A 72,089-nucleotide genomic window follows, 5' to 3' on the forward strand; every position below is an offset into this window, starting at 1 on the left:
GAAGGAAGGAAGGAAGGAAGGAAGGAAGGAAGGAAGGAAGGAAGGAAGGAAGGAAGGAAGGAAGGAAGGAAGGAAGGAAGGAAGGAAGGAAGGAAGGAAGGAAGGAAGGAAGGAAGGAAGGAAGGAAGGAAGGAAGGAAGGAAGGAAGGAAGGAAGGAAGGAAGGAAGGAAGGAATGGAGGGAGGGACGGAGGGAGGGACGGAGGGACGGAGGGAGGGACGGAGGGAGGAAGGAAGATGTTTATACAGAAAATATTTTAACATCTACTCAAGAACTACCATGACAATGGATGGAACAATGTATACAGACAGGCAGAACAGAGCAGTCAGCACCTGGTTTAGTGCTTTTAAGTAGGCTGAACTCAGCTTCTGTTTAAATGGGCTATTCCATAGGTCATATTTCTCATTTTCAACAACCAGCTTCCCACCTGGTTAATATTGCAGAGATTTATAGTAATTCACAAATGCCAGTTTCAAGTGTCAAAGCTCCTTTAAAAGAAAAATAAAGTTAACCTGGGCAAGATGAATAATACATATTTTATAGCCAAAAAGCAAGTTTATTTTAAGCTTCAGAAGAACTGCTAGCTCTTACAGACTGTGATTGCACCTATATTTTTTCCTAAGGAATAGAAAGCATTTAAACCTCAATATCCAATTTCTTAAGGTGTGCCTGTGCTTATAAATTTAAGCGTATTTCACCCCTCTGTTCATTGTGTACTCTGGCAGAAGTTGGGAAAGATGTAAATTTTTGCTTTATGTATGCCACAGCATTAGCAAACAGTATTACCCCATCACTTCCTGAGAAGTACAAATCCTCAAATTTTCTCCTAACTTAAACAGGAAGAAAGCACTTTTAAATTGCTGCCCCAAACTTTGCTAGAGTTGATTTTCTTGGGAAAGCAATGACTGCCTGCTGCAGTCCCTAATGTCCATGCTGGATAGCATACAACTTCATGCATGAAGTCTGGATCTGGAATGCAATGTAAATCTCATTTTCAGGTTTTAAGTAGAAGAAAAGAAGGCAACAACTGCAAAGAAAAAAGCACAAATAATCTAATGATTGCAATTCAATTATTTCCAATGGATGAAAGGCAGGGATAAACTCTTTTCAAGCCATGCAGTGCCACACTATCCATGGACTGAAACCGATATTTTCAGTGATTTGAAAGATATGCAACCCTGTTGTCCCGAGATAACATGACTATGATTCACTGCCTCAAAAACAATCACAGATCAGCAACTACTTCCTGCCCCCAGCCACTCTATCCCACGCCAGAGTGAAGGTCAAAACAATTTTCAGCAGGCTGGTGAATGCCTGGGGATTTTGTGGTTTGTGTTTGCCAGGAGTATGTGAGCACAAGTGCTGTTCAGTTTGTCATCTAGTTTACAAGTGCACAGAGCTTGTATCCATAGCTATTATAGGTTAAAAGTACTTAGGGGAAGCTAGGGCATAGAGATAAGAATGCATCTCTCGCCTTCCCCTAGTTTGCATTGGTAATGTGGAGGTCCCAGAGGCAAAGTGAATCTTGGGTGTCCACAGTCAAAGTAGTCTCAAGTGGGAGAATTTTAATGAATTTATTGCCAATAAACAGAAGCTTAACAATCACAGAGAGAAAAAAATAGTAAAAAATAAAAATAAAAAAAAATAGAGGAGGATATGAGTATTTACATGAGTAGAACACCTAGCCTCAGTCTCAAATGACATTATTTATTCCCTGGTGAGGCTTTGGACAGCACAGAAATAGAGGTAGGGATGTTTGCATTTCTTTATTGCTCACTGGTTTTCCTGCCAGGCTCTCTCTGAGCATCCCTGCCCCAGTCTGTGTCCCTTATGAGTGTACACTGCTAACTTCTGTGCTTCACAGAGCGTGTCTCAGAGAGCATGGAGCACTTACTTCCCTGTATGTACACTACAGCTCCATTGCACCTCGAGACACATTACATACTTTCACTCAGTTTGCTCTTAAATTTGTGGTTTTAATCACCGGAGTTTTCTGCTTTTCATTTTCATCCCCTAGAAGTGCTGAGCAACTGCTGCATAATCCCAGTGGGTGTCCAGAGCTCCCTGTGCTTGAACAAAGGACTCATGCTAAGGAAATCTATGTTCATTGAGCTGCATTGCCCTGAAATTCATCAGAAGAGCAAAAAAATCTCTTCATTTTGAATGTACTAAACGGAAACTTTGATAAAACTTTACTGGCCTCCCACAGGAAATCTGATTTTTTCAGGGAAAAAAAGTAAATGCTTTTTCAGAGGCATTTTGACACTGCTGTGGCAGGACACACATCCATGCACATTCTGTAGCATGAAAGTTTAAAATGTTTCTGATGACTTCTTTGAGGTAAATGCTAATACCTACACTCACCTCCCTCGTGAACAGCAGAAACCTGTAGGAACAATACTACTCTACCATGTGAGCAGTGTGGAGATGAGCCAAAACTGTAAGAGCACAGGTTGAAGAGAAAGGTCAAAACCAGAAAGGAAGCAGTATAAGTGACCAGTCATAAATGGAGAGAAGTTCCAGGAACAGCTGGATACAGAAGCAGTAGGAAGAAGGGCAGAAAGGGAATCCCATTTTATCCACAACAAACTCAGCAAAGACGATAAAGGAAGGAAGCAGGGAGACCTCCAGACAGCAAAGCACAACACCCATATTTTCTGCTGCACCATCTGTTTCTGTGCCTCACCGCTGCCAGGGCTGCAGTGCATTGCTACGTACAGCTGCTGCTGCCAAATGCCCAGATAATTTTAGAGTACTTGTTTGTGCTTGAGCTTGGGTAAGGAGCTGCTCAGCCTTCATTTGCAGGAGGTGATACATGAGATCTCCCACCTGCTGTGCATTTCCTGACAGTGTCCCTGGGGAGGCCATAAGGGCAGCCACACAGTTGTGGGATGAGAAGGAAGGGTCACAGAATCGATAAGAAACTGCGAAGTTGTCAGGAGCACTGGCTATAGTAAGCAGTTTGTTTTCAGCCTAGGATGGGGCTGACCTGCAAAACAAGCCAAGAAATACCTTTGACTGGGAGACTCCTGCATATTCATCAATATTTGTGCAAAGACGTGAAAGCAATACAGCAAAGCTTGCAAACAATGCAAAACAATATTGTTACAGCAAGACAGAAAAGAACTGTTTCAGGAGCACAGACTGTGCTACGTGTCTGGAACAAGGCAGCTCCTTACTCCTGGGTAAGGGAACTTTGTGCATTGCAGGAGAATAGGGATGTGTGCTGTATTTGTAGAGCTTCCACTTGTTTAGTTGTTTATCCATATGTGTTCTGTGGAGGATGGAGAGGAAAACAGAGTTACCTGTATTTTCAGTGAGACCATCACCTCAGGTGTATGTGTGTGTGGAGAATAATGAATTAGGCTGTAACACATCAGTGATTTGGTGTGTGACTACTTACCAGTGCTTCTCCAGGTTATAGGTTGGGAAGGGCCTGAGAAGGAGACATTTAACCTCAAGCTGGTAGTCAAAAAGGTAGCTGGCAGTGAAGCAGACTAAGAGCAAAACACTGCCTATAGATTGATCAGTTCTAAATTTATGTGTCTGCAGGAAAGAAAAGCCTTCATCATAGTCTCCTTGATGAAAACCATCTATTGACGGAAGCTGAGAATCAAGTTAAATAAACAAGAGTCTGTATCAAGAAAGGAAACAAATGCTGCTAAGAATGTATCATAATGTAAACAGAGAGTGTACCTTCACCTTGAATGCTGTTTGCAATTCTGTGCACAACAATTCGAAAAAGATAAAACCAGAAAGTCAATAGTCTAGGAGAAGGGCAAGAAAAAAATATGAGAGGAACAGCAACATGTCTACAGTATTCACGGTGATTATAAAGGTGAGTGTTTTAGAGAAAAACAAATAAATTATGACGTAACAGAAATATATCCGACACTATTAGAACAGAGAAGGTCAAACAGAAGCACCTGTTTGCTTCCACAGTAGAACAATACAGAGACACTATAAAGTTATACGATAGAATCATCCAGGCTGGAAAAGACCTTGAAGATCACCAAGTCAGATCATCAATTATCACTTAAGAGGAAACCAATTTAAAACTGTTAAAAGGATACTTTTGGAAACAGAAATAGGATGCAGCTGTGTATGAACGGCTGTAACCAAGGCTTAAAAAGGGGATTAGTAGGATTCTAAGGATGACTTTAGACCAGATCTCCAATGGTTTTTAAGTGGCTAACTCCTACTGAAGCACACATAGTAATTTCAATTAGCAGTGTGCTCAATTTTGTGAGGTTCTGAACATTCTGGCTATAATCCAGGAAGATGCTTGCTTTGTTCTCAGCAGGTAAGTAGTGTCCCTGATGAGTGCGGTAGAAATTATACTCCTCAAGTTAAGCACACACTTACATTCTTTGCTGAACTGGTGTAAGCATGTTCAGTACTGAGCTTTCCATAAATAAAATACCCACAATTATTTATCCTAGGGGAAGAAAAATTGCTTCTTTGAGGAAACAAATGCCCAACAATCCACATACTTTTAACAGCAACAATAGCACTCATATAATGATGTACAAGGGCTGAATCAGACATGAGGAGGAATTGAGCACCAGCTGGAAATACATGCTGGTTGTTTATTCCACTGAAAAGAAAGATGTTACATTAAAAAAAAAAATCTTTTAGCTTAAAGCTGCATTTCACTGTCTGATACTCTATTTTGGAAGAAATGAATAGCTTGTCAGTATGCTTTAGTGAAAAAAAAAAAAAAGAAGCATTTTTTTAAACAATACACCCACACCTAGAATATTTAGCAAGTGAAATACGTGAATCAAGTACAGTGAATAGATCTGGAGAGCTGAAGTTCTGCTACAGCACTGCAAAATGGTGAATTTTGGTTTTAGGATTAGGTGCATTGTACGTGTTCCTTCGTGGCGATATTAACTAAGTGTCTAACCTCCCTCCACTGACCTTCAGCCCTTTTTACCTGCTCCCACACGTATGTGCCAGCACAACTGGATCATTTCATGAACTACATCAGCATTAAAAAGCAGACAAACAAACACACACACAAAAGCAAGGACAAAAGCCTCAAATGCCTTTCTTCTGGTGTTTTCTCTTTACCCTGCACTGTCTAAAGGGTCTTGGTCACAGGCTGTTCTGCAAAGAATTGCATTGCCTCCATCAAGGAGACAGCAAGCTCCTGAGGAGGGGCAGCAACTGGGTCAGGGCAGCGCAGAGAAATTTCCCAAGGTGGTTTTGTCAGCAAAAATAGCATTTAATTGCCCCACAATTCTCTGGAGTCAGTGTTATAGCAGGGTCTAATTCCCAAGATGATATTCATCCCATCTCTTTGTCACTGCACTTTTATACAAGTGTATGTGCATATATAGAAATATAAATATTATGTCTGTTTGTGCATGTCTGCAGTTGGAAAATGTAGTTAGTGTCTCATTAAGATATCAGATTTGTTTTCTTTAAAAAAAAAACACAACACACAGACAAGCAGATCTGTTTGGAGAAAGATTTTAAAATGACTGAGAAAATGCAATGCAATGTTTGTGAAGATCTCTACAATAAAGACCTATCTGCCTGCCATGCAAGCATTCCTCTTATGAATGTATGCTCAAGTATGGAGCAACAGCCCATGCACATGGGCTGGGAAGCAGATGGCAGGCTACTCTATTAATATGGACAATTATAGCAATATTTGGTGCTTTTACCCCTGTGATCTGCAACTGTGTTATAGTGCAATGCCAATGGCTCATTTTTAGTGATGAGCAGTCTGAAGAAATCACAATCAGGTATTTATTCTTTTTGTGCCAGCTCATTCATACTTGCACCAGATAACCCATTCTTCCCTGCTTGCTGAAGTCTGTAATTATAGAATCATAGAATCATTTAAGTTGGAAGGGACTCTCAGAGGTCATCTAGTCCAACTCCTCTGCAATGAACAGGGACATCTACAGCTACATCAGGCTGCTCAAGGCCCCATCCAGCCTAACCTTGAGTGTCTCCAAGGACGGGGCATCCACCACCTCTCTGGGCAACCTGTTTCAGTGCCTCACCACTCCTACTGTAAAAAACTTCTTCCTTATATCCAGTCTAAGTATGCTCTGTATCTGTCGGCTTGACAGTGCTTGTGTGCTCAGGTGCAGAATCAGTGTGTATAGCCTTTCTCCCTGTCCTCAGGATAAATGGCAAAATAACCTGCGCGACAAGGCACAGTGACTGATGGACCCAGGAAGAGGACCTGGGTCTCCAGGCTCCAAGCTACCATCATATGTGTTCATTTTTGCTAGTCACTAGAAAGTCCCATCAGTATTTTTTTCCTCATTTAAACTATCAAATGTTCTTAACTTTATTGTGTGGTGGTTTTTTTTTTTTTTTTTTTTTTTTGTTTGTTTTTTGTTTTTGTTTTGTTTTTGTTTTGTTTTTCTCATTCTAAATCTTTTCAGTATTTTATTACCTGGAGAGCTTCCTTAGTACTTCCCTGTCTGAAAATGATTGAGGAACTTGAATGCAAATTGCTCCCAGATAATGCAAATAGATGGCATTTTGCAAATGAACCTTGCCAAGACCTATGTGTGTAAGAGAATATTCCTGATGTAGGCATGATAGTTAATGAAGATGGTGATGGCCATAAGATGTTATACTGCACGTCAAAGGTTAATTGCTCTCACCCTTTTGCCTTTACCTTGGCAGGTTCTCCTTTCTGCCTGTCTCCTGGCCAGTGACACCACTAAGCAGTTTGTTATCCCGTATCAGTCTTTCCAAACGCTGGGTTGCTGAAAGCAGCAGCTCACTTCACTCCAGGGGAAAATGTTGAATACCCAGAGACAATGTAGTATTTAGCTTTGATTTTTTACTTCTCCATGCAAATAATAGCAAATTTGGAGGGCCTCCTGTGAACTTGTGTTACAGAAGTTACCCCAAGATGTCCTGCCTTCAGCTAACTTTTTGATCTGCATTCATGCTGCTGAATTAAAATTATTTCTGTTGCTTCGGTGCCTCAAACAAGATAGACATTCCACAGGCAAAAGAATGAGCAGCTGTTCCCTTGAAATAACTCACAAAAACAAATAGGTATCTGGCTCTCACTGAAGGGCCAATCTTCAAATGTAATTGCGCACTGATTTATGAAAGCGGGGAGTGTACTGTTTTTATCTGTCAATATAATTTATTTTCAACCACAGATCTACCTGACCATTGTTAGATACACTCATTGCATTCTGCACTGTACAGCAGAAATGGGACAGGGGGAGAATGAATGGATGAATAAAGGTTTACAAAATTACAGATGCTGTGAATAAGAGGAATCTGGAGCTCTTACTGACATGGGTTTAGGACAGATAAAAGAATTTTTCTCCTACAAAAGAAATCTTCTATAAAAGATTTTTATATAGTGATAACAACCTTCTGAAATTTGTTGCCAGAAATGTTGTGGTGGTAATATTTTCAGTGGGTTCAGAAAGAGGTGAGTCTAATTCACGGACCACAAATCCATAGGCAGACACTAAGAGAAAAGGCAGGGTGGCACCCTCTGACATCTGGTGTAACAACCATGGAAGATAAAGAGCGTGGGGGAATGGACTGCAGATAGCAGTCAGGCTTGGGTGTGCTCCCTGAGCAACATCAGACACTTCCTCTGCTACTGTTTGCTTGTTTGATTGCTTGTGGGTTTTTTTACACGTTTATAGATATTTTGCTGGCAGATCTAAAAGGATGGTTCACATCTCCACATCTCCACCCACTTTTTTTTTTTTTTTTCTACAGAGCAAAAAGAAAGTTTAGGAAGGAGGATTAATTTTGTCTTGAGGATGGAGTCATAGGTGTAGTGTGAAGAACAGAGAAGAGATAAGTCAAAGAAAAGGGGTGGATATTATCCTCAGTCAGGAGGAATGACAAATTTGAAATGGAATGTAAAACAGGAAGAAAGGGAGTCTGTTGATGCAGGGATTTGGAAAGGTAAAAACAGAGTGATCTGTAGTAGGCCAAATAGGTTGTGATTAATAGTCCATCAACTGCTGCTGTGTTTACTCTTATGAGAACACTTCCCTGCCCACTCATCAATTCAAAGATGAGTCTAACCCAAACATGACTTTTCCAAAGAAACTTACCGCATATTTGAACAGACTGGTACTTAAACAGATAAAATATTCCATTGCCAGAAATTGTCTTAGACCAGGACTGTACAAAAATTGTTTAAAAACAATGCAAGTACCATTTTCATCTCTGCATCCCAAGAAATACTCATCTTCAACAAACTCATGAAAACTTTCCACAACTTAATAAATGGGCCGAAATAAAACTTCCCAGGACAATATATGCATCTATCTCCATAAATAAACCCACCAAGATCTTTCACACACACTCTTCATGAAAGGTGATATCCCATGCAGGCAATGCTGTCACTGTGAAAATGAATCATCAGTCTGCGGAAACATGAACTTTTGCAGATAATCAATAAAGGATAGAAATCTTTAGTTGGGGTATTTTTCACAAAGCATCTCGGACTTCCAAGTAGCAAGGCTCAAGGAAGATCTACAAATCACTTCATATAATGATTTTAGAATTAAAATTTGTAACTCTTCTGCATACTAAAACAGGACATAATGAAGTTATTACATCATTTGTCATTACAATTTGCCAGCCAAACCTCTGTTCTCATAGACATGAATGATTTATTTTTCTGTAAAGGCGTAAGTTCTGTCAGCTCTCTCCCTGCTAGTATATGTCACTTTCTTTCCCTTGTTGTTTACTAACTCTAACAAATGATAAAATATCTTACAACCCTATAGTTTAACATAGCAAGAGAACATTGCCAGTCTTAACTCTTAGGATGATCACCATGGAGATACAGGAAGTTGGGAATAAAAGGACTTGATTTCAGATTAATGAGGAATTTCTGACTGTGTATCAACATAGGACATACATTTCCATGTCTGGCTTATTTTATGAGAGTAGGAAGATGACTTATTCTGCCAGCTTATTCATCATCTTTTTTGGAACTGCCAGGTGTATTGAGTCACACACACCCTCTTAATTGGAAAGAGCAACTCAGTTTTAGGCTGTTACGAATGCCTGTTAAACAGTAATGGGTTTTGGTAACAAATGGTGGCCTGTAATGAAATTTATAGCAGAAAAGAAATTATTACTATTGTAGTAATAGTATCTCAAACTCCTGACCTCGATTTTGTAGATGAAGTTAGATTTAAAGACAGGGTTATTCTTGTACCACAGAAACAACTTGCATAATTTCTTAGAGCCCTCTGACAGTATTAGTAATATGGGAAGAAAATTCATTATTAGAAAGTTTACAGATCACTGTTTTAAAGTAAAGGGTCTCCCTTGGAAATGTGGTAGCCATATTCACTAAGATATGTTTCTATAAGTCATATCAAGGAAGTAATTAAAACAGACTTTACTTTTGCCAGATTTGTGAAGGCAGCTGTTTTGTGAAAGTGAGTGACATAAAGGGAGAGGATGAAAGAGGGGGAAAAAAGCACAATATGCCAAATGACTTAAAATAATTAGCTCTTTATTTTTTCTCATTGTGTTTTATGCATTTGCTTTGAGACTAAGTAGAATTTCCTGGCCATGTTCAAGCTGCATATTACTTCCAGTAGCGCAGCCCAGCAATGGTTTTGCAAGCTTGCCTAATATTCCCTCCAAGCACCAGGCAGAGAGAGATTTCTTTTAATGCATCATTCATGAATTCACTGCTGAGATTCTACAGTTGCTACTTCTTCCAATCCCATTGCAGAGACTTAAAACAAAAAAGATGACTATGCAGTCATCTTTTGTGGACACTGGTCACAGATGTCACATCATAAGCTGTGCTGATGGCAAAAGAAGACAGTTTTAAAACAACCGAAAAAAAAAAAGAAAAAAGAAAAAGAAAGAGATACTTAGTGTTGGGATTATGTCTTAAAAGTTTTGTTTGGTCATATTCTGTGCTGTCTTGTGGTGTTATTTCACAAGTTATCCTGACAGACGAAGTACCTGTATCCCTAGCAGAAAAATACGAGAGAAAGCAAAATGTAGTCTTTACATGGAAAGCTACTGCTTGAGAACTTCTGCACATCACTTCATCTTCCAGTCAATCTAAACATTTTATCTTACCCAGTTAAGACACAATGAGATTTCTTCCTCTCAAATCCAATCTATTCTTTGTACATACTGGACTACTTTTCTCTTCCTATATTGCACAATGGGTGGTAGATCTTTTCCTCCCATTCTTTCCACTATCTGGAGTAACTATTCTGTGACTGAGTTGAGATCATTTCATATCTGACCTCGTGAGATATCTATTGTCACTGCCCTGTTCCTTCTTTCTCGACTTAAAAATGAAATCAATAAAAAAACCTGCATTCCTGAACTTCTTTCCATTGCCCCCGTGAATACCAAGATGTTACACCCTTGTTTCTAGCCTAGACCAGGTGTGAGATCCATCATAACAATGGATGCTTGCGTTTGTGCTGATAAATGTAGCCTGCAGACATGTTCTCAGATGTTTCTGCTAATGACATATATAATGCATCACAGTGAATTTTCGAGCTGGGCCTCAGGACAGATGATGAATCCTGGGCTGAATCAGTTTATAGCAAGGCAAATGTGTGCTCCTATCTGTTGCCCAGAAATTGTTCCCTACAGACGGCTAGTCACATCTTTCACTGTGTTTTCACCTGATTAGGCAGGAATATAGGAAGTCCCTGATGCAGATCCTATTCAATCAAGTGAAACAGAACAGGGATTTGATGGGACCCAAGAGAAAAATCCTGTATTCAAATTCCTGACTTCACATTCCTCAGAGTTTCCCACAGCTGGAGGGACATTAACTTTCATCTTACAATGGGTCTCCATGCCTGTGTTGTTTCCCAGTGATCTCTCTCACCCTAGCCAACTGCTGTTGCTTTTCACACCCTACTCGTGCATAAATTTTAAAGGATTCAGAACTGTAGTGGAGCCATGAAACATGCCATGCTTTTCATACAGTTCTTCAAATCTTTTTAATAATGCCTTCCTCTGCTGTCGTTCTTGAAATATATGAACTTTTCAATACGGAGCAATACAGTATAATATAATACACAGTTTGCCCCAAAAGCCAGCTGAAGAGTCTTGGTGTATAGTGCAGGATAACAAAAGGAGTCCTCTGAAATAAACCAAAATGATGAATGTGTCAGGGAGCACAGGCTCAGAGAGATACCCTGCTCCTTTCTTGCTCTACACTGAGGCTGAGGTAGCAATTTCTTCCTGTTAGGGAGCTAATAAGGATAAAAATAATATAAACAGTATTATCTTTGTGCTACCCTGACCCTTCTGCATTTCTCTCTTGGTGAGCACGGATGAAATTTAAAACCAACAACACTGATGTTACACTACCAAGATACCCAGACAGATATTTAGGAGAACAGTTGCATAGGCTTTTGCCTTTTTTTTTTTTCTTTTTTCTTTTAGGGAAGGGTGGATAAGGAATAATGAAAGACAAGTCCAACTGAAAATCCAGTGGTTATTTTTCAGATCAAATAGAGGGATGCCATGATTGAATAATATTTATGTGCTGCTGAAGGTTTTGATGTGTGCTACCTCAATGTTTTTCTAGTTAGTCTACTTCTACTCCATGTTGGTATGGCTGAAATACTGCTTAATTATTGGCAGTGTGCAATATATGTTGTTTCTGGGCTTAATTCTCTTTCTTTAAGTGTATACTCTTTCTTAGACGTTAGGTGAATTTGGGTTTGCAGAAAAATAATGAGTATAATATTAGAGCAGAAGCAAGTATGGGGAGTGCTGGAGTTCCTCTGCCAGACATCACACTAATATGTGCCTTAGTTTGTATACAACATGGTTTTATTGCTGTCACAATGAGTGAAGGGAGACAATGCTCTGGGTAAATCTGTGCTGAAGAATGTACGTTTATCAACTGGAGACATTTCACTCTTAATGTTACAAGTGTGAGGATTTTTTTGTCTGACAATAGAATGGTATCTTCTTCTTTTATGTGGTTGTCTCATTGCAAGTTCCTCCACTATGTCTTTAAAGGTTTGTGTGAAGTCTGTGTTTTGCTCTGTGACTGCCTTGTTCCCGAATGTTCCTCCACATGCTGCAAAATGAAGACATTTAGCCCTTTGCATCATGAATTACCATCATTTTTTTCACTCAGCTCACATTAAATTACTGTGCAAGTCCTTTCCTGTGGGTTCCTGGACCTCACTCTATGCTGGCATTACTCCTTGTAGAACAATTTGCATAGTGCAAGATATCAAAGAGCATCCTTTTGGTTTAGTCTGATTCCGTTGAGGTGTAAATAGCCACTCAACACGTGAGACACTAAGTATTCTGTTCCTTCCTTGAGTTGATTTAGAATATCAACAGTTCTTCAGGCAGATAGATTAACATTTTCCAAGAGGGAAACTGAAGGGCAAGAAACACTACTAGTGCCTCCTTAAGGCTTGTATGGGACAAGAGGCAACTAAGTCCTTCATAAAGCAGCAATTAAATTGAAGCACACACTTGGTATAAGCAAAATCTTTGTATGGGAGTTTTAGCCCATGATAGTCTCTCTACTTTTTTACTGCTTTTTGCCACTTCTGAGATAGAAACGGTTTGCGGCTCTTTGGTGACTCTCTGAAAGGATGCGGAAAACTAATTAATTTTTAGGTCTGCTTTTAACTTGTGTCCACAGGACATAGTAATCCCTTTTAAATCTTGCACAGGACAGGTAGAGAAAGGAATTATTGAGAAGGAATCCATTTCTGTCATCATAGCTTAACTGACTTCCTTTCTCTGGTAGACACCTTCATTGTAATTTTCTGCCCTGTGGCCCTTACACCCTGAATTCTCTGGAATTTTATCTGCAGGACATATCAGTTCAAGGCAAGGGACAAGACTGCACAGCATTATCTCTCTGTGGAAATTTAAGCTTTGTGCTGGATTGACATATCTGTGCTCTTAAAAATGCCTTGGACCCAAACAGTGCAATTCAAATCCCTCAAGCTCCAGTATTTCAGTCCTGAGGGAAGGAGAACAATTTGTGCCCAGTTCGGAGGGCTGGGGGGAGGGACTATGCCACAAAATACACCAATTATGCACAGAGCAAGCTGTTTTTCACCTGCTTGTTGGGACATCTGCATAGGCAAATCCTTAGCTGCCATAAATTACCATGATTCCTCTTGCATCTACACAACTATCTCCATTTTCATTATGTGGATCTTTATTTTCAGGTACCGAATGCATTGCACGATTTCCTGTGTGAGGTAATTTGCATTCAGGCGTGCTCCAGCTGCATGGCTTTATAATGTTTATATGCCTGTCATTATAAAATGCTGAATGAACAATAACAGGGACTAAACAGGAGTCCGTAAGAGGAGAAAAGACTCGGGATGCAGTAAGTGCCTCACACAGATATTCAATGTGTTAAACTGCTTTATTATTATTTTCAGTTATTTCTCAGCTTGGCTCAGACAGCCAGACTGCTGTAGCAGAAAAGAAACATTCTCTCCTACAGCTGTAAGAAACTCTGAAAAATGCAGCTATGGCGCAGCTGTCTTTCTACTTTCTACAGCAATGGCTGAGAGAAAGATGCACTTTGAGGCTTAAGTTTTTAATTGCAGAGAAAGTAAAAAGAGGAGCCAAGGACAGCGCTGGGAAACCTCAGCATGTGCAATGAGGTTAACCCTGAAGGAAAAGGATGTTCACTAAGTCCACAGAAAGGATCCTCGTCACCTCATCTATGTGTTCTACTTTAAAAGCAGAACAAATGATGAGAGAGGAACTGGGAGGCGAAAGTGCAGCTGCCAAAAAGACCAAGAGAAAGTAGTCCTTGTGATGAGAATAGAAAGCAAACAAACAAACGACAACAACAACAAAACGAAGAGAGAAACAACACTAGAAAACCTTCTGTTCCTTTGTTCAGACAGTAGCTCAGAGTCTCCCTTGCTGCCAAGGTCTGAGGCCATCAAAGGAGGCTAGCCAAAACCTTCCAGGGACATCAGATAAGCTACCCTGCTGGCTGCTGGGCCTAGCTGGAGTTTTGTGCAGCCATCATTTGAAAGTCACTGACACATGGTGACTTGAGAAGGGTCATCATTTAGTGCTCCAAGTAATTTTAATACTTAGGTTATGCACTTTAGCAGAGAAAAACATTATTAATGACTCCGATCACACCATCTTTTGTTGTTCACTGACCTGTTCAGGCTTCTGATTAAGGGCTAGTAGCTGTCAATGCAGCCTCTAAGACAAGCAAAGCTGTATTTCAGAGATATATCAGCTGGCACTCACACTTCATTAAAGAGTGCTAACCTTGAAAAACCGTGTTAAGGACTCAAATATAAACTTCCATTCTTTACTAAGTTCCAACATAATTTCCCTCCAGTAAGTGAGAAGAAACTGTCTGTGTTGTTCAGGGAGCCATTCACAGAGCCCAAATAACCAGGAGCACTTTGCCTGAGATCAGCAATCTCAGACTGGGAATTACTTACATAAGGCACTTGTATGGGAACTGTTGAGTCAGGGCCTGAACCACTGATTGATCATCTGAGGTAAAGACTGAGTCAGCCATGGGAGCACAGGTGAAGGCAGGCTCCATCCCTCCTAGACCCCATTTAAGGGCTGACTGCTACTAGTGAACAGTCTCTTTCTGGAGATCCTTCCTCTGTGGAGTCTTTCCTGTGAACCTAGATGTTTGGATGTAGGTGAGCATTCCTTCCCTGTTTGCTTCTTTTTCCATTTCCACCATGATAATCTTATCAGCTGTAACAGTGCTCAATAGATACTTATGGACCCTAATCACATTTTGCAAAATATAATCAAGTTTCTAAATTAAAATGCATATATTTCCATTAAAAAAAAAAAAGGCAAAAAATTCTAAATGATTGAAAACTAGTGAATTCTGAATTTGAATTGGTACCATGGAGAATCAATCTAAATGACTTTAAGAAGGCAAAAGTTTTTAAAGGTGGGTAATGCAGATTCTTTAAATAAACCTTTAGAGTCCAGTTCCAGTTGATCCTAGGGAACATGTTTTTGAGCAAAGTAGGTGCAGTCAGAGTTAGTCAAATTGACCTTAAGCATTAATAAATACTAGAGGTGGCTCAGGGACTACAAATGATGTAGGCACAGGGAGGAAAGTAGTGTGTGCCAGTAAATGGGTTACACAGTGTAACAGGTTTATGTCTGAGCCAGGAGGTGCCCTGATTGAGCTTAGCTCAAGCTAGAACAGGAAGGAAAAATCTTACATTGATATCTCACAGAATATGAAAGAATAGATTCTGTGGACTGGTGTAGCCATGCAGCTTTCTGGTCCCAACTAGTCCTCACATAGTGTGACAGTGTACCCTAGGACTATGCCACCTTACCTACCAGTGGTTGGAAGGGTAGGAGCACAACAAGAGCGGTCACCATGCCTTGCGGTGCCTCTGGGTTCATTCTTCATCAGCCTGGCACACTGATGTCATGAGGAAAAAAATAATTTGCACTCATGCAGTGAGCCTTACTAATTATCTTTTTCTCATGCTTTAGAACTTAGGAGCTGTCAACTCTAAACAGACAGGGACAATAGTTTTCTTTTCTAAGAGAAGAAAATAGAAATAAAATAGATTTTCTATACATTACAAACATTTCTTCAGTGAAAGTCATGTTTCTAAGTCCTGGTTTGGGATGAACTTTGGTCTTGTTTCATTTTTAGCCATCTCATGTGTCTCACAGTTTTGAGGAGATCAAAGAAAGGGTGCCGCTTCTTACCTGAAATGGGCTTTTACAGTGGGATGATTATTCTCCAGACATTTTTTTCTGAAGAAATGAGATTTGAAAAACAGAAATAAAAAACAAAACAAAAAAATGTAACCCAAGCAACTCCAAACACTCTCTGTGTCGTAGAGTTTGCCAAGTCTGAAACCCTAACCTCACATGTGCCTTAATTCTAACAAAACAATCAAAGACCTGACACATTCCAGATGTTCTAAGGCTTTGGAAATCAGATTCAAATTCCACAGTATGAAGCAAATTCTTAAAAATAAATATGAAATGTTGCACAAATATAGACAATTTAGTCCACTGAATTCTACTCATATCCAGTATAGACAAGTTGTTTTGCTATTCCTATCAGTAATGACTTTTGTAAATGGATATGCTGCGAAATTCAGCTCTTCTTCATAGCTCCATCTATCACCAGTTTCTGTGTTCTTTTCGATTCCCAAATTATCTCCTATTCATCTGGACTTTGTCAATGCAAAGCTGTTCTTATTACCAGCGTTTGTTGTTTCCTGACTTGATTTCAAGTCAAATTCCTTTCTTGTAAATATGTATCATTAACATACTTGATTAACTTATTAAAAATTGCAGCACAAGCTCGTTATGCATTTGTCTGATGTTATTTAACTTCCATTTTTCAGTGAGTTCATAGCAAAAGAAAGGCTGTGCAATGCAGAGAGAGTGCAGGATATTCTGTAACACTCTCTCCCTGTCAAGTAGTTGTTCAAATCCAGTCTCCTGAATAGCAGCTTTAATTATCACTGTCTGACAGTTCTGGAAGAAGAGTGCCTTGTTGCTGCCTCATAAAACCAGAAGTTGTTTGTATAAAGGCTTTGTGGCAAAAAGTGTAAAATCACAGAAAAGGTGCTTTCTTCTTATACTGAATAAAGGACCTTATTCTAACAAAGAAAACTGTTATTCCCCTTGGCTTTTCTTATAGCTTCTCTTTTCACTGCACTGTAGAATTTCTGCTGTGAACTTTCTCTCGTCATCCCCATGCTTATCTTCTACTTATTAACTAATGCAAGTCTCAGGTTGTTTATGCCACAGTCTGACCCTGGGCAAGTCATTGTGTGAGCACACATACTTCTTCCAGATGCAACCTTGCCAGCTGAAGAATTTACCAACCCAACCCTGCCTCCTAGCTACCTATCCTTGCCAGAGGCAATCCAGCCTGAGCTGCTCTCCTGAATGCACTTGAAACCACCTGGGTTAGCAGAGATTTGCTCACAACCCTCCTACAAGGACCTCTTCTTAAGGCTGAAATAGGCTGGAAAGTTTTGCCATGGGTAGTAGAGGCAGCCCAGAAGAGTGATAGCTTCCTCTGGGAAGGGGGTGAATATCTCCAGGTTTGGGTAACCTGCAAGAGCTCCTTCTGTCTGCTTAGTTGTATGGAAATGATACATGTCCACACTCTTCTGGTAAGCATACTATGCCTCTCCTTTCTGTGCATGTTTCTGTGCATTGCATGCAAAACAGAATTCATCAATGTACTTGAAGTACTCCAGAAATTAGGGGTGATAAGCACAAAGAAAATCAAAGCATACTTATAAATTGGTATGTCATACCTTAATAGAGAAGTGATGACAGGTAGAACTACTTCATTTTAGCCATAGAAATTTAACTACTACATTTTAGCCAATGAACTATGTAAATAGCTGGTTTCCATGCTAAGTGTGGCAGATAAAAATTGTATTTTTCAGTGTGCCTTGAGGAAAGCTCCATGTGACTGTTGAGCTGCACATGCAGAGTACACACCAGGCTGCAGATCACAGCAGTCCATTCCACCTCCACTCTCTGACTAGGGAGGAGATAGGTCATGTTTGCCTTCTAGGCTGATCTATTTGCTTGTCCATGTGAGCTCAGTTCGGCTTGTTGTTATGCTAGGGACGAGAAGAGTGATCACCTTTGTCCTATTTATTGCACAGAAAACATAGATTGTTGGTTTCTGGGAAGTTCATCATTTTATGATGCTTGGTCTACTCTGATTTCTTGGTAACAAGAAAAATCCCTAGGGGAACAAACGGTTTCTCCATCTCCCCACCACAAGAACTTTCTCTACCATCCCCATGCTTCTCTTCACAGATGGACAGTCTGAGTCAGAATGTAATAGTTAACGATCCTTAAGGCTTTCTGTTCATGCCTCATCGGTGAAGCACCCCTAGCAGCGCTTGGTTACCAGGTTACCTTACATGCAGACAGTATTGGTGCCATATCATGGCAGTATTCCTGCCATATCAGTTGTTCACTGCCTGCTTTTGAAAAGCCTTTTCATTATAGTAAGGGAGTACCTCCAAGCAGAGCAAAGTAAACCTGTTAAATAAGGTTTCTGATGTGGGAATTTGCAGTGAAGTCAAAAGTGCAACTGATTTTGTGAGGAAGACAATAGAAAATGTATGTCTATGCTAGCAGGATCAGGACAAACCGCCTATATTTGTTAAGAAATGAAATTGATATTCTCCAGTAGAGATCCTTGTTTCAAGATTTACTTAGCTCCACTCCATATGATCCATAAAGAATCCAGTAATTATTTTCATAAAGAAACTACTCAGACATTGATCAAAATCTGAGATGACACAGTAGAAGGTGACACTGTTCCTTTGCTCTCATAGATCAAATAGCTCTGCTGTTCCAGAAAGAAAAAATCTTGCCTTCAGAAAAATTAGTGAGGAAATGTATATGGTCTGTATTGTGTGGGAAATAAGTTTTGATGGTTGTCACTGACCCTGCTAGCTTTAAGCTTGTCAATCTTTGCAGCTGATAGTCTGGGTTTTGCAGAAGCACTTAACTAGTCTTTAAAAAGTCTTTGAGTAGTTGTATGCATTATGGGACAACTTGACTGTGAGTGGCAGATTTTCAGTTTGCTATATGTCCTTTATAAAGAATCACACTTTCCTTTAGAGCAAATGGGGAAAAAAAAAATAAATTCCTGTGTTCATCAGACTTTTGGAGCTACATGACAACAAGTAGGAAGTCAGAAAAGCACGGAAAGGGGGGGCATCGTAATCCATAAAACTGTATAATTAATTATTTTCTCAAAAACATAGCCTTAAAAGCCTTGAAGTGTTTATGAGCTTCCAGTGGTCTATTAATAAAATAGTCAAAATGGAAATTAACTCTTGAAAATATGATGGAAGAAAATGAAATTTTCCACAGGATAAAATTAGTCCATAGGTATGCATCTCTTTGTCTCCTATTACTTTACAAAGAATCAATGAAAAAAAATCTAACTTTTGACTTCAACTGAAGGCACATACAGTGGTGTATGGGATAGTAATTAGCTCTACAGAGCAAGGAAAAATGTTAGCAAAGGAGACGCGTCATCTAAAAATAAAGCTGTTCCAATGGTTTAGCAGATTGGCTAAACAGCACAGTTTCTGAGGCAGGAACTATCAGGAAATTCAAGCATTTCTCAGTGCCTCATGATATTTTTCCATTGCCAATCACAAGTTTTTTTTGTTTTTTTTTTTAAATAACACCTAATTGGTTTATAATACACACTCATCATTTCACATGCCAAATACCACCTATTAGAGGAACACTAAGGCAAAAATGTAATCTGACAGAAGTGAGAAGCATTGTAGTTGCAGATTAAACATCCAGGGTTTAATATAAGGGGCACCACAGGAAGACATTAATGTGGAACCTAATTTTGGAAATGTAATGATAATGATTATTCACCAACAGCTAATAAGAATAATCAGCATTTATATTAGTGTCTTGCCTCCTATATGATCTAGATACAGAGAATAGCACTGACAGGAATATATATTTTAAAAATGAATAAGGAAAGTGGAGGGAAAGTAGGTCTGTGTCATGTGGTAGTGCCTCCATTTGTGATGAAAAAGACAGGGATATTTATGTGGGTGGGCTCTGAGCTTGCCTAGCTATGCTAAAGCAGTACAGAGTGTTCTGGGAAAGCTCAGACTAATGCCTGGCTAAAGTGGAAGGAGCTGGGAGCATGTCGTCTTTATAGTCTGTTCATTTGATTTGTGCTAGGAGAACTTTTTTTCATTTTGTTTTTAGTTAATTTTTCAGCTTTTATTATGCTAACTGAATACTGAAATAGATCATACTATTGATTTGTTAGGAACATAACAGTAATATTGACGTAAATTTAGATTAAACACTGTAATAATGACGTAAAAACTCTTATTAATCTTCAGAGGAAAAAGCATGTGCATACATGTTGAGCTAGTTTAAAGGTTCAGGATGTTAGTCATTTCTAATGCTATTATTTCCTTAGAAGGCTAAGGCTTTTACATATTGATCATGGAATGACTCAGAAATTGGGCTTTCAATGCAGACACAGGATTTTCACAGTGGTTTTGGGATTGATTCTTGTTGAATTTAAGCCACTGTGTTTGACTTTTCAAGCTCTGGCCTCCCATACCCTTCAAGATGCCTTTAGCTAGCAGTGATGCTCCTATTCCACAGCTCCCATGCTCCAGTCACCTGGCAGCAGCTGTTCCTCTCAGCTGAGGCCATAAATGTCCATGTGACCAGAAGGGAGTGACTTCAGGAACCCAAGTAGGTTATAACTAACCCATCTCTCTCCCTCTCCCCAAGGTCGGTTCTATCCAGGGCCAGATTTTCACTCCATACAACTGTGTGCCTTCATTAACATTTCAGGAGACACAAATGATTGGGACTGTTCCTTTGGCAGCCACGTTCAAGGCCTATGTAGAGCTGTGGCTCTGCCACATGGCATCTGCTCTTCCCTTGGGAGCTGAGCTGACTGCAGGTGGCACCGGCATGGTGGTGACCTAGTTTACCAGGATCTTGGCCCAGATACAAGCTCAGTTTTCTCTCTAGAGAGAGTCTGGTTTTAATATAAAGTAGGTAAAAATGTAAATGGGGTTGTTTGTCTCAACGTAACCCTCCTAATGGGTCACAGGCTACAGTTTGACCCAGAAAGCAGTTTCTCCCCAGGTGCCATCTACACATGCAGATGGTCACCAACCACCTTCTCCTGTCCTCTGAGCTAATGAGGTAGGAGACAGCTGTGGCCCTGTAAAGGTCAGCTGTATGGCAGTGCTCAGGCCAGTCAGTTGTACTGACAGAGCTCTGCAGTATGTGCTAACACAGCTAAACAGTGTATGCTTCATCAGTGGGAGCACAAGCAGAGCTGGACCATAAATAATGCCACGTATCTGGCCAACGGGTGCTCGGAATGGTGAGGCAGGTTATGAATCAACTGGTTTGATAGACATTGACATTGTGGCACTGGCATGAGCAAACTCTTCCACTACCTGCTGTGTAAATGCTGGGCTCTGAGCTGTCTCGTGCCATGAGAATGAGATTGAGTTATTGCATTTGTGAGCATTAATCTTGGGCTCATACCAGTTGTACAAGATCATAACAGAGAGCCTGGAAACTTCCAGCTCATTCTTTATCTTTCTCAGCTATAAAATGTGAATCATTTTTTGGAATTAAAAACAAAACAAAAAACACACTGCTGTGCTAAGACCTCTGCCAAATTACAGATCAAAGCATATTTTTATGGCAGGGCTTAAAGTAGAAATGTGAGTAGAATCTTAATTATAGAGTTGTTACAGGACTCTCACGATCACTTGCCAATAGCTATCATGCTGTATAGTGAAGTATCACCTTCTAAGTCTCCTTCAGCACCATTTCCTGTATTTCATTTTTCTTTCTTCTTTTTTTACAAGACAAAATCTATATTTTGATTTGATATGTAAACTGCACGTAACCTTATTAACATGTTTACTATGATATTCTGACTCAGTTTCTTTCAGTTTTTCAGCTAAACTGTGGAGAGAAAGGAGATGGTCCCAGTTTTATTTATGTATACACAGAAATACTAGGAAGTTAGCACAATTCTGAAACCATGTTGCAGGCCAAAGTAGTTAAATGTATCATTCATTTCATGTCCACAGTTTAAATCAGTATCATGTGAGTGGGTATGAAATTGACGCAAAATAATCACAGAATCACAGAATCACAGAATCACAGAACTGTAGGGGTTGGAAGGGACCTCCTGAGATCATCGAGTCCAACCCCCCTGCCAAAGCAGGTTCCCTACATCAGGTAGCACAGGTAGGCATCCAGGCAGGTCTTGAACATCTCCAGAGAAGGAGACTCCACCACCTCCCTGGGCAGCCTGTTCCAGTGCTCCATCACCCTCACTGTAAAGAAGTTCTTGCGCATGTTTGTGCGGAACTTCCTATGCTCCAGTTTCTGGCCATTTCCCCTTGTCCTGTCTCCACTCACCACTGAAAAGAGTCCGGCCTCGCCATTCTGCCCCCCACACCTTAGATATTTATAGACCAGGATCAGGTCCCCTCTCAGTCTCCTTTTCTCAAGGCTGAACAGACCCAGTTCACTCAGCCTTTCCTCATAGGGGAGATGCTCCAGGCCCTTCACCATCTTCGTGGCCCTCCGCTGGACTCTTTCCAAGAGATCCCTGTCTTTTTTGTACTGGGGAGCCCAGAACTGGACGCAGTACTCCAGATGAGGCCTCACCAGGGCAGAGTAGAGGGGGAGGATCACCTCCTTTGACCTGCTGGACACGCTCTTTTTAATGCACCCCAGTAAGCCATTGGCCTTTTTGGCCACAAGGGCACACTGCTGGCTCATGGCCAACCTGTCGTCCACCAGGACACCCAGGTCCCTTTCCGCAGAGCTCCCCTCCAGCAGCTCATCCCCCAACCTGTACTGGTGCATGCAATTATTCCTCCCCAGATGCAAGACTCTACACTTGCTTTTGTTAAACCTCATCCGGTTTTTTTCTGCCCAGCTCTCCAGCCTATCCAGGTCTTGCTGAATGGCAACACAGCCTTCAGGCGTGTCAGCCAATCCTCCCAACTTCGTATCATCGGCAAACTTGCTGAGGGTGGGTGGTATTATATATCATAATAATATTATGATATAAAATAATTGGGGAGAATTCAACTGCACAATATTGATGATTTTTATCCTCCTTTGCCATATGTACAAGAGGATGTAGTTGGGTGAACAGAACAGAATGAGTAATGGGAATATATTAGTTAATGGTGGCTCATAGCATATTGGGTGGCCTCACCACAGGCCTAGCTGGATACATCAACCACCAATCTCAGCGGTGTCATATCCACACGTGCAACCAGCAAATCTGGCCCCACACCTGTAGGCAATGAACAGCAGTGTTAGAGCAAATACGAACAAGAATAACTGTACTAACGATCTTGAACTGAGATCACTGGTGACACAGTTCAATTACAACATTAGTTCCTGGTGTCAGAGAGGGGTTAAAATGGAATGTAATGACTCTTTAGCAGACAGATTTGGAGCAATTAGAAATCTGAAAGTGTCTCTCTATGTAACTAAAAATATAATTGCTTTTAAATAGCTAGGCTATGGAATCTTTTTTTTTTTCTTTTTCTTTCTTTCTTTCTTTTTCTGCACTGAAAACTGTGAGTTTTATTCCCATTACTCATCTACATGGATTTAATTGACTGAGGTTCTAAACCCCAACCCTCCAGTGAGTACTGATGAGGTTTTAAATTACTCTGAATTGGGAGCACTTTAAAATACAGGCAAGGATGTGTGCTCAGGCAATATGGCATACTGAGTGAGGTGGTGGGTTTTGATTGTTTCAATTTCACATCTTTGCATGAAACATCACTGAGGCCACCTTGGAAAGAGCTGCCCTGCCTGTTATTAATCACTGTGTTGCTCCTATGCTCTGCAGAGATTTCCAGCTGGTCACAAGAAGTGCACGGAACTTATGTTTATTATCCTTGGCCACAGCAGTAAAGACCACTGAGGCCAAAATATTTTCAATGGGTGATGACTCTGGTGTCCCTTCTGCAGTTTAGCTGAAAACATGCAGGTCAGGAAGGAATGGAAGAGAATGGGAGAGGGCCAGCTTCTTGAAGGAGTCAGATGCTTCCCAACCAGGGTCTTCTCTGTTTTCCTGGCTATCTTCTACATCAGAAATCCAAACTAACAGAATATACACTACAGAATCATGTTGGTAGATATCACTCTGTTTTCATCTTTAGTTCTGAAGCTCTGGACTTCTGCTGTCCTTGGATGGCAAAAATCTAGCTGTTGACTCTTTTGGCACCTGCAGCAGGAGTTCCTAAATGTTTAGTCATTTGTAATGTACTGAAATGAGCAGGAGTGCTAACGGGACACAAAGCAGTCATAATGTGTGGACTGACCATGCTGCACTTGGTTGTAAGCAGCTTTTCAGCCCATCACCGCAATTCTGCAGTTCTCCCTTGCATTGAAGGGAGGTTTGAAGCATTGAAGCTTCCCTGGGTTCTGCACTACAGATATTCTGAACAGCAGTGTTTCCATATGACAAGAAGCTGCAGAGCCAGATCTTGCAGCTCCTTCCTTCCATACCTCAAATGCGTCAGACTTCAGGAAGAAAGCAAAGCCAGAAAGCAAAGTCTCTCAGCTGTCAGTGTGTGATCATCATTACCTGCTGATGCAAAATAGACCCAGAACTACTTTCAGTATTGATGGAGTTACACAGAAAATCAAGGAGCTGAGTAAATTCCATTTGTGCACCTATGACGAGCTTTTGTGGGCAGAGAGGTTCCTCCTGCAGGGGTTTGGTGAGATGCTGCTGCCCTTGCACGCCCTCCAAAAACTGAATGGAACAGTGCAAAGCCACTGGGATTGCAGCTCATTTGAGGGCAGTGTAAGAGGAGCACAGAATTTTTCATCCTCTCCTCTTCCAGTTCTGTAACTTGTTTTTGTTGTAGTGAGCAAACTTCCATGACAGACATGATGACAGAGGAATACTGACAGCTCTGTAATAAACAGCTACCTCCCAGATGTCAGAGACATGAGACAAAATGCATATCAGATTGGCTAAATCATCTCTGCCTGAAATCCGATAGCGCTGACAAAGATCAAGGAATGCCAGTTTCAGAGCCCCTGTGATTTTGCTTCAGACGTAAGGAATAGCAGAAACAAAAAATATTTTCGAGCTAAACCTTAAGCAGTAAGACTCTGACAGTTCTTCAGAGTGTTGACCTCAAATGGGAGGACAGGCTGAATGTTGGCATGAGAGCTAAAGCAAATGTACATACATTTCTATCATTTTTATGGCACTACCAGATGTTCTGCTTCATCTTCTACAGTGCTAATGTAGGTAATGAGGCTGCCTGAAAACATCAGGGCACTTGACCTTGAGTGGAATTTTCCTCATTCCTATGAACAGCAAGGTTGCTTTCGTTAGCTAGGGAGGCAATAAATGTTTATGCCCAATTTAAGCAATTGCAGACAATACCTATTATGTTTGGAGTAGTGGATTTTAACAGCAAAGGCAAGTTGGAAAAAAAAAAGTATAACTGCCTTTTTATTAAGACGTAAATCCATGGAAGTTTAATTGGAAGGAGACAGGTGAAGGAGAGCAGTACTTTGCCTTCTTCCAGAAATTCTCCCACATAACATTCTCAGCAGGGTAGTAAGTGCCAACAAATTCCGCTGAGGAAACAAAAAGCAGAAGGATTTTATCACAAGCACAGTTTTCACTGGGAATCCTGTGATCTGCAGGTAAGTTATTATTACTGACACTTGCCACTTACGTGGGTTGATTAATTGTTCTGAGAGTACCAAATACATCTCTGTAGAATCCAGACTGTTTGTTTAAGTAGTAATCAGTGTTAGATGCTTGTTAGTGATTCCTGATAGCTCAATTTTTTTTTTGTTTCCTGACCACATTTTTAATTTTCACCTATGCAACCCTTACGTCAATTTCCAAGTGATATTTTGGCACTCCGGAGTTGCAGGAGACAACACAGTCGATTACAGCAAAAGTCTAATAATTAGAAGTTCCTGGATTCAAACTGTGATTAGCCATTAACCTATAGAGTGACCTCAGACGTGTCTCTTAATTCTCTTGTCCCTCAGTTTAGCAATCTGTTTTCAAACAATTACAACACCTAGCCTAAAGATTAAGAGCATCCTGTGTGCCAGCTATCATGTGAGCAGGAAATTAGACAATGACAAAAAGAAAGCAGAGAAGGTGACAATGGGTTCTGGAATTGTTACTAAAAAAGAAATGGAAAGGTTCAATTTCCATGTGACTGCCTTGTACTGCCTGCTCTTTAATACTAACCACATCTTTTTTTCTAAACAACTTCATCAGCATCTGCTTCTTGCTTTCTTTTTTCTTTTTTGTTCTTTCAGATTTCTTGACTAAGTCTGGTACACAGGTTCCTTTCAGTATAAATGTAACTTTATGGCTGGAGAAATTTTCCATGCCTAGGAAAATCTGAAAGCGCATTCAAATCTTCGCTGGCTGCTTCAGCTCCCACTGGTGTCTTTTTTTTTTTTTTTTTTTTGCTTCCCCTAACACATAAAATAATTCAGTATAGTAATTAAAAATGTGGAAGACATTAGTTTGTAAATAATGCGAGCTCAGTTCTGGAACACTTTTATACCACCCTAGGCACAAAGAGAGATGTCTGACACCAGGGGTTTCAAACACCTTTGTGTGAGCTCTGCTTTGCTCTAATGTGAACACTGGGAACAGTGAGGATGCACCCACCTGCAGGTGCTAACAAATTTGCTGCTCTGCCCACTTTGGACCAGAAGCAGGGACACTTCTGTCACAGCCCATGCAAATCATGGTTGCTCCAGCCGCACCTCCAGACATGCTTTTGACACAGAAAGGGTTGCAACTTGAGAACATTAATGCTTAGATTGTCATCTGGGATGTCTTTGCATTAAGCTCTGGTTTGGACTGTGCAGGCTCAGTCCTATCTGTTCTTTCTACTTCATTCCCTGCACTTCACCACCACAACAGACCAATAGCCACAGATCTGTCTTTGCACTTTAATAACAGACTTTAATGCCTGTTGCCAGATGGAAATTGGCCTCCAAAGGGAAAACAGAACAAATTCTCAATTAAAACATTTCATGTCTGGATTGATTATATCTTCCCTCTTAATTATGACTCTTTTGCACTCCCAGCAGCTCAGATCCCTGAAGGAGGACTCCTTGCAGGTCATACATGCATTTCTCTTTACCTCAACTCATAAGATGACTCAGTGCCATACTCTTCTACCTTTCTGGCCTACCCATAGCACTGATATTCCCAGTCCACTGCCTGTCACTTGTCCTGTGCCCACCAGCTCTCCTGCCTGAGGCATTGCTGAGTCGTTGTGCTGTGCTTGCTTCTGTTCCTCCTTGGTTGAAGGGCATCCAACACTCCTAAATATGTCTTTTACTTTTTGTGGAATTACCTCTTAATCTGTGCGTGTGACAATCTGAGGATAGAGAAGACAAGATTTGCTGGCACTAGCATTTAATAACCCCATAATACATTTTGACAAAGAAGCCTTTGTGTCTGGTTGTACATGATGCTTTCCATGGATAGGAATCAAAGCACTTGATAAGCGAACACACGCTCGTTTTTCAGATGGGAAGAGGGGTGAAGAGTAGAGCCAAACACAAGGAGGGCATGCTCTCATGGCTTTTAGGAAGCACTGAAATGTAAATAATAAAGAGAAAGGCAGAAGGCTGCATACCTAACCTGTTCACCTCGATGTTATACACTGGGATCTCCCCTTCCTGACACTGCTGACACAGCGTTATCTTCCATGAACTGGCTGGTAATTCAAGATACAACATTTTAATTATTAATAAAAGGAGCTTTGAGACATCATGCCCTGTTAGAGAAACCTCTTATGGCGAAGCTCTGCAGATGGGGCAAGATGTCAGCTTAAATGATGCGATTAATATTTATGCTGCTTGATAAGCTCATTTAGACCCTGTCCCTCACTGGGTTTCCGTGAACATGTTACATTCCCCACTTGCAGCCCTCCCTTCCCTGCTCACGCCCCAGCTCCAAGATCAGGCTGTGCCACCAGGAGCAGGCTGCATACTACAAAGCACCTACCCCCACCCTGCACCTATCTGCAGGGGAGAAGAGCAGGGGGAGCTGCTGGTATCTATCTAAGTGCAAAACAGGATGTACAGAAGCACAGAGCTCAGGCGGTCAATCTTGGATTAGGATAGTGGGTTTAAGTTTTGACAGGGTTTTAGTTGATGCAGAAGGAGAACAATAAGAAACTCAGGGCAGGGAAGCTCCTGAAGAAGATTAAGTGATCCCCGTGAAATGGTTCTGCAAACTACAGCAGTGCAGGAAGCGTCACATTTATATGGTCTAAAATTTAAAGGAACAAGATCCCAATGTGTCTATCATTATTTCCTTCAAGAAAAGTTCCCCTATCTTTTCTAATCACGCTGAGTTGCCTTATTTTACCTCTCAGTGACATTATCAGCCCAGGGCCTATCAATTCATCAATGTGGGACAATTCACTCATGGCATACTTTAAATGAAATATCCACAAATTGGATTACAGCCCCAAAGCGCTCAGTAATTCATGCTTTCACTGCATAATAACAAGTGTGCTTGCACAGGAAAAGTGGCACTGAATTTAGCATAAAGCCTTGCTTTTCCAATTTTATGTAATGAGAGCAGACAAAAAAAAGGTGCTGTGCCTGTTCAGCAGGACTAGCCTTAAATCTTCCCATCTGTGAGAGAATGCATGGCTATGAGCATTAGAGGGCAGCACAGTAACATTTTCCCACCCACAAAGAGAAGGATTTTAGGACACCAGCTCTTCCAAGTGGACCAGTTCAGACTATTCCGTTAGACCTTCATGTCATTCATAGATCCCCCATTGTGAGATGTGTTTTTAAGGCCTAGGAAACAAGGGACGGAAACAGTGTTGATCACAGGATCAGGTAAAAGAGCTTTCATATTGTGTCTGCTGATCTAGTTCCTCCCTTCGCTATCTCTATTAGCCAGGTCATATTTGTCCATTTGTGGCTTTCTTTCTTTGCCATCGCTTTATAAAGCTTCTAATTCTGTTTTCTTTTCTGGGGGAGTACAGAGAATCAATCCAGTGCAATGATTAAAACACCAGTTGAGTCATGATTGAAGCACATTTTGTCTTCCACACACCCACAAAAAAGTCTGTCTTTGGAAAGGGCAAGTTTAAACATGAAAAGAACTAATGATCTGTAATAATGACAAATCACCCTGTGTGTTATCTAATTTACTAGCACCAGGCACCTTGGCAATTTTCATGCTCTGAATAAGAGACTGGGTCTTGGTAAATAATCCATAATTACACGACCATCAGATGAAGATTGATTCAAGGAGGCCATTTTTATCCTGCAAGTTCTGAAGGATTTTTTTTTCCTTTCTTCTTTTATGACTAAGTCACTTTATTTTTGACAAGATAAGTAAGTACACATGCTATCAGAGTATACATTAAAATGTTACAAAACTCTTCCATTTCCCTAACAATCCGGAAGACTGATCCAATTATAACAGGATAAGACATCTCTTGTTCCTGTCTAGGTGTCATGATGAGCCCGGCTCGAGATCCAACCAGCAAGTGACCTCTAGACTGTCACTCTGCAGGCTAGCAGGCTGGAAACAGAGTTAATGAGGAGGTGATGGATCCATCCAGAGCAACCAGCCTTTCTATCTCTGCCTTGTGCTCTCCCAATCCTCCCTGAGGTGCACTGCCTGCTCTCACAGGACCAGTGCTGATCAGAGGCAAATGCTGATCATCCCACACTGTGCCATACTGGGCTGAGAGTGTCCTGAGGCAATGTAGCTCAGGGAGGCTTAGGAGGCACAAGGCTCACAAAAAAAAGGCATGCTTGGCACTAAAAGGAAGCAAGAAAACTCCTTTACAGATAATTAGGATGGTATGGTGTCCTAACTCAATTTTTCAGGCAGATAAGAAGCTTTTTCTACACGGTAGGAAAAGGAAAGCCTGTGAACAGATGCCTGGGGGCCTGCAACACACATTCAAAAAGCAGGAAGAAAAGGAAGAAGTGAAAAAGTCTGCTTGCATTCTTTCATCAAACCAGCTGAAGGAAAGCTTGTATCATTGAATTAGCTTTTAAAATTGAACAGATCTTCCACAGATGAGGCCAATGCTTTCATTCTTGTACGCTCAGTTTGACATTCTTTACCCACTCATTCAAACACTACCCGCTATCACTGGACTGTGCTGCAGGGTACTTGACAAAACAGTGAAAAAACAAAAACATACACAAATAAAACTTGGCATGATATGTCTTTCTGCCTATGCAGATCAACAGCCTTGCATTTGTCACAAATATCTTCAAAACAACGTTCCTTTCCAGTAGATAGTAACTTAGCATTGTCCAGGGAAAACTCTGTTATTTCATGCATTTATTTCTGCCACAGTTGACTGGAATATGAATAAGGAAAAAGAATCATGTGAATAAACAGACTTTGAAGGAGGAAAAAAAGGTACAATTGTTGTGTTTAAATTGCCTCTTGGAGCAAGCTGTAGTTGCTATTTGTCCCTCTCATGATTTTCCTGGTTATCACCTAATACGGAGTTGGGATATAATTTATTATTTGTGTGATCATACATATGTGTATATATATGTAAACAAAATTCAGTCATATATATGCCTACCTGTTATTTATTCATTAAAATCTCTTGCCTCTGTAGTTCAGTTGTCCATGAGTATCAGCATTATCCTTTAGAGAGGGCTTTCTCCAAGAATTTGCTCCCTTCTGTGGTAAAGCCTTTCAAAATAAATACAGATTATGAAAATGAACAAGGATGTCAATTACTACAAACTGTCAATGCAAGCTGTACTGACAGTGCAGGAGAGGTATGCACTCATGCAAAGAAATCCAATATGTCCTGAAACTAAGTCACTAAGGTACCTGCTGTATACATGCTGAAATATTTACCCATCTCCTTATCTTGTATGTTACTGCGGACTAAGGGAAGTTCACTGTTTTCGTGTACTTAGAGTATCTTTCCAGATTGCTTGAGCCTAACTCAAGTGTCCAGAAAATCAAAGCAACAGCTTTGACTACTGTCTGGCTAGACTGTGGATTCTTTGCCAGCTTTTCCTGCTCTGTTGAATTGTTGAAGCACATAGCAATGGAACAATCAAAGTTTAATTTACTTTTCATTTAGGTCTACAAAAAGTTTCAATGTAAAAAATAGCACAGCTGTGCGAAGGAATGAGCTCCAGCAAATGACCTATCAGGTTCTAAAAACCTACTGCTTCCTTTTATAAGGTGAAGAGCCGTCTGTCTACATGCCTACACAACCTGGCTGGGTAAATGCAAGGCAGGGTTTGACAAAACTTGTAATGTGTCTGTGGAGCCTCTCCAAGGCTCTGAAAGGGGTGAAAGGGGTCAAACATGCACTCTTCTTATTTTTTATGGCAGTAGATACCTACATGTCATGAACCCAAGACCACAGAAGGACTTCTTAGACTAGAAAAAAACTTTCTACTGAAAGTCTGTCCCATTCTGCACCTGAAAAACTGTGGTCAGTTAGGTTTTCTTGTGTAAAGTTCTCCAGTGCCATATCATAATTAACATACTGGATCATATGCTCGTGATACAGTTCCTTGTTCAGGTAAGTCACTTTTTGCAGCTGCTAGACAGCGTATTTCTATGATTGAGAGATACTCACTGTTGGCCTGGGAATTTGAGAACTCAAACACAACTGCAGGGACAGAGCACACTGCACGCTCCCAGAGCTTCTACCACACTGAAATGCAAAATTCCAGCAGATACCTCCCACCTAAATTTGGTCAGGAGCAGCAAATGTGGGAGCTTTGTGGCCAACTTCCCTGACATATCTGCTTCACTTTTCCTACCAGGGACTCTGGCAAATTTTTCTAAGTAGCACTGAAGTTTTGAAAGGCACCTCAATTTTGTGTGATTACATAGTAGTGACTGCATCCACTCAGGATGCCAGATGCCTGGGATGTCAGGAGGTCAGATGCTTGGATGCAGCTTCTTTCTGAAGAGTCAGTGACTTTAAAAGCACCATGACAAAGTGTTTTAGGGGTAATAATCTTCCTTTTCTGTTAAACAAAGAAATATGATTTCCGAGGCAAGTGTAACAGTCTAACAGGGAAAACACAGCAAATGATTGGGAAATGAGCTTTCTGACTCCTAGTTGTGAAAATACCATGGGTATGCTTTCAGCAATGATTTAATAGTGCATATAGCATTGACACTCTGCTTTTCTTTTCAGCATAATCATAAATAACTTTAAAACAATAATTTTCTGTCTATTATTTCAATATTCCTTTTCTTTCTAACCTGAACCTGGTTTGGCAGTGTTTCCCTTGAAGATTCTCTTGCTCTGGTTTTTGGTACTGTGACCAGTCCACACAGGTGGAAGAAGCAGAAAAAGAAACTCTTATATTGCTTCTCCTGATGTGTTGTTGTGGTCCTTGTGGTGTGCCTGGTGCTAACATTGCACTGCTTGGGCTTTGCCTGTGCAGTTGTGTGGATGAATGGGCAACACGTGGTTTGATGTGATCCTCTTTTGTAAGCCGCAGCCACTTAGTAGGGGTGTCTTGTGTTCTGCACAGAGTGCCTTAAAAGTCTGGGACCAACATTTGGATGAGTTCCCTTTTAATGTGAGATGTATTTAAAATAAGAGCCATTTGTGGTTTGTGTAAATTTTTAAACTGGTATAATTTGTCCTAATTCAGGGTTGTCCAACCCACGGGCTGCAGGCTGCATGCAGCCCTGCACAGCTGGTACTGTGACCCAGCTGCTGTGCCACATCCCCTGCCTGGCCCTGGCAGAGCACCCCTCCACTCAGCAGCAGCTGGACGTTGCTGTGCTATTAACACTGTCTAAGCTGGAACCAGAGCATGGGGAGAGGGCAGTGCAGTGCCAGCTCAAGTTATAGCTAATTGTTGTATGCATTTTGATTCACTGTCTAAATGCAGTCCTGTGAACAGCAAAAAAATATGCAACCTGCTTTTTGTTCTGAGAAAGGAATTTGAGAACATTTCAAGATTGAAAAAAAAAAAATCTTTTTTTTTTTGTATATTTGCAACTCCATTTTCAGTCAACATAAATACATTACCTGGGAGTTTTCAAATGGATTGTATAGAGTTGCAGTCAGACATTCAGTTCAAAAACCTGACCATGTCTCTTTACTTTTATAAGCCCTCTCTGATCAGAGAAAAACATTCTTCATTTCATAGTCACACCTATTCATGTCATCACTTTGAGTCAGGACGCACAATTGTGAATGGCTATTTTCAAGGATAAAGCACGGGAAGAGTAAAATTTAATCAAAAATGTCTGAAGAGCACTTTGAGAACTCACTAAGAATTGCAGCCACTGACATCAAAACAGATATTGATGCATCAGTTTCACAAAAACAGGGTCACATGCCTTATTCATTCCATGTTTTTGATTAAAACAAGTTTTATTACTTGTATACATGAACAATATTTTTTTTATGAGGGCTGCTCTGAAAGTAATGCTTCCTATTTTATTATATTGGCCCACAATGTCAGAAGCAGATGTTGGTGGTGTGGCAGTAAGGGTTGAACACTCTCACCAGTATTCCATTCAATGTTGTTGCCCTGTGACAGATGTCAGCAGAGAGGAAGCCTGACAAAATGGCGTCTGACATGCAAGTGCAGATGAAACAGAATTTTGTCACTGAACTCCTCCATGAAGAAAAAATGGCACCCTTGACATTCATTGATGCTTTCTGAACATTTATGGAGACCAAACAGTGGATGCGAGCACAGTGAGGGTTATGAGCTGCAGCAGTGGCAAGAAGAGTGGGTCACCTCCACTGGTGCAGATTTTTATGAGCCTGGCATGCAGCTCATGTTCATCTGATAAAAACACATAGTTAAATGGTTCTTACTATGTTGAAAAATAGTGTTTTGTAGTTGAGATTTTGCTATCTCCAATAGATTTACTGTGCTCTTTATACTAGTTGTAATTTTCATGGAAATAAGTAGGAGGCATTACTGTCAGAGAAACCTTTGTGTACGCGGCCTGAGACATTTCCTGTTCACTCAGTGCAGACCAGGCAAACTAGAATGTTGGAAATGTTAGATACATGTCCTGTTTATGTTGAAATGTATGTGTTTTTTCTTCCTTACGTATCATCCAAGTACAGAGATGTTAAAAATAAGTTTTCCTACCATTGCTACTGAATAGCAAACAGTAACAGTTTCATCCCTCCACTGGTTTTTATAAAACCACACACAGATATAACATATAGTATGTTTCATGGTTGTAAAGATATGACATATTTTGATGATGAAATTCTGGTATACCAAGAATTCCCGCCCACATTTTGTCCTATACTAGTGGTATATGTTCATAATGAAGTGTTTGCGTACTACAGACAGGAAAAACTGCTAATGCTTTTTCTTCTCTTAAATGAAGCACATACACCCCTCATTGTTATGGAGACAAAGTCAACTGGTAAAGAACTACCACAGCATGCTCTGCTGCAGCAGCGTGATACATAGTTTTGAGGGAAAGATACACAGCTTCAGTTTGAAAGCAAAGTTTCTCTCTGGAGATTTATTTTTCCTTGAGAACATCTGAAAATGTCTTCAGCACAGTATAATCTGTCTCGTTATAAAGGCAAAGAGCATTGCTCTGAAGTGCATTTTATGAACTCCAAGTGAAAAGCTCCCTCGAATAGGGACAGTATGACAGCTGGCAGACATGCAGCAGGCTCTGTGAAAGCCGGGGAAAGCTGCTCAACTGTTCTTGAGCAGTAAGGCTTTTAATGAATGGGGCCTCCAATCCCCATGACAATATGTTTAGCATGCACACTCCTGCCACCACCTTCCCTTGTTTGAGTGATACATTGCAGCGATCAGCTCGATTTGGTGCGAACATTCAGCCCTCTTCTAATCTCTCTCTTGCAGACTATCGTGTTTAATTCCAGGATTCCACAGCCAACTGCTGTGGGTGTGAGGGCTATGAGTGATCGGAGCGGCAGGGCATGGTTGTGCAGGCCACAGGAGGTGGGGAGAGGTGAGAAGGCAGCTGGGCTGAGGGATCCTCTCTGCAGGAGGGGCAAAAGCAGTCCATCCGAGGAAGACATTTAGAGGACAGGGAAGAGAGGCTGGGGGTGATTAATGAGAAAAAGCCACAGCGGGAAAGACAGAACCCCCTGTGGAAAAAGACCCTTAGGAATACATCCTCCCACAGCAGAACTACAGCAACACTGGAGATAACAGAATAAGAAAGCAAAGGAGGAATTTCCTTTAATGAATCTTAATTCTTGAATATGCTTAGATATTTCTACTCAGATCAGTTTTCCACTCATCCCTCTTCAGTCAGACTCTTGACCTTGTAACTCCTCCTTGTAACAAGACCTGGGCATTGTTATGATGAGATTCTCTTATTCCCTGGATAGTTGGCTCTTTGATGGGAGACAGGAAACAGGAATGTGTGATTTTATTTGCAATACATTAAGCTACAGTCTTCCAGCTCTTTCATTTCTGCTTTCATTTTCCCTGTGTTAGCCCTTTTGCCACTCCTCAGATCCTTCTTCCTATCGGGAAGGATGGCCAATTGCCTGATCAGAGGAAAGCAACTCGAAAAGCGAACTTTGTCGCAGGGACCCACCTCAAGCCCCAGCCTTTGCAGAGCATCTAAGCAGAGGCTGTTCCCTTGGGTGTTGTTAGCCCTCTCCCTTTGTCTTCCTTTCAAAGGGTGATGATGATCCAGACCCCTCTGATTTCTCTTGATTCAGTGTTTCTATTGATGTTATGATCCCTATCCTCTTCTCATCATTTTATTTAATTCTCTTGTATGTGATTGTTTTCTAGGACCTGTGGCAGCTTCTCAGTGAGGAGGAGATCTGTTTGTTCCCAACAGACTATCTCTAGCATGTGAGCATGACCTGAGGAACTTTGATATTGGCTGGAAATACATCAGCATGAGATTCTTGATGTCACAAAACCAGTCTGCACTTTGTCTTATTTTTCAGCTTTCTATTTTTACTCCCTTTGCTAGCTCTCTCTCAACAATTTTTTTTTCCAAGTAGATAACGGACTTATCCATAAATACCACTGCAGTGATGAAAGGATGAAAGGAACTTCATCATGTACATATGTGTATATATATATATATATATATATATATATATATATATACACACACACATTTTTTGCTAGGAAAATAGCACACGGAACATGCCAGAACTGCAGACAGGACACCCTTGGCCAGGAAGGTCAAACTGAAGGAAAGCAGAGGGCATTACCTCAGTCCTTCCATTAGAGAACAAAGCACCTGCATTCACTTCTCTTCACATTTCAGTGAGAACCATTTCTGTGGCCTCAAGAACTTCAGTTACATTTGCTGTGCTGCCAACAAGGAGGTAGTTTGGGGGAAAGAGTTGTTATCATCTTTTACATGCAGATTCATTAATTACTGTGATGTGCTAAATCTGCTCACTTGGTTCATGGTTCGTGCAGGCATTTTCTAATTGCTACCCATAATGCAGCTCTGACCTCAGAGAAGCTAATTTCACAGCTCTTATTTTCTTCCTCTTGCATTTTGATAGATGGGATTATGTTGATATCATGTAAATTTATAAGAGAAAATGTTTTCTACTCTATAAAGATACTGTCTGGACATCCACAACAGAAGCTAGTGTTTCAAATCGTTATGGATGAATACAAATTCAATATATTGTGATTTTAGTATGAAGTATTGTGCCTCTTTGATGTCGAAAATATATTGCCTTCCTCCAGATGTTATTTTTTGCGCTGTGAAATAAGAATAGATATAGTTCTAAGTTACATATCTCAGGACCTTTCAAAAATGGCTGTATTTATCCCCCTTAGTATATCCATCTTTTAGGTAACTGTACAGAGAAATATGGGAGGCAGGAAGTTTTTTGGATAGGTCTAACTTCTGTCTTTATTTACAGAAAAGTAAAAACAAGCTGGTAAACAACGTCATGGAATTGCAGAATCAGAAAGGATTTAACTCCATTCATCACCACTCCCTGGGCCTGGGCCTCCAGCCAGTTCCTTACCCAGCAAAGAGTGTACCTGTCCAAGCCATGGGCTACCAGACTCTCTAGGAGCATACTGTGGGAGACAGTGTCTAAGGCTTAGCTGAAGTCTAGGCAGACTATGTCAACAGCCTTTCCCTCATTCATCAGGTGGGTCACTTGATCTTTGAAGAAGATCAGCTAGATCAAGCAGGACCTGCTTTTCCTGAACCCATGCTGACTGCTCCATAAGTGTGTGGTGTCCAAGGTACAAAAGCCTTTCTATTATCATGTGACTCATATATGAAAATAACTAGTTTGAAAGAAGACTGCCAGAAATGCTGTGCTGCATCACAGTATTTCCTTTGGGGAATGATTGTCCCGGAAATGCTAAACATAGTTTTACAGTATTGTTTGTGTACAGAAGGATATATGGCTCTGTAAGAAAGAAGGAGCTTGGGTGCTGGAATCAGTACAGGAGGGATGCGGATCTTTTGGAAGGGTCCAGAGGAGCAGCACAAAGACCATCAGGGGCTGGTGCACCTCTCCTATGGCGAAAAGTTGAGGGAATTGTGCTTGTTCAGCTTGGAGAAGAGAAGAATCAGGAGAGACCTCATTGTGATCTTTCAACATATGAAGGAAGCTTGTAAGAGTTTATGGGAACTACTGAGTCACGGCCTGGACCTCTGATTGATCACCTGAGGCAAGCCATGAGTCAGCCAGAGGAGCACAGGTGAAGGCAATTCACCTGTGCTGCCGGAAGGGGTGGAGCCAGGCTGCACCCCTCCTAGACCTATTTAAGAGCTGGCTACCAGTAGGGAAGGATATTGTCTGGAGATCCCTCCTTTTGGTGTTTTGTGGGTGAGCCCAGTATAAGGGTAAGCCTTCCATTTATTCTCTTTTGTTATCATAGTCTACTTCACCTAACTCTCTTGTTTATTTGTGATTGTAACATCTTAATATCCATTGATTATACATAAGAGGAAGGGAACTGACTTTTTACACAGTCTGATAATGATAGGACAAGGGGGAATGACTTTAAACTAAGAGAGGGGAAAGTTAGGTTAGACGTTAGGAAGAAATTCTTTACTCTGAGGACAGTGAGACACTGGCACAGGCTGCCCAGAGAAACTGTGGGTGTTCTGTTCTTGGAGGTTCTTGAGACAGGGTTGAATGGGGCCCTGAGTAGCCTGGTTGACAGCCCTGCCAATGGCAGGAGGTGGGAACTAGATGATCTTTAAGGTGCCCTCCAACATAAGCCATTCTATGATCTTCTCACCTGATTTTTGAGAATGTAGGTAAATGGTGCTTGGGACTGTTCTGCAGTTGAGCCAGTGGTGGTCAATGTAAGAATACAGGGCAGAATAGTGAATTAGAAAAGGAAAAAAAACCCACCATCTGGAAATGGGCTGCTGGGAGGAACCATTCATTATTTTCGGAGGGTGCTGGTGCTTGTTTTGAGGCAAGGATGCAGGGAGTTAACTTTTCAGCATTTGTAGTCTGTTCTAGTGGGAATGCTTGGAGAACTAATCATAAATAATCATAATCATATCCTGCCTAGATGGATACGGGTTTAAACATAGATGCAGTTGCCTGTAAATTGTTCCAGAAAGATACTGAAGGCAATGAGGGGATATGTGAAATTAACAGCAGAATGTGCTAATTAAGATCTTCAGATAGGTGCTTAAAACTGTCTTATTATGTAGAATGTTGCTTACTTGACTGTGCTTTCTAAAAATGCAGTTTCCCTGAGTGCTTTCTTTTTTATTAAAAAAAACTTTAAAAAACTGAACCAGTTCTGTTTTGACCTCTCAGGGACAAACAGGTGTACAGGAGAGATCTGATCTAATGAACTGCAGCTGGAGAACTCTGAGCCTACTGTGCAGTTCCCAGTTGTGTTGCCTTGTATGTGTTTTGCAGGGGAAGCATCTGCAAACACGCTGGCACTGAATAATGTTAAAAAGAAAAAAAAATCCAACAAACTTTTGAAGTGGAATTTTTTTTTGTTTGTTTTCATAAGAGGTTCTGAGAGAGTCTAAGTTTGCATGCATGAAACAGTACCTTCCAAGTCGGTCCTTACGTTTTCTACTGAAAAATTCACTGTCTCTACCATAGAGTTTTCTACTGCACCCCAATGGCCCCTTGGCTAACTCAACAATTCTTTCAGTAGAAGCAACAAGAAGGCTGGAAGAAAGTGGGAATGCAAGAGCTGTTTTTAAAAAAAAAAAAAACAAAAAAAAAAAAACAAAAAAAAAAACAAAAAAAAAAAAAACAAAAAAAACAAAAAAAAAACAAAAAAAAACCCATCAGCTGTGGCAAAGGAAAAGGAAAGCTGTGTCTCTGCTCAAAAGGATACCAGGTACAGAGCTATCAAGTTCATCAGCTTCTTCTTTGCAAGTCTTTTCCATAAATGATTTAAATTGTTCTCATTGTTTCAGAAAATGAAAATCTTAAGATTTAGGAGGATTCTCTGCTCCCACCAAAACTATTAAATGTTTCCAAGCTTTCCAGCTATGCAGCAGCAATCCAGCTCCTGGGTAATTACCCAGTACTACAATGTTTGAGATATACAGCTCTGGAAAGCAAATGTTCATATCTCCCCATACGTGGGGGGTCAAGTCTGAGCTTCAAAGGGCAGCCATCCACATTATAAGGGAATGGAGCTCCCTGGCTACTTTACTACCACAGCTTTTGTCATAGAAATGCTTTGCAGTGCTCCTAAAACACAGGCAGATTAATTTACAGGCTTTGCTTTCAGAGCAGTTTTTTTTGTCAGCTGTGCCCCAAACGACAATTGATGGTTCAGGTTGAATGCATGTTGTTCTGCTATTTTTGTGTGGTTATTGGGATTGCTTCTTGTTTGCACAGTGGTAGCTGCCTGCCAGCTGGTGGCTGGATTCTACAGGACAATTAGCAATTTTCCCCATCTGGTGAATAGATTTACTCTGTATGCATCTTGCATGTGATAATGGGTGAGGCTCAGATGGAGATGTTTTGGTGAGAGGCTGTTCTTCACTGTCCAGAACAGGGCTTTCTCCTGTATGCTTTGCATGTTTTCAGGGAACTGTTTTTTGCAGAGTGATGGAGGTGCTGTTTAAGTGGCTTGTGATGCTCCAGTTAGGCTGGGGTGCTTGCATTTCTCCTGGAAATGAAACAAAACTACAGAAATTGTGTTCCTGATTTGGTGAATAATGAATAGCAAGGATTTTTTTCCTTTTTTTACAAAATTTGTGCACAAGTATTGAGCTGTTTCGGTGACCCACTTTGTTTCCACCTCCTGCACAGCTCCAAATTAACAGATACCCTGTAAAATCTATCACTGCAGGACTGAATTGTTTTAGTTCACTTTGCTATATCTCTTCCTGCCAAATTCCAGCTGACTGTAGAAGTCATGCTGCGTGCCCATTTAAATTGAAAAGCTCACAGGCTTGGTTGGGCCATTTCAAAGTTTGTGGAGATTTAGCAATAATCCTCTTAAAATATTAGGCCATGTGACCTTGCATACCATATTGTTGTTGGGGAAAAAAGATCCCTTTGATTTTTGTTTACATTTCTTCAGATGGGAGGAGGCAGGTTAATTCATTACATCTCAGTGCCACCTTTGGCTCCCCATCCCTTCCCATAGGTCACTCATGGATGCAGGAATGCTTCCGCAAGTCAAATTTGCATCTTTCTGCAGCTCTGTCTCCCAGTTTTTTTTCTCCAGAGGCATGCTTAAAGGATGTCAGCTTTGCAAACAAATAAACTGTTTTATTTTTGCATGTGAGAGATGCCCTTCCATCTATCTTTATGGAAGAGAGCTTTTTGCTATAAATGTTTCATGCAAAAAATTTCAACAATTCATTTACTTGCTTTTACTTTACAACTTTTCAATTAAACAATGTTTTTTTAAAAGCTGGCCGTAGTTCCAGTGCATTGTTGTTATGAATTTTGCCTTTAAGTATTTTTCTATGTTTGCAGAGTTGCAAAAAGAATGCAGAAGGAGTATACAAAATTAAAATGCTGCAACAATTTAGGATAATGGATTTTAAAAACTGCAGTACACAGAAGTTCCTCAGCCCCTCTCTTCATTACTTTGCGTCATTATTTACACATGTGTAAAAATAGTATAATTTTTTAATCTAATAGGGAGTTTGGCTAAAAAAAAAAAAAAAAAAAAAAAAACAAAAAACAAAAAAAATAAAAACAGGCTTCCTGCATGGAAAAATGGGATGCAAGGATGTCAGAGTGGGAGGGAATAACAGTTTTCAGAGATATATTGAGAGTTTTTGTGTTTGTCCAAGCATCTGGTATTTTGATGATAAAAACAAATTACAAGAGTGGGGTTACTTTTGGAAAAATGTAGCTTTAACTGTAATCTTTTTATCTAATACCACATTCACATTTTATCTGATGTTTTTCTCCTGCACTTCTCCATCAGTCTGGACAAAGTAAGAGTAAAGTGAAGGTGGTGTCGGGCCCAGTGCTAAAGATACACCACTTGCCCATAACATTCATGAGTTTAAAGTCAAAGTATTAACCTGTCCTACTGTTTGCTAGTAGCTAAGCTATTCCCATTACATACCAGTAGACAATACTGATCCAAACTGTCCAGTTGCATTTCTAGATGATATTGCCTATTTGTATGGGAAGATGTGCATCGATGGCCTATTCCACTGTGACAATCCATGTGAATTTCTTAGAGGTTTCATACCCCTTCAAATGCATAAAACTGTCCTCTACGAGGGGAGAATTATAAATACCATCACGACCTAAGATTTTTGCACTTCTTATAATTCTAAGGAGAACCTACATGCTCAATATGGCAATATGAACAATATGACAAATATGAAAAAAAACCCTGTTTTTAAAATTCTACTGTTTATTTTATGCATTCAATCACATTTTGTTTTTTCTAGCTAAATCTACATTATCCAAAGAGCTTAATGGGGAATAACTTCATTTCTGGGGCCAGGAGCAGGGGAATGAGGCTAGGTATATATCTATATCCATTTGCAGGCTTGGCTCAGTTTATGATTGAAAAGGGAGAGGTCACACTTAAAACATGTGGAAGAGTGCAGCTAAAGATTACCTTCTCTCTGCTGCAACTACTCCCAAGTGCAGGAGAGAGTGTTCTAACAAGGGCAGCTCCCTCCAAGACACACAATGAATCAGAGGATTCAGCTGTGATTTGTGCAGCCTGGCATATTAATGTAAACTGATAGCAGCTTATAATGAACATCTGCTATCCCCTCCTGTTAAAGAGGGGGTACGGGACTTGCTGAACTTTTGATCTGACCTAAACACAGCTGGTGTTCATTGTAAGGGCTCAAGTCATTAGTGCAGAAGCTCATGAGCAGAAAAAGCAAGCAAAGGCTGACCATCGCAAGTTCTTTGGATGCCTCTGCATGAATCACAGAATCATTAAGTCCAAAAATGACCACTAAGATCACTTAGTCCAACCATCAACCCATTCCCACCATGCTCACTAACCCATGTCCCGGGTGCTACATCTGCATGGTTCTTGAACACCTCCAGGGATGGCAACTCAACCACCTCCCTGGGCAGCCTATGCCACTGTCTCACCACTCTTTCTGAGGAGAACTTTTTCCTAATATCCAACAAGAACTTTTCCTGGTGCAACTTAAAGCCAATGCCTCTCATCCTATTGCTAGTAACCTGGGAGGTGAGGAAAATAATCAACTGTGTTTAGGAGTCTGAGGCCAGAAAGATTAGGATTACTCTTGGGGGGTGGAGGAGTGGGCATGTGCACTGAGATACTTCATGCTGTAGATAAGATACACCCCTGGAGTAGGCTTGCATTTCGAAATCTGAAGTGAAGCTGGGCACTTATTTGGACTTTAAAGGCTTCAGATGTTCACAGTGAGGTGAGCTCCAAACAATATAACGGGGCATAGCCCATCAAAATGAAGGGCAGCCAGTGCCATGTATGTGTGAGAATGATCACTCACACTGTTCCTCCCTGAGTAGATAGTTTTAATTTGTTAAATTGCAGTTTTTGTACTCTGAGAAGGGTGATATCTATGAGAAGGAAGACTAATAAAAAAGTGTCTAAGAAAACTGAGGCTGCAAATTGGCAAGGAGATTTGGGAGCAAGTGTGAAAATTGAAGCTGCTTTTAATTCAGTTTAAATAGCTGGATGGCTAGCTAACGGTATTCCTCTAAATGTGTGGTTGTGTGCTGCTCAGGTATCTATCACATATCAAGGTGTTATGTCTATAGATTGCTGTTCTGCAATGGTACATAACCTGTGCTGAAAATTAAATGTCATCCACTGTTTAGTATTTGATACAGTGAAATATGACTTCTGAGACCTGGGTAGAGAAGCAGGGACTAAGTGAATACTTTGAGATCTTGCTGTTGCCATGTGAAGGAGGAAGGCAAAATGCTCACACTTGGGGGGGGGGGGGGGGGGAAGGGTGCCGCAGCCTGTTCCTTGTGCTGAGCTGACTGGATTAGACAGCTTCCGCACAAATGGATGTGGGGAAGGTTATTGCTATCTTAGAGCACTAGCAGCAGGCAGCCTGTGAGAGAAACACCAGGTTATGAGCGCAGATTTTTTCTCAGGATTCAAGCTGTTGCTTTTCTAGCTTCCAACCTTCCCTGTTTTTCTTTTCCTGATTGTTCTTTTGAAATTATCAGCTGCTGTGAGAGTCTATAGGCAGGGCTTAGGGGTAGGCTATGATACTGTCTAGAAATGTGGGGTGGGCTTTATGTTTTACCTTCTTCTGCCGCTATTTCCCCTAAATCGTTCCTCTCTCTTCCTTCCCACATCAGTTGTTTCTTCTCTTTTTCTTTCTGCTCCTGCCTTTATCAGCAAAACAAACAAATGAACAAAAAAAAGTGCTCCTCTCAGTCAGTTGGCTAACAAGTGTGCTGAGCTCACAGCAGGAAGAGGAGAGATGGAGACCTGCTGTCCTCATGCCAGGCTGCATGCACAGCTGCTGGCTGCACACTGACACCATGCCCAAAAATGTGCCATGGGGCTGCAGTGCAGCTGCCTTGGAAGCAGCTGGGGTCTGAATAGAGATGGGTTGGTCAGTGAGATCACAAGAAACTGTGGGCAGGGGGGAAGGTGATGGCCTTGGTGGGCTCCTTGGCTTTTTGAGGAAGATTGCTGCTTGCATACTTTGATTTTGAGTGATGCAATTCTCACTTCAGTACTACTGTGAACATATATATATATGTATATATTCTTTAATTTGAAAAATAGAACAGATTCAGAATGGAGAAAAGCAGCTGCTTTATCTGGGAGATATATGAAAATGTGCCCAAATGTTAGTATGAGGAACATGGGAAGTGAAAAACAGGGGAAGAATGTAATACTAAATGACATGTAGACTCACTAAAGACTGGAAAGAATCACCTGGGGAGCACTCTGGCAGGGAAGGAGAGAGCAGCATCCCCCCTGCTGCTCAGAGGCACAGGATGAGACCTGAGAACAGGAAAGTGCGAAGCCTGAGATGAGCTTGCAGGGACCGACAAAGCTCATTAGAGAGGAAAGAGGAACAGTAGAAAGGAAAGAGTTCACAGAAGGATCTAGTGAGGCCAGGAGAGGCTACTCTGAGACCTGAGGGTGAAATAAAAGAGACAGGCAGCTGGAAGAACACTGAGTCCAACAAAACCTGGAGGAGGTGGTGTTTGCTGCTGCTGATATGGTTGCAGAGGAATGCAGCTGAGCTGTCTGCCTTCCTCCAGCCCAGTGGGTGCCCACCTCTGTATGAGAGGGGCATGCAGTGCAGCCAGGGAGGTGATGGGAGGAAATGGGGTGCAGGGGCATCTTTAGGTGGGTTGCCGTGTTTCCTAGGTGCAGCATCACTTCATCTGCTTCCCATCTTGAAAACAGTGGCAATACGAACTCCTCCTAATTAACAAATTAACTACTGCTTTTGAAGCGTTCAAGTGGAATATTGAAACGCATCACAGCAGAGCCCACCAAGAGATAAATTATTTTATGCGGACAGAAGGGATTTGGTTAGTGTACAGTTAAGCAAAGCCAATGGCATGGTAGGTTCAGGGAATGAAACAACATATTGCACAGCTGTGCATTGGCAGCATCTATTGCACTGAGTGAGGCACTAGGTTTCATTGGAAAAAACAGCATGTGGCCTTATAAGTGATGCCAATATTGTATGTGAAAGGAGGACAGAAATTCTTAAGTTTATCATTTCCTAATCTTCGAGTAGTTGACTTTGCACCCATAATGTTTTGGGGTTTTTTTACTGTTTTTCTTTATTATTTATATATATATATATCTGCATGTAGCACAATGCAAAGCAGAAAAGGCATTTATCATTAAACAGAAGTGACAGCAGGATGGGTATCTGCAGCACTGGGCTGAACAGGAATGCCTTGCAATCTGCAATCCAGTCCATGACTGTTTAATCCAGGATTCAGGCCATCTCTGGGCAGTAATAAAACACCGTGCAGGTGCTGTTCATCAGCCTGTAGGTTAGAAAGGAACAGGTAAGGGATGCATCTCTGTTTTTACCCTACAATCACTTTGTTTCCCATATAGTGACTTATATAAAATCAAGTTAATGCAGAAGAAAAAATGCAGCATTTTGCTTGTACCTTACATGCAGTACCCAAGACTAGCAAGTAACACAACTGCTTCAGCCCCCTCCCCATGTTTTTGTCCTGCTTTGCAGAACCTTTTTGTGTTAAGCGAAGGTGAAACGTTAACATGAGGATAGTAAAGAAACACATTGACTTTTGGTGCTTAGAAGTAATAATAGATGCTTGCCTCTCTATGAACTTTGTGTCACTCAGGCTTAACCTTTACATGCTTGTGTAGGATAAGAGAGAGATTAGGTTTGCAGGAGTACTGAAGGGTAAAAAAAAGAAAAAGACCTTAAATCCCAGAGCATGGCAGAGAAGCCAGAGGTCTGATTGTGTTGTGTCAGATGGCAGTTGTTCTCCTCCTCTTTGAAGCAGCTCTGATACACATAGGATAGTGTAATGCTGTGGTGTTACAGCCTCCTCTATTCTGTGAACGCTTAATGTTTTCAAAGGAGCAGGAGATCCTCAGACAGCGCATTTGAGCCTTCACCAGTATGCCTGCTTTTTTTTAGGCTATTGTTTCTTGTATGCTTGCAAGCAATGTATGTTCACTATAGCAGCCAGATGAAGCAGTGCCATGTCCTTCTGCTTGGCCCTGCTACTTCACCACAGCCTTTCCTGCAGTCCATGCGAAAGAAGTAGTGATGTGGGAGTGAGAATGAGAACCCCAAATGGGTAGATCTGCTGCTCTTGCAATTACTTGGTGGGAATGCGCATTTACGCTGACAGAAGCCATAGTGCCATAATTTCCTTTTGGACTGTCATTAAGTAATACAGACTACCAGGATTCTGCAGCCTGTGGATGGCAAATTACTCTAGTGGATGGGTCAGTAAAAGTATTAGAGAGAATTTGTAAATAAAAATATGCAGTAATTAAGTATGCACAGGCTTGTAGGTGTGCCTAGGCAAGTGGAATTGCAGGAACTGGGATGCATGGGCACAGTCCATGCCTTTCTGGCCCACTCCAGTACAGGGACACCAGAAGCCTGGAGCCCTTCTTTCTTCTCAGAGTTACCAGAGGCTCAAGTCAGTTTAGATTCCTCCCTCAAAGGTGTACATATTGCTTTTCCAATGGAGGCACGAGGGACCTAAGCATTGGGACATGCAGGGACTCGGGTGTATATCTTAAAATCTCCATGCTTACCAAAAGTAGTGTAAATCCCTTGGAACAAGTGAGAATACAACGCTATGCCACATAAACTAGTCTAAACCAGGGCTTCTCTGATTCCTCCATTTCTTTTGTTCCCAAATCTATGATCCCACCTTTTTTTGGCAGGTCTGCTTGTAGGGCCATGGCATATGATCTGAAACAAGTGAATATTCTTGTAACATTTATTTTACTTTTATAGTTAGTTCCAGCCGCTCCCCTCCACCCCCCCAGATGAGTTATTTTGTGTAGCTATGTGGGAATCAGCACTGGAGAAAAGCTAGGGGTTGGGGGGGGGGGTTAGGAACACAGCCGGGGCAGAGCCAGTATGTGTAGCACTGGGCTTGGGCACAGCTGACATGGATTAATCTCACTTCTTCAGGAATGGCGCTGTTGTTAAATATTTGGAGTGCTTGGTGTTGCTTCTGACCCTGCAGAAGTCATTTGTCCCTTGTTTACAGACTATGCCTAAACAATTGTTCAGCCCAAAGGCATGCCTAGAAATCTCTGTCAGTTCTGTTGACAAAAAATGAAAAGCTTGCTAGGCCTTGCCTTGCTTCTACTTTCCAAAGCAGCTCTTCAGTGTTTGGTGATGCCTGCGTGTGTTAATTCCCATAACAAGCTTGAGCATTTTGCATTCATCATGTTGGGTGGTAACGGGCTGTGGTATGAACATGCTTGTACTACAGAGACTGGGTAAATTAAAACTACTTCCAAGGAGATGTGGAGAGTAACAGAAGCAAGAGGCAATGAAGAACTAATTGAAGAAACAATACAATGAAAATAAATCTAAGCCATCCTTATAGATCAGCCAGTATATTTACAGCTGCCTTTGAGAGATGAGATATTGAATAATACCCATTTTCACCCTGGCCGTAGATTTTAGAAATGAATGCAAGTACAATTATCTTCACCGAAGCGGTGAACATTTGGACTTATCAAATCTAAAAGTTGTTTATGAATTGATTTTTGCCTCCTTAAGTTCAGTGTGGTATCCTTGCAGCATACCAAACACTATAACCAGCCTGACAGATTACACAAGGGTTTTGCATCCCGACTCCTGCATGCAGTGCTCATCCTGGGGAGATGATTGCAGAAATCTACGCATCGGGTGGGAGGAAGAGACAGCCACTGATGATGCACTCTTCTTTCCTCTGAATGTAATTCTCTGGTTGACATTATTTAAGGATATGACTTTGTTATTGACAGATAACTCTGGTTATGCTTCTGTGTTTTTGCTGTTTATTAGTAGCATCAACTCTGCGGATAACAGGAGTTTGACATTTTTTGCTAGACCAGATCCTACAGTCAGTTCTCAGTTCTAACTCTGGCAAACTCCTAATGTGAAAACCTCAGGGATTTTTCTGCGTACAGGCTTTTAGGATTTTATTAGCAGTAAAATTGTCTATAATGAGGATTTTACTCTGGTCTCTGAAGAAGCAGTGCTGGCTGCTGTCAGGGACAGAATGCAGAGCTGGATGGATTAGGGGAATAATCTGGTAATGCAAATTCTTTATATTTAATCAAGGGAGCATCTCCTCTGCAGTCCCAAATGCATCCTGGCGAAGCAGACTTGTGACAGTAAGCTCTGGCAAGGCGGAGGTGCTGTGATTTCCTCCAGAGAGCCAGAGCTGTGCTACCTCCTTTCTCTCAGGAAAGGCTACACGTGGAGGTCTGCTGGGAGCCTGCTCCCAACTTAGCTGAGGATGTATGGGCTGGAGTGCAGATATTCCCACATTTTCTTCCTCATATTTGCTCTTTCGCTCATGAGGCTTCTTTTCATTTTCACATTGGCTGGTCCAAGGAATCAAACCAATTGAAAACTAATCATAGGAACAGAAGAGTCTGAGGCTTTTATGTAGGGAAGGACACAGCCTGGATGTAGCAGGAGCACAACTGAGGAGGAGCAGCACAGCTGCAGACTTAGTCAGATATGAAGACATCATCTGTTGTACAAGTTTTTCCCCTGAATTTCTAGCCTGCTAAAAGCTACTACCCAATAAAACTACACAGGAAGAGAATGGGGGGGACAGGGAATATTTTAAACTGGCCAATATTGCATGCGTGGGAAGGGACCTTTCCTAAAGATGCCCCCAGTGCCTTGTATTTTGCTGGAGGGACAAAGTGACATCTGCTTTATCAAGATGCAGGAAATGCCATTTCCTGTCTAGGCAGGGGCATGAAGCCAGATACTGGGCTGAGCTGTCAGCCATTCAATTATTTGATTACTGATGTACAGGCAGCTTGCATCTGTGGGTCATCCTCCAGCTAGGCTAGGCAATGATTGCATATGCATCTGAAAGTCAGTCAGTCTCAGGCTTATTTTCAGCTTAAAACCATTACTTATCAGCAAGGAGGGCTGGCCTCATTCCAGTGAATTGTTCCCTGCGCCCATCTTGTTCAAGAACTCGATGTGCCACAATGAGTTTGCTCCAGTCCTCATTCTGTCTTCTTTTATTTAGTGAAAACAACCAGTTTCTTCTTTTTAGTAAACATATTTTTTGCCATTTTTTTATAGTTAACAAATACTGAAAAAAAATTAAGCAAGGTTTTCTAGTAATGATGCTCATTCTACCCCTTGGTTTTGTGAAATACAATTCATCCTGAGAATGCGACTGTCTGGTAGCTTGAGGATCCAGCTGCTTGTCACTGTAGGCCATGTGGAGGCTGCACGGAGTCCAGCTGTATTGCCAGGATCTGTGCCCTAAGGACTCTGCACAAGAACGCTTTGATCCCTCCTAGTGACAGGGTTTTTGCTAACAAGCCTCCAGACATTTCAGCTGGTATGTCATCACCCTTGCTCAACTAGAACAGAAGAATGAAACAAAAGTTTCTCCAAAGACCTTTAACAACATCAGTAGAAGGGGAGCAAGAAAAACATCCCAGGTGAGACACTTCTGAGAAAAGCGTCAGCATTGGCTGCATGACTCTACAGAAGACAGAGAGGGTTTTTTTTCCCTTTTTTCTTGTCATCTCAGAGATGAAAGATGGGATGGGAGCTATGGGCTGAGAATTGCAATGAACAGAGCCCTTAACATCCTTTAAATAGCAGGATGGGGTCGAACTAAGGCAAAAAGTCTAAAATTCATGGAAGAGAGAATGACCCTGAAAAGTCGTAATATGTTTTGTACTGAGTGCCCCCCTGCAAATTGTACCTCTCTGTGAAGGCCTGATTAGTTCAAATTTTCCATACACTTAACAGGGACTTAGTTACATAGCCCCTCTGCATGGTGGTAGGATTCACACATTTAATTCCCACTGTTACAGAACTGCAAATATAACCCAGTGCTTTTTCCTTTTAAAAGCCAGACGGTATATTCAACAGGCATGTGAATTGTACAGCCAGCATCTGGGATGAGTGCCTCAAAAAAGCAGTCATCTGATGGTCTTCTGATAGGATGATAACTGAGAAGTTAACTAATGCCTTGTACTGATGAGGCACTCAGGCTAGTGAATAGCTTGCAGGTAGTGCTGAAATTATGAGCCAGACACCTGAAATTTGGGGATTTTACAATCCATTTGTATCACTTCAGCAGCAAATCAGATTACCTGGATTGTCAGCAAGGCAGTATGTGATCAGCATTAGCTGAGCAACTTTCAATAAGTCGTGTAAATGAAGCAAGGAGGGCTTCGTTGTCTTAATTAATAGAAAGCATGTTTTGTAGATCATTTTGTTCCTCCAAGTAAAAGTACTCTGAAAGAGAGGGAGCATTAAAATGTAAGGCTTTGTCTAACATGCACGGCTGTGCTCCTCCCACTTCTGCAGAATAATTTTTGCAGAAAACAGGCAATTTGATCTGAAAGCTTGATTGTGCATCCAAATGCATTAATGTTTTGCAGAAGATGAAGATGAAATTTGGTGTAGTCAGATAACATGCTGTGTAATAGTCCAGTATGACCCAGTTGAGCAGAAATATGTAAGCAAGTGTTTAGCGTTTAAGCACATCTGCTGGGCTGTCCGTTACAGTCCTTAAAAAGATACATTTTTGCAGGAAGATCTACCTTGATGGTTTTGTAGCTAAAAGTCAAGGAAAACATTTTCAACGGCATGAAAGGGTTGATCAAATCATTTTGCCAAACACCATGTAGGAAGCACCTTGACTTTTTTTTATTATTGCCAGTAAAGTTTTTCCAGGTGAGCATTAGTGAAAAATGAGGTATTGGGATTTATATAAATCGATCAGTATCTCCAACACAGTGATATTTCTGTAAGTACTCCTTTAATCAATTTTCCAAAATTTTTCTTTCAAGGAGTCAATTAAAAAAAAAAAAAAAAAAAAAAGTCAAGCATAATTCCTGTTTCTTCCTCACTAAAATATTTGTATCTCCCTTTTTTACTGCAATTTGCAACTGTAGAATGGAGAAAGCTTCTTCAAGAGTAGCTCATTCTTGCCATGCAGGACAAAACGCACATTTTTCTCCTTCCATACCCTGGTTTGGATACTCCTTTGGTTTCATCGAAATTCTGTTTTCCATCCAGAGCATCTTTATGTTCTCAAGCCTGGTAGTGGTTTCATTACAGTGAAATCAACTCAGAGAAGCTGGATTACTTGTATCATTTACTTCTTAGTGAATGGCACCTTAAGAAGCATTTTCCTGCCAAAGCTTCCAGCTGTCCTCTTGACAGAAACTCTTGTGGCAGTGAGTGCAAATAGCTCAGTAACTGGTTCTAGGGTAAATGTGAAAACTCTCCCCCATGCCAAAGGGAGATTACTCAGGAGCATTTCACAATGTCACTCTCCACCAACGTCAAGCCATGCCTGGTGGCAATCAGACTGACACTGCCTCAGTATTTCTCTTCTTTTGATAGTACTTAGGCTGTTTATCCATGTTTCTTTCTTTTCTTTAATGGCAGCATTTGCAGGGTTTGTTTTTTGCTAGCTAGGTAGCAGCATGCCCACTAGTGTATTAGCCAGTCCTCCCTGCCTTCACAAATCAGGGATGTAACTAATTTTACTGTGCTTATGATACATCCATATGATCAGGGCTCTCATTTTTGCCATTTTATTTTTCATTGTTACAATGGCGAATATGAGCAGATTTCAATCACATCAGACTCCTGAAGGCATTGTATCATCTCTGACTCTGTGTTCTAACTGTAAAACAGAAGAGCATCACTGTATACTGTCCTCCAATGTTAGTCAGGTCATTCAACATAACTGACAAGAAACCAGTGCAGGGAAAAATCTGAGATGTATTGGTCATCTTACTGAGCTGACTGAAGTGTTATACAGCTAAAGAAGAGGATAAATGTATGCCTGAGGAGCCAGACTCAAGTGTCAAATGACCTTGAATGGGATCCTGGTGACATGTCTAATTGTGTGTATTTCTTTGGAGGTGCGCCTCTCCTTCTGTTGTGAACCAAACCGAGTTTATCTTCAAGGTATGTGGTTGGCTTTGTTAGCTCCTTCTATGTGCTTACAGCCATTGACCAGCCTGACACTGGGAGAAGCCTTAGCAGAGAAAGTTCCTGACCTTTGTGTCTCTAATATAAGTAAACTGATGCCTTTTACCTTTTGGGTTTTGCCTTGAAGAGACACCTTGAAACTTGCTCAGCAGTAATTAGAGAACTTCCGTTTCTTGTCCTGTTCTTCAAATTGTGTAATCCGCTGTAGATTTCCTTCTTTCAGTGAATGGAGCATTGCTTGTTAGCACTGGGAATTCTTTTGCAGTTCTCTCTTATGTTCTATTAAATGCTGCTGTGATTCCAATCATGCTTTTGCAAGACTCCGATCTTTTGTGGAGTTAAATTGACAATCCTGGAGATGAGCATCCCCTTGGTAACAGTGATGTTTATAGCCAGTAGCTGAGTCAGCTGAAATAACGATAATTACAGAGGATTAATATTTAACTAAATGTCTGATTTTAGGTGAGCTGGAATTTTTTTTTCTTCTTTCCTTTGAAACTTTGTATGCACTTATTATAAGGCTGTTCTTGAGAGAAGAGACTCTCCTGTCTCCTGAGGAATAGACAGCAAGGCATGTGGGCTTGACGTGGCAAAAGAGCTCTGAAATGAGTCGGGGGAGATAATTTTACAGAAGAAATCTGCCTGTCTGTATTTACTTGTTTATAACAGCAGCATCTTGGCTGGAACATTTACAAATCTAAGCACAGGATCCATACTGTGCACTGAGTAAGCTGCATGTGAGTCAGTCCTCACAATAGGGCCGTGAAATTCCTGGCATTTGGATTGTCTGCCTGTGGTGCCAGGTTAGAGCTGCTGTGAGGCTTTCTCACCAGGATGCAGTTGTGGCTGCCCAGGGCAGCACATGCGCTCATCAGGCTGCTCATGCAGTCTGTATGCAGACGTGCACAAGGAATGAATATGCTGCATGTGAGTTTTGCTATCTCCATGGCCTTTGCAAGGAGCTTTAAAATTAACATGCTAACTTCTGCTTTGAGACTTCTTTCTTCTGCTGCAGCTGTGGGAAGGCTGGCTCTCATTTGCACAGAGGCCTCTGCAAGCAGCAGGCATTAACTTTTTAAATGAAAGTACCTGCAGACAAAAAAAAGAGAGATCTGCTTTTATGCTTTTGTGTAATTTAGGCTTTATTCCTCAAAGGCATCTTCATGCTGGTAAGAACAAAACCCTAAACGCAAATGTCTATTTCTGTCCACGTCCCTAAGAGTGACTTCCTCTGTCCTCCCCTGGTCCTGGGGCTATAGCAGTGGGAGAAAGCCCTCACAGGGAGCACCAGAACATTTCTGACCATGTCACCTGGCTGGAAGGGCATGTGGGTGAGTAATCTGTTCAGAAGAGATGCTCTGAAAGAATTCTTTTTCTTTTTGGTTATAGCTCAGTCTAACTAAATGCTGTAACTCTTTAAGAATTCATTTGCAGACATGAGTGTGTGAGCAAGGAAATGTGAAAGAAAATCTTCCCTTCTCTCTTTTTTATTTTTACTTTGAGGGAGAGCTGAGTTCTTCATGCTCTCCAAGCCAATGAGAACCTATGCTAGTGCTGAAAAGTTCAGATTTCCATTCCTCCTTATTTTGAGGCAGTTGGCCCTGAATATTTTATTTTACAAATTGTAAAAACATTGTCCTTTAACAGACATTAATTCTGCTGGTGTAAGAGTTCCTCCTCCCAAAAAGAGTGGGAGAGATCTCTGAATATAAAGGTCCAACGTGACCCAATGGTGTGCATCTGTAACTACAGCTGAGTCATGTACAATGAGTAGGTGGTTTCTGGTGATGTAGCAGATCAGACTGAAATGTAATAACAAAGATATAAAGATCATAACTGACAGTATTAGGGTTTTACTGGCAGAAGTGGTGTATGTTTTGTCAATTTAGTATCACTCATGTTGAGTAATTCCAGAAAAATACATAATTCAAGGATGCTGAAACTACATGTAGCCAAGTCATAGTGGTTCAGTAGGCCACTATGATTCATTTAAGCTGCTGCAGCTGCCCCTGTGGACACTGCTGATTGTTCCCAATAGCACAGTGATGCTCACCTCAAATATCAGTGATAGCTTTAGACACAATATCAAGTTAATTCATTCATGTGGAGTTGCTTGCGAAGTAATACTCAGTTTATAAATGAAATTTGATCCTGAGAAGTTCATACATGCTGCAAACACTGATCGCATTACACTTGCCAATAAATTAAGCTCTTGTTATGGCACAGATGTGGACACAGGTAAGATACAAAAGCAATTTATTCACTTCATCACGTGGGAGCAGTGTGAAGGATACGGCAGCATCTGTACTACAGAGTATGTGCAGCTTTTACTCCAGAGTAGCTAGAGTGACTGTCATGCTTGTACAATAAAAGCTTGAGGTTAAGACCTGCTGAGAGACAGAACATCATTTGTGTTTTGGCTGAGCAGCAGGTGAGAAGGAGTGGCTAATTCAGGCAAGTCATGCACCTCAGCAACTGGACAGGGTTGAGTCTGAACCTACCCCTCCTTACCCTCTTTTAAGGGTTAGCCGCCAAGGGAGTAGCATCTTTCTGGATAAAGACTGCATTCCTCTTGAGCTGTTACTGGTTATTTGGAAGAGATGAGCTGATTTTCCTTCTTTATCTTCTATTGCTCCATAATGCTTGTATTGCTGTAGAAGGCACTGTCATTGTCTTCTTTTATTGCACATTGTGAAAATATTTTATTATCCATTTACATTAATTGCAGCATATGTGTATTTATTCAGGGACATGGACTTTTTGAAGTGATTACTTCCAGTTGATTTCTATGGCCAGAAATTTTCTGATTTAAGAAATAACACATTTTATTAATGATGTGTGGTTGTTTGTTTTTTTTTTTTTTTTTTTTTTTTTTTTTTGTCAAACCTTGCATCAGAAGAGGTGTCAGCATGGCTTACATATATTTAGAGCTAAATGAGAATATGTAGAGTGGTTGCTGTACGGAGTATTTCCTTATTAATTCATACCGGTAGTGATCTTTTGCCTTTAGATGAATGGAAATACTGAGTCAGAGACAGACAGAATTTTCGCAATGTCTAAACTGAAGGGTCATCCTGATACTGCAAGCCATCTGTGTGCAACGCAATTTAAAAATACTCTTAGTCCTTCTATATGAAGATTTCTCTGCCATACTGACATTCACTCAGGACTGAATGGTTAAAAACCCCTCTGTAAACTTGAGATCGGGTATAAGATGGACTACACATAATGCATAGTCTCTTCCTCTTAGAATAGCATCCTTTCACTTACCAGTGCCTATGTATGTGCAAAAACCACTTTGCTCTTGGTAGTAGCTCCTCCATCTCTGAGCTCCCCCTGGACCAGAATGCAGCAGCTCTGGAAGCACATATCGCAGCTGTGCAGAGCAGGTGTGGGGATCTCAGCAAAACCCTCAGGGAAAGCTTAAACAACTGGGAAATAAGTAGATGAAATCTAATATCTAGTGAGGGTGGGATTACAGCTAGTCTTACAACCTCTTCTCCATTTACCTGCTAAGAACCTTTGGTTTTGCACCTTGTAGAAAATGTGTCACTTCAACATTTCTAGCAGCATGCCAACACATGGGTTTAATATAAATTTAAAGACTTGTAAATCTGCTTGACAGATCTGTTAGTTAATCTACTTCCTGAAGCAAGACTTGGCCAAATGCATCTAATATACACATCTCCCATGCATGACCCTATTTATGTTGTGGGATTTGAAAGGGTGGAAGCCCCAACAGTGTGGCCAAAGGTTGGCTTATTCCTGAGTGCCCACTCAGGGAATTCTTCTGAAAATTGTCTTTTGTCAGGACTTTTTTCCTTCTTCTATACTATTTTTCTGTTTATGGGAGTAAGTAGATATTTCAGGAGAAAACAAACAAACAGATTGTATAGCCCTGGATAATCAGTACCCCTATTTGAGACAAGGACCAACAACTTAAAATTTCAGGATTTGAGTTAATTCAAATCAATAGTATAACCCTATGCTGCTGCCTGTATTGTGACTGTGTTCACTCAGTTCTTCCTCTAATACTTCTGTTTTGTGGAGCTAACAAACAGGGGCCTGAGACTCAGGATAACCTCCCAAAACTGGAGATACTCACTGCCATGTGCTCAGGCTTCTTTTTCATCCCAGTTTGGGATTTCTTTCCCTTCTAGTCTAGAAAGAAGAGATATTTGAAACCCTGGACTTTGAGACAATAAAAGCAGTTTCTGCTCACTCATTGCAAGTGGGGTCCTGAGCAGCCTGATCTAATGCTTAATCTTGCAAATGTCAACCCTGCCCATTCCAGGGTGTTGGCATGGATGTTGACCCAACCCAAGTCATTCTGGCTGCATTCTGCCTTTTTTCTTTCTTTCTTTCTTTTTGTATTTCTGTGAACATTCGAGGTAAAATAATTTCACTCTCTGCATTTGTAGAAAAGCAATTTTAGCAGTTTACTTAAAGGTGCCCAAGAAACCAAATATTACATTTTGTCCAGGAAAGCTCTGTTGCTCAAGTAGAATATGTATTCATCTGGGTAATAGAACTAACATCATGTGACTAATAAAATCAATGTCTGCTAAGTAATGTGGCTCAAACTGGAAATGTTCTTGATCAATCCAGGGATAGGTTTTTCTGATAAAAGAATACAGTGGAACTCATCCAACAGCAGATATTGTGTCATAGGAAATTGTTACTTTATGTAAAGCAGGATTTTAATAGATTTCATTAACTCTACATGAAGATATCATCTGATTTAATGCTATCTTAGCTTTGTCAAAACAGCATTGGACCATTTCTCCATGTAAAATGTTCCACGTGATTAAACCAATTTCTGCCCTCGGTCCTGTCATACTTGTTATTACAATGTGCTCTGACTATTGAAATGTAGGCTTAACTATCATTAAACATTGCTGGGAAGAGATCTGGTGAAATTCTGTACTTAATGCAGAAGGAACTGCTCAATATTAGCACAGTGGATTGTCAGCAAACCTTGAGATGTTGGAATCCTGCAAATGTAGAAGGAACCTAGGGAGAGCAACACTGCTAGAAGTATATGCGTGAAAGAGTTCATGTGCTTCTGTGAAGCGTGTTTCACACACACATTTAGATGCCACCAGGTGCAGTTTGACTGCAGAATAGGAATTCCTGGCTTGTGCCAAGTAAGAAAGAGGAAATACAGCATTCCACAGCACTCAGCCTGACTCACTGAGAGTCATCCAGAGATGATGCTCCTTCATGATCTGGCTTTTTCATTTCCACTACCTCTGATGTTAGCAAAATACACCAATTTCATCTTGAATCCTCTGTGTAAGTACTATATATAGTTTTGAGTCTCAAGAAAGTAGCTGGAAGGAAAAATCTCTGCTACAGAAAATAAAACAATGCCCAATCACATTACCACACTGACTCCAAATTCTAGGCCAGACTGAGAAGCCCATCGGAACAAAGATCCCTTCCCAAGGAACAGTTAAATTGGCACTTAATGTTTCTGAGGAAAGCTTGGACGCAGTGAAGCATACAGTGAGGGAAGGTTGGAGCTGGATAATCTTAAAGGTCTTTTCCAACTCAAGCCATTATATCATTCTGTGCCTGGAAAAGAAGGGAACAGTAATGTAACTAAGGTTGTGCAGTGTCTTTGGTAACACTAAAAGGAAAAATAAGGGATTTTAAACATGGAAAGCCACCCTTAGCAGGGAATGTCATGGTCAAAATGAGATCTGAGTCTCATGGCAAGGGGGAGAGGTTGGGTGTCCTTGGCACTGTGACAGTTTCTGTGCCCCTGCTTCCTTAACGCTTATCACTTGTGCAGGCCTGTGTGCTACTCAGCAGGCTGTGGGGCTGCAGTCAGACTGTCCTTAGTGAGCCAGTGAAACATGCTGCTGGTAACTGCATTGAAGAAGGGAAAACAGTATTTACTTAACTTAATGCCAGGCTGCAGTAAATGTTTTTAATACACAGTGTTAAACAGGCAATTAGCGGACAAATGTTTCTATATCTAGAAATATGGCAGTATTCAAGTTAATCCCTAATGGTACAGAGCAATCATGCTAAGCTTATTAAACTTCATATCCAAAGGCAGTATATTTACTACAAGGCTTTCATATCTAGTGGTGAAATTCCAAGCAGTTATCTGTCTTAATTTGAAGGTAAACACTGATATGTCCATTGCTTGGAAATAGCTGGTAGTAAACTGAAAATGAAGAAACAAAATACTGTCTACTAAATGTGTTGCCTATGCGCTGCTTTCTATTACCATATACCAGCACTGTGTTTCATTATTGATGAGATTTGGCAGCAAAAATGAAAAATATGGAGGAACACATTTGTTTTACAGAGTGATGCACTACCAGGTCTGTGTATGTAGTACAGAGCCAAGCCAGTGAATTTCTGCACCAAAGTCAACAAATAAGCTGATCGACAGTGTTTACTGATAACAGCCACAATCTCTCTGTTACACTCAGCCAAAGCAATCAGAACTCAGTAAGCATGAAGGGACAGTATGAGCAAGACCTACAGTTAATGGATGAACAACAGCTACTGCTCAAGATTGGAGAGAGTTTGCACACCAGAATTTGAGTCTCTTTGCAACCTGCAGTAGCAATAGGAGTTTCAGGCAGTATGAGAGATAAACCCCAAAATAACTGGTAAAGAATAAATGTTAGTGTTAGGGCTGTTATGCTGTAGTTCAGCTTGTTTTCCTGGCAGTGTTACAGGGGACTGTTATTCCATGAATCTTGAATATGATTCATGCTAGCTGAACTGGCCTTTGAAAACAAGAACTAGCAAACAAATCAGAAAGAGATCCAAGCTCTAACAAATTAAAGATGATAAAATGAGTGAGTGATATACAGACCTTGCCAGTCTATTAAGAAGTCGGTTTGACAGCCCTGTATGTCCAAGTGTGAAAGTTTTCAGTCTCTTCCACATACCTGAGAAGCTATGCATACATACCCACTAATGAGGTGCTTTCTTGCCCTTCTGTTTCATCACACACATGACTCTTATGATGATGAACATGAATGCTGGCTGCAGTGTACAGTACAGGAGATCATGCGTGCATTTTTGCAGGTCTGAGTAGTCATGAGGTTCCTGGCAAACTTAGACCCCCAGCTGAGACAAAGAACTAGAGAGATAGAAGAAAGAAAATTACAGCAGGTGTGTAATGATTTTGTATTATCTTAGATCATTATACTGACCTAGAGTTGGCCAGGAACATGCTTTGAGCAGGTGGTAGGGTTAAATGACCCCTGGAGGTCTCTTCCAGCATTCACCTCACTGGGAGAAACCTATTTGAGGAGATGCAGCAGTGTTGGAGAAGGAGCTGTCCATCAGCTTATTGTGTAGTAACCTGCCACAGAGACAGAAGTCACCATTTCTTGTGACTCTATCAGAATTTTTTAGACTGGATATAAGAAAAAAGTTCTTTATGATAATGGTAGTGAAGAACTAGAACAGATTGCCCAGAGAGGTGGTGGAAGCCTCATTCCTGGAGCCATTCAAGGTTAGGCTGAACAGGGCTCTGAGCAGCCTGATCTAGCTGAGATTGTTCCTGCTCATTGTAGAGTTGAACTAGATGGCCTTTGAATGTCCCTTCCAACTCAATCCTATGATCTGTTAATGACAGGAAGATAAACAAAGTGGTTTACAAGATCTGCATCCCACTGCAAGTTTGCCTTGTGTGAAATCTTAGGCACCAGAAGTGCCTGGAAATTTTATATGATCTCTTATTCTGACTATTTTCTTAAAGGGATCCTTGACATGAGTTGATAACATGACCTGCCACTGTCCTGGAGCCCGTAGTTCCATGCCACAGTAACAGAATGTTCTTCCAGGCCCCCTCATGATAACCCATGCTATTACTGGGTTTGTAACTTTGGATTTTAGTTAAGCTTTCAGAAAAATTGGCATATGCAGTCTGTGCACTTGTGAAGCTGGCTTTGCTCTGTGGCTGTGTTTGATTGCTGTGTATGAGCCTATAAAGCATTTTGGAATCTTTCTAAAAGAGAAGCTATTTAATAGAAAAATCTGTTTCTTCTTTATTTCTAATAACAAGGTGAATAAAAAGTGTTTAGAATTGTATGTGACTGGAAGATTTAAGGTTTGCTTAGATACATTTCAGTGGTTATTTTGAACTTTTATAGCAAAACGGTATCATTTTCTCTTTTTGCATTCATAAGTTACTAACATGTTTACATTTTCAGCTGAACATTTCCATTTTTGGCTGTGCTGAAAGGTGATATTCTATTTACTGGATGTAACATTGAGCAAGATTCCTCCAAACTTTTGAGTTACCTCAGGTTGAAAACTACAATCCATTATCCAAATGTTCTCCCTATGTTTTTCTAGTACTTTAATATTGCACAAGCTGAAGATGAAAGCTTGGCCTGCATATAGCAATTGCTGAAGATTTCTTTGGCTGGAGATGAAGAAAGGCTTTAAAATAAGACCACCTCTCTGTGTGCTCAGTGAGTGTTTTGCTTAGATTGTAACTCCATACAAAGAACCACTTGCAGCCATCCCTATAAAAATTTTCTCCGCCTATGTGGATGAGAGAATGTTATTGTGACCACCACGTTCAAATTGGGATGAGCTACGTAAAACACTTCAAAGATGCAAAGCCAGAATTTTTTTAGAACCCTTAAACGAGAAAACAAAACTAACACCATTAAAATAAAACACATTTTGGTGCAACATGAACACAGACATGCATGGTCATATGCATAAAACGACTTCATGTATTTACGCATGCACACACATATCTTGCTCTATCTCAAAAAATAAAAAAAAATAAAAAAAAGAACAATTGAAGTGAATGATTTGTCTTCAGTGCTTTGTCCTCCATTATTCTTCATGTTCCATTGGCTTTCCATCATTGTGAGATTACAGTCATGTGAACAGATAAATTGTCACCATGCAAACATTAGTAATCAAAATGGGAACCTTACTTATTGCCTGGAAGATGTGAGCTTTAGTACACAGCTGGAGTCTTTAAATACTAACATCTCATTGTGCTTGAATTTTTTTTCTTTAAATGATCATAAAACAAAATAGTTGCAGGAGGCTAAACAAGGAAAACTTGTCCCTTTTTGATTTTATCTGCAATTCAAGCTATACAATGAAATATGAACATTATTACCCAGTAATATTTTTTTGCTTCTTCTTAAATGTGTATTTAATGCAGTGTTTTGTCAAAATTGGAGAATCAAGAGATCATCCCATCGATCTCTTTACCCACAGTAGGATCAACTGTGCTTACATCATTAGCTAACAGATGCCAACCTATTATAGGAGGCAATCTGTTCCTGTGATTTGCTATACTTACCATCAGAAAGTTTTTCCCCAATGCCTATGTTAAATCTCTTGAGTTGCAATTATTGGTATTTGTATGTGCTGTTTATTGCAACTATTAGTATTTGCGTATTTTTTCCCTGATTTTTTTTGCCCTTTTGGAACAGTGCTTTTTACCCTTTTTAAAAACTTGTACTAAAAATGAATATAGAATTTGACTGGAATTTTTGTAATGGATGAGCAGAAAATAAAAATGTAATCTTGTAGAATTTATTTTATGCTATTTTATCATCATCGTCACCATTATTTGGCAACAGCCTGATAGTTTTTACTGATGTGACACATAACTGAGGGTTTTTTCTGCAGAACACCCACCTGTCCAGATGTTCACCAACTGTCTTCGTGCAGGTGATTGTTTGTGCCTAATTTAGGGCTTCTACTGTCCTTTAATTAAATTGATCCTTTTTTTTCTTTTTTTTTTCACTTTGTATTTCTACTTTGTCAGAATTTCATTCCATTCACTCTTTCTGTGTTGGTGTAACCTGTAGATTTAAGGGCCATTTTTTCCATCATCCAGGCTACTGATAACATTATTTCTGTTAACTTCTCTAACAGAAATGCTTATTGGTGGTGAGACACTGTCACAGCTGCCCAGAGAGGCTGTTGGTGCTCCATTCCTGGAGGTACTCAAGGCCATGTTGAAGGGTGCCTTGGAAGCTGAGCTGCTGGGTGGCAGCCCTGCCCACTGCTGAATGGTCATTAAGGTCCCTTCTAACTTAAAGATTTTATGATTCTGTGAACAGTATTGAAAGCTGGTGTATACAAGACAAATCCTCACAGAGAGTATTGGTACTATTATTAATTCACCTGAATACAGGTTGTTTGTTTGTTTGTTTGTTTTCCCCAGCCAGTTTTATACTCGGGTCTTGTTTGTAACGCATCTGCACAATCTGCAAAGAACTTAACAATTTTGAGCCTGCACTTCACCCTGCTCGTTTTCTTATGTGAACCCCAAAATGAAGTCAGCATTTAAAGTTTGCACACACTATTGCTATTGTGGTTGAAAGAATTTTCTAAGTCAGGTAGCCTCCGTCAGCTATTTGTTATGAATTAATGCTTGCAGATTGATCAGAAGAGGAAGTAAAAATCTACTAGTTTTTACAAGATTTAACCGGCAAATTTTAATCCACTCTTCTAACCCATTAGGAATTTTTCATGCCATGTATGTGCACTTTTGCAAGAAACCCATGCGAAGTCCATCCTCGGTATGAGGTGGTTTGTGATCACTTTTGGGGAGATAGGCATGACTGGACGAAAGCTGCAATTGCCTCAGGGTTTGTGTTCGGATAGGCACTGCTGGGTGTCTTCCTGTGGAGAGCACATGCTCAACATGCAAAATGCAAAGCATTGCCTCACCATGGCTTCAGAGTTGCAAAGGACACGTGTTTATTTTCTCCCTTTGCTTGTTTAGAAACAAGGTAGTAGTGTGGATCTGTTTATTTTTTCATGGCAGAGCTATATTAAAGTTCATGCACCCCCTGAAGGTCAGAAAGCCTTGGTCAAATCCAGAGTATTCTGGGTCTGGTCTTGCATGCACATGCCATGTGATTAGGCTTAACATTACAGTGGGTCACAGAGCAAAATCTGTAAGTCTGCTGGCTTGCCACGCAGCAGTGATAGCCCTCCGCGACACAGACCCATCAGAAATCCACTCTGATACCAGAGAACATACACAGGGCTGCCTTGTTAGCTTTCTTCAGTCTTTACTGCTGGAAGCTTCTGTAATGCGCCTGAGGAGGACTGGGGTGCTGATCTTCACCCAGCAGCTTCCCAGTCTGGAAACATTTTATCTGCAGTCTGTGGTTGGGTAGGGCTGCTTGCTGCTTGGGAGATGCCAAGGGAGATGGATGTGTCCTTGCCCTACATCTGTCACTGCTTAGCCTCTAGTTGGGTATACAGGTACATTGGATTGATTCAGGGCATTTTTGCACTGCTCTCACTGTCTTAGTATAATCTAATGTGGTTCCACTGTCAGGTTATTGCTAATGCAGCCTGACTTTGAGACTATTTACAGTCTGGTTAGCTACATGTTATCTTTCCTGTCTTCTTTCCTGTAATTCCCAACAGGAATCTCTTATCTCACTGTTGTACAATGAAAATCCTCTAGATTGGCAACAATAAAATGAATAATGAGTTATTGGTTGTAATTATTCTGCAATTTATCTGAAGCCCTCTGCTGCAGTTTATCTGATGCTTGTTTTTTTTCTGATCCAACCTTTTGGTCACTGTTTTCCTTGCCTGAGTAAAAACATCCTTAAAGACTTTTTCTTGTCCAGACAAAAAAATTTCTTCAGCAGAGAAAGAGGGAATAATCACCAAACATTCTCTGACACATTTGTTATGACTGTTTTATAGTCTGTAACATATTTGGAAACAATATGTAAAGCAATCCCATTAATTATAAACCAGGTAGACACAGTCCATGACATATTGAACAGATCTGAAAAATAAATAGGCAATGCATTGCAGAATATAATCTGGCCCAGAGTATCACATCAGGCTCAATAAAACTACTGGGACAAATCTCACAGTTGGTGTTAGGTACTGCTGCTTTGCTGGGAGCACAGCCTGGCAGGAATAGATCTGTGGAGTGAAACAGCTGAACTAGATTACTACCGCAGACACTCATCAAGACCAAAGAAAAGAAGCAGAGCAATGCAGAATGAGGCAATATATTAACTCTTAAAAATAAATAGCCAGGCTTGAATTATCACAGGATGTAGTGAGACTTTTGCTGCTCTGAATGGAAGAATTCATACTGAACTGACTTCATTAAAAGAAAGTTACAAGTGCACAGTAGCCCACTGGTGCTTCAGGACATCCTATCATTTCAGGCTATGTAGTTATACTTTCTGGTACCTGTCCTGAAATCAGGAAATTAAAAATAATGCCTTACAAATTGATGCAATTCCATAGTCAACAAAAGGAAAGGGAAAAATGAAGCCTCTTAATGAATTCAATATTGGGAACATTGTTCTAATTTCCTCATAAGAATAATAAAAGATCAACAACAGCCCAGAACAATCATCACTTTTTTTCCTATTTTTTGTTCTGCAGAGCCTTATATTTCATTTACAGCCTTGGCCTGAGAGCAGCTTTCCACACTGCCTAAATGATGTGTTTACCATCTGTCATCAGTTTATTTTGTTCTATTGGAGAAAAGCACAGACAGGAGTCTCTTCTTTTTGTTTGTCTTGTTTTATCATTTGAATACAAGCTCACTTCTTAGGGGAGAACCACAGGTGCCAGCATTCATGATTATCTGCAGTTCTTTGAGAAACCCATTCAAATAAGCTCTTGAGAACATTCTGTCCATTGGAAATCAAACAATCAACTAAGAATTACTGTTGAGTATTTATTTAGGTACATTAGTAAAAAACTTATGGTTTTGTGGGTAGGTAGGTAGCTGTGCACACATTACCTGGGGAAAGGTGCAATTGCGGAACTCTGTGGGAAATTAGGGAGCTAAGGAAGCCTGGAGTTCAGCAGTAACCTCTTCTTTCATCTACCCTATTTTTCCATGTAATTTTCTTCTTGGGTTGCTGCTACCTCAAGGCTGTGAATAAAGATGATGGCACGACAGTGGCACCTTGAGAGTTTGTATGCTGAAATCACTCCAGCTTTCCAGCTTGCAAATGCTAAAGCAAGAGCTCCCTCAGTGGAGCACTGAGTGATGTTCAACCCAGTCAGTTTGGAGAACTGATGACTGCAAACCTCTGGAGCTTCTCCTTCATGCAGTAGGCCATAAAGTTGAACACGTTTGCTGAGATTTACCACATCACTTAGGTTGTGCACCATTTCCCTGCTTTGTTTTTGTGAGCTGGCAGGAAATGAAAGATCTGTGTAGAATTCTTATGTTTCCACAGCTGCCTAGTTACTAACATGACAAACCTTTATAGACTTTTCATAAATACTAATCCTCACCGTGACAATACTGCAGTAGCAAGCTTACATTTGCTCTGCTGTTTCCACACCTGTCATTTATTCCTTGTTCGAAAGATTCACTGTGGCCTCATGAGGATATAACACAAACACTTGCCTCAATGGTGCTACAGGGTGCATTTACCTACCTACCTAACAAAGATGGGAAGGGTTTACACATCTTCTGAGGAAGAGAAGCTAAGCTCCATATTAAGCAATGCTGAGCCAGGTAGGCTCCAATCCCATTTTCATATTTACATTTAGTATTTAGCAATATAACCATGTGGCTTATGACTGACTGTGCTGGCAGCATTGTGGAATTCTGTTATTAATGCTTTATGTGACAGGCATAAATATTGACTGTGGGAGCATTTCTAAGGAAGCATGAGTGTGCGTGCCAAAAAGCACATGAAGGAGGACCTAATCAGCTGGAATGTGCTGTGTGTTAGATTCACCTGGCTCAGAGAATATGGAATCATAGAATTATTACGGTTGGAAAAGACCCCTAACATCATCTAGTCCTACCATCCAACTACCACTAATATTGTCTCTATGTACTACATCTACCCTCTCCTTAAACACCTCCAGGAACAGTGACTTTACCCCTCCCTGGGCAGCCTATTCTAATGCCTCACCACTCCTGAGAATAAATTTTCCCTAATATCTAACCTGAATCTCTCCTGACATAACCTGAGGCCATTCCCCCTTGTATTATTGCTGCTACTTGGAAGAAAAGGCCAATCCCATCATGGAAGACATAGACGAATAGACTTTCTCCATTAGAAAATTTACTTTGGCCTAACAGTGGTTTTGTGGATTCTCACTTGAAGCTGAAGGTTGTGATTTTTGCCTTGTAACTTCCAAAAGTGGAAGTGTAAGTTGCTGAACGACTGTGAGCTCACACAAGCAGCAAACAACTTTGAAACTCTTACGTTAGCCACAGAAACTGTCCATATTGTTATTGTCCAGTTCTACATGGCTTTTGTCACCTCATTTTTCTGTCTGTTCTCAGATGTAGTGCTAGTTCTTCTGTTTATTAGCAAATGTGTGTGCTAGATCTCACCTGTGATTTAGAAAAGGTTTTCTTTCTTTCTTTTATGACTAAAAATTCCAGCCAATCTCTGAGCTGATTTTGTGTCTAAATAAGTGATACTGGGGAAAAAAATAACAGTTTGTTTAAGGTTCTAGTAGCAACTGATTTGTCACGTGTCTTGGTTTCACCTGGGATTGAATTGTTGTCTTTAGAGTACCAGGTACAATGCTGTTTTTGGTGCTAGGAGAAAAATAATGTTGATAAAACACCGATGTTTATAGTTGCTGCTAAGCAGTGCTGTATACAGCAAGTCCATTCTCTCCATTCTCAGTGAAGGCTCCAAAGAGATGAGAGGGAACAGAATTAGGACAGCTGACTTAAACTGGCCAAAGGGATATTCCATACCATATAACATCACGTGGAAGGAGTTTTGAAGGGGGTGGAAGTTCATCTCTTTCTTCCACTGCTTGCGTGGGTAGCTGGGCCCACTGGTCAGGGGGTGATGAACAATTGCTTGTACATCATTTATTACATGCATTCATATATACAGTCTTGACTATTATCCTTTTCCTTTTCCCAACCTTAGTAATAGTTTTATCTCAACCCATGAATTCTACTCTTTTCCCCTGACTGTCTCCCATTTCTCACTGGGAAAGGAGAAGTGAGGAAATGACTGTGTGGTGCTGAGTCATCTGCCAAGTTAAATCACAACATCATGTGATGCTTAATACAATCCCCTTTTCAACTGCTTGTCCTCCCAACAAACTTTACTCCCTTGATCCAAGTTACATCACTTTGCAAAATTGCACAATACGTTACGAACTGTTCTTGTCCTCCCCTGTTGCAGTTCCTCCTCTTTGTGTTCTGTCCAAGTACAGTTCTTTGTTATGTTTCTAGGTCAGGAATGGTCTCATAAGTGGTAGCTGAAACACTGGTGAGGAGGAGAACAACAGCAAGAAGCACTCAACCCTGCTGTAAAGGTTTCCCAGGGCAGCTGGTTTCTGAGAGACCTTGACTGCAAGAAAGCTTCGTAGTAGCATGACTTCGCACTTCCCTTATTTTTTTTCCTTCATCATACATGCGCTATAATTCTTACCGAGGAAACTAGACTGTTGAAATAGCATTTAGACAAAAGTTGGGAAGATATTTTTCCTTACCTTAAAAGAAAGAGCTCACGGGAAGTTGTGCATGCAGTCGTCAGTAATTCTAGTGTGATTCCTCCTTTAAGGAGCCAAGGAAATCAAAGCTATTGTTACTTCTTGGTCAGTTTTGGAATTTGCTCAAATAATAGATCCTTGCATCTAAATTCCAGAAACAGGTGACTAGTCCTGTATGGGAAACAAATTGATTCCCTTTTTTTTTTTTAGTACTGTGACAGTCTCAATGTATTTGTTTTTTCCCTATCAGATTACTCTTTGAAATATATGTTATTGTCAGTATAGGGGACTGTGAATACATTTGAGATTCATTACTTGAGAAAGGAGATGAGATTGTATATCCTCATTTCTATAAACAAAATTTCAGCTGTTCTGATCACCTGTACCCAAAGGGATACTTTCACTGGCGCCGAGGAGGTCACAGTTAATTCAAATCAAGCCCATCTGCAGTGGAGAGCAGGTTCACTAGGAACACCTGCTGGGGGGTGGGTGGGCAGAAAGCATCTGCAGCACCTGTGATTGATAGGGAAAGTAAGAGAAATGCAATCTGCCTTGAGACTCTGGAAGTCACTGGCACCGTGGAGTTCCTTCTGTCTCAAAAGATATCTGGAAAGCAAATGCCAGAGAGATCTCTTGTATGTTTAATACTATCTTGCTAGTCAGGGCTTTCGCTTTATAAATTTAGACCAGCTCCTAGATGTGTTGGCTAAAGATCTTTGTCTTAATTAATTTTCTACCTGTTTATTGCCCTAAGCTTATTGCAAACTGGCATCTGAGAAACATCGCAACAAAAATCTTGCAGGTTGTTTTTGTACTGCTAATGTAGGAGTGATTTATGTGCAAGTAGAGAGAGAGAGAAGGGACAGAGGAGGCAAAAAGAGCCTTTGACACTCAAGAAGCGATGGCAGGTATGTGATGATTGGTGCAGTACAAGCTGAATCCTAAGGAACACCTGTGACCATCGTAAATTGAGTGGAAGAGCTATGTGTAGGGCAGAGCTGGTGCATAATTGGAATCTGGAATGTATTTGTGCACTCTGCAGCAGGCTATGGAAATATGTGGACTTGGCAAAAGCAGTCAGTAGTGTCAAATAATTATGAAATACTGAAAGCCCCAGGTAAAAAGCCTCTTCAGAATTGGCAGGCGCCAATGGGTCATTAATTATTTTGTTATTTCACTCCTTATATGGTGAGCTGTTATAAATCCCTGGTGGAAAATCCAGTGAGGCAGCCAGGGGAAAGTACAATTAGCAATCCAAGCAATAAGAACAAAAAGAAGAATGGCACTTACAGATTTTCCTACAAACTCCACAGTCCTTTCCAATTCCAATCTGATAAAAAAGGATTTAGCCAGTAGCTTGGCTGTGGGAAGTGCAGTTTCTACAAGTCTAGCACAAAGCACAGATACAATTGACTTGGTGGATGTGTAAGCTCTAACAATAATGTTCAGTAAATTCAATTCTTTAATCATTGTGACCATAAGAACCAAATGTTTGTAATGTTCTCAGGATGCGTAGAGAGTAATTACATTGGATTTTAATAAGACTTGCTGTGAATTGTTGACCAATGATTCACTATGGGGGAAAAATTAATTAAATTTTAATGTGAAAAGTTATTGTTAATTAAAAGTTGCATGAAAAACAGCCATAAAAAGTAGGGAAGGTTGACAGGTTTTGAAATTACTAGAAGTATATATAAAGCAAGAGAATAAGTTATGCTTTTGACCTGTGTTTTGCCCTACAACATATACATCCCAAAAGATGTATCAATGTGCAGATTCTCTTTCTATGAAAAAATCTGTCACAGGAGAATGCACACCCTGTGACAGATAATAATTTGCACACAGAAATATAGAAATGGATGTTCTATGAGACCAAGAGGTGAGTCAGATTCAGGAAGGAACTTTGCTTTCACATATTTGGGTGGCTTTTCTTCTGTGCATGTTCTGTGCAAAGAAAAAGTGAAAAATTCTGTCCCATCTGAAAATGATGCTACTAGAGCCTCAAGATGTACTACAGTCCAAGCCCCCACCAGCTATTCCCCTGCCTTCATCCATATGTCCCATCCCCTGGGCAACTTCTGCTTTTTCTCCCCACAATGGCCTTTTAAAGCGCCTCTTAAGACCCCCCAGTTATATAGAAGCTGGAGAAAAATTGACAGAAAGAAACTTAGATGCAGATCTCATAACTGACATAAGTATAACTTGAAACCCTATATAGAATATTGCAATCCACAGGACTGCAGCTGTGCTGCCACCCTGCTCCACAGCACATGTGCTACTGCTGGTTTCCCATGCATAGGGACCTGATTTTTTGTATGACCAGAGATTGGAACAAGCAGTCCCGAGCCCAGTATATACTCCAAACTGTTTAGTTACGTTTTCTTCCAACTCTGAGAGAGTTGGATGGAGAATGGAACACTCTTGCAGCAGGATGTGGTTAAAAAGAGCATCCAATGGAGTAATTAACATGGTTTTCTTATGAATTTTTAGGTAGAGGAGGAATTTCATGCAGGAAGTTGAAACTGAATGGGAGTTCACTTTGAAAATCTTGATCCTAGAGCACATGGTTTCCCTATTTATTTTGTTGTCACTGTACTCAGTGGACCGAGCACCAAATGTTAAATAATGTAACAGTCCCACTACGGCGGCGAAGTCTTCCTTAGGCTCTTGAATACAGCACTTTCTTCCATAACAAGCCTATGGAGGTATCTTTGGAGTCTCAAGTTGAAATATCTCACCAGAGCTCCTTTTATAGATCGTGTTCCCCTCTTACAGACTCGTGAGTCTTAATCATTTCATCGTATGTATCTCATTCAGATCATTATAATGAAATCAGCAGGGTTAAACCATGCATTACAAAGTGCTTTTCCTTAATCATCAGTTTATCCAAGGGATGACAAGTGAGTTACAGCACTGGATAATCCAATGCCCATTTTCCCCTCAAGGATTAGGATTTATTTACTTGTAACTGACAAGCATCACTATCTCATTGTGATGGTATTTGTGCAAATGAAATTTTAAAATCTTCCTCATTATATGGTAAACTCCTATGAAAACATATTTTCAAATGAATGCAGTTGCAGATCTGTAGCTGGGTTTAAAAAAATCTCCATACTGTCATCTGAAATATGCTGGAATGTAACGCACTATTTGTGGTGTCGATTCTTTACAGTAAAATATTACTTAAATCTATCAGGAGGTCAGTAGGTAAAAGTGAAGCTGTAATTTCAGATTCATTTTTCCAAACAAAAAGAAGCCTAAATTTCTTCTCAATACTCAGTATTTATTACAAGGCAAGCACATAATTAAAATTAAGTCACAATCTTAATTTAGCATTGAGAACACAGTACTTCCAGTTCTAAAGGAAACCCTTGTAGATCTTCAAAAGGAAGCCTACAGATTGCTCTGGATGTGTCTTTGGATTGCTGAAAGTGACTCTAAGTCTTAAATCAATACATATATGTGTTTATATATATAAATATACACATATATATATACATCCCTTCAAAGAGCAGTTTGTTGTCATTCTTCATAGCCACATGAAATTGTTCCATATAAAATGTCAATAGTGGGATCACTTCTAGCATATCCAAATATCAAAAGTTATGTTTGCTACATGGCACTATAAATCTGAGTCACACAAACATAACTTCACAAACAAATTAAAACAAGTTATAACATTAATCAGAAATAATAATGTATTTTATTATTATTCCCTTGCCTAAATCATACCAGTGCGTGACTATTACTAAGCACAGATGAAAAACAAAATTAGCTTGGGAGGCTATCTTTCAAATAAAGATCATGGCTACCAATGTACAGCCCAAAATGAAGAGAGCCTAGCTTTCAAGAGGTTTTGATGGAAAGGAAACACTTGAAGGTAAATTATTTCTAATACTAATGTAATATTTCCTTCACATATTATTATTAAAGAAAAATAAAAGCACCCCTACTGGCCTACATCAATGTATCTGCATCCCTTTCCCCTCAGCAGAGGCTGCTTGCTCACTCACCTGGCAGAGTTACCCATCAAAGTGTCAAAACACAGCTTCAGAGCACATGGCCACCCAAGATCTGCCATCTCATCCCCTGCAAGCTCAGTGCTGATACAGAGCCTGCAGCACTGGTGCTCCAGTTGTGAATGAAGTCTTCTTCCCTGTGGCAATGCAGGTTGCACAGCATCCTCTGATGTGCCCTGTAGTCTTCTACGAAGCACAATGTTTTCCCAGGTGCAGAGGCCAAAGCACAAGTATGCAAACTGGAAGTGTTGCAGGTCACCTTGGAAAATATGGAAGATGCAGAAGATTATAATTTTGTGGTACTACTTTTAGATTAGCCTTGAAGATTCTCATGTTCCCAAATAGTGCAGAATCCTGAAAAAAATCCTTTCTCTTTTTGTCTGATTCTGTGCAAATCGTTTGTATCTCTTCTTCACTAAGAACTGTCAGCCATCGCACTTATTTTTGTTGTAATTCTGCACTTGATTGTATTTGTACATCTTAAATTAACGAGTACCTAAACTTCTACAGTCTATTCACCAGTTCTGTGCCTATTATCAATAATTTATTCTCTGAATAACTCCATAAAAACGACAAGGATGATGAATATTTTCTTTCTCTCTTCATTTAAAATAAAATCCATATTAGTTTCATCAACTGGCAATTATTAATGTACCTTACTTAACCAAGAATTGATTTGATTCTGACAAGTTCCTAATGTCTTTAAATTGTGGTAAATAATTGTTATCCATATCCAGCAGTTCAGTATACCAACATAAGCTGGTCTCATTCTAATGGAAGACACAGTCGTAAACCCTTGCGGAATATTGGGTAAAAGCCTGCAATTGCTGACAAACAATTCTTTTGCTTTATGCTTGTACTGACCGGGGTATTTGGGCTGTTACAGCAATAAATGCAGCTAAGCAAAACTTGGGGCTTGAAACTCTGAAGCAAAATCAAACTGCATATTCTTAGCTTCAGACTACGATTTAATATGCATGAAACGTATCTCATGCCTGTTTCTATTTCCTAAT

Source organism: Tetrao urogallus, assembly GCF_951394365.1.
Source record: "Tetrao urogallus genome assembly, chromosome: 3".
NCBI lineage: Eukaryota > Metazoa > Chordata > Aves > Galliformes > Phasianidae > Tetrao > Tetrao urogallus.